The 72,089-nt window shown below is 43.7% G+C and overlaps 1 protein-coding gene across 1 annotated transcript; it reads right to left on the reverse strand.

Annotated features, from left to right (window-relative positions):
- Positions 1-451: 451 nt before the first annotated feature.
- Positions 452-55,018, reverse strand: LOC142803458 (uncharacterized). Its single transcript, XM_075888570.1, has 5 exons — positions 54,897-55,018; positions 51,310-51,377; positions 36,286-36,390; positions 16,484-16,513; positions 452-705 (listed from the first exon to the last, which is right to left on the reverse strand). The coding sequence occupies exons 1-5, from the start codon at positions 54,943-54,945 to the stop codon at positions 490-492; spliced, it is 468 nt and encodes a 155-aa protein (XP_075744685.1). The 5' UTR covers positions 54,946-55,018; the 3' UTR covers positions 452-489.
- Positions 55,019-72,089: the final 17,071 nt, after the last annotated feature.

A 72,089-nucleotide genomic window follows, 5' to 3' on the forward strand; every position in this document is an offset into this window, starting at 1 on the left:
TTTGCAGTATGATTTTTTTTACCAAATAACACTATTCAGTTATTATATTGTTTATCGGCTTACCAGAAAAGGTCAGCGAATTGCGTTATATTGTTTATAGCAAGGATATATATTACAGCAAGGCAGTGTGGGAGCTCTTTACCCACTACTTGGGGCTAGCTACATATTTGCAGAGTCGAACCAGATGTGTTTTAGTAAGGGTATTTTAGTTTCAATTATATCAGAAAACATCAAGTGCTGTCGTATACCTACGTGAACGTTTGGGACATTCGCACTAGATAAATTGAGAATGCCTTGGTCTAACGTTGAATGTGATTAACGCATTACTTAGCCAACTACCGGCAATGCAATTCCGGTGCACGTCCCACGCGTGCACTAAAAACAAACTGGAAATTTATCACTTCCACCTCTCCCAGTGTCGTTCAAAAAAGAAAAAAATAACCTCAAGAAATCGAACCAGTGTCTGTGTTTATTGCATATTTCTGCTCTTTAAGCATACTGTTTCTTCCTTCTGCGCTTCCTCTTTCTCTTCCGGCGTCTCTTTTTGCTGCTGTTTTGTTTATTTCCTTCTGTTCCACTTGTTTCGGTCTTTCTCAACGGACCCAAACTTCTCCGCTTGCGGCTGTGAATAGTCTCCCTCTTCATCCGCTTTAAGTGTAGTCGTAAATCCGGAAGCTGGCAGACGCCATTCCTACAATTGGATTCCTGTATATTGAAGCAAAATAAATTAGGAAACTCAAAAGCTTCGCCTTTAGGAATTGAATGCGAGAGCGACATCCTATTTCTAGTGCGTATTGCAAACACTTAGTGCATGAAACCTTTTCGAATTCGCTAAGCAACCACTACGTGGACTTAAGAGAATAGGCAGAGTAGCGTGTTTTCTTTTTGTAGTGTGGTACCGGCTTTCAACCACGGAGCTAATGTGATCATCACATATTCTAACGCCCGTTGGCAATAGACGCTTGTACCACGCATGTATTTTATGGTGCATTGGTAAGTTAATGTTGCATTGTGAAGCATGGATACAGGATGCGTGTGGGTGAAGCATGAAATCTACTTTCCCTGCACTTAAGCAGAAGGAGTTATTTTCAATGCCTTCATAAGCTAAGGCGTGCCCATTTGGTAGAACATCCACTCGCCACGCAACTAACCCGGGTTCGATTTTCACTCAGACCCAAGCAACACCTGTTTGGTTCCCACTCTGCTCTACAATATTTTTATGAATTACTTGCATCGTTCTAAACTTTCGGTCATGCATAAGATGATGATTTTTCACTCACAACCAACGACTCCAATGCCGACACTGGAATGCTTTAGTCATGACCGTTAATTTGTGATGAAAAGGAAAAATATGGTTGGACATTTTAACTCTTACCACACAAGTTTGGGCTTTAGGACTGACAAATGTCGACAACGTTTGTGGGACTGGTCTATTGAAAATAATTTATCATGCCTCAACGCCAGAACTACCATATTTATCCGAGACCGATCTCGCTGTGTCTTAGATTTGAATTCTATAAGCTCGGGTATTCCGAACGTGTCTTCGACTACTCTAGACTGCGCAACCAGCAGTGACCATTTATTTGTACTGTTTGAAAAAACTTGCCCAAGTACTCCATATTGTTCCCAAGCTGGAACCTTTATAAATTATTCCAATTTTGAAAATGACCTACAAGTTGTCTTGGCTCTCCCACTGAAGACAACAATGAAACTAAAGCCATGAATTTAAGTGTGGTCCATAAACGAATGTACAAAAAAACTGAGTTTTTCATTGGATCTGCTAAGAGAGTGCCTGATAGCTAGTGGTAAAATTTTGATTGCTCTCGTGATCATAGACGACAAGCGGCTTAAAAGTGGGTAGTTCATAATCAGTCCCATCAAAAATGGGCAGATTACAAATCTATTGTAGCTACACTTAAACACGCGGTGGTTAAGCTAAAGAAGACTACGACAATAGGCATTTTGACTGTGTTTTGAAGTCTTGAAGTAAATAATTCTTCTTCCAATATATGAGATCGTGCGAAATCCTGCCGTCTTCAGCCAACTCCAATTATGACAGTTAATCGTTGGAAGAAATGGCAAAAACTTTAGAGTCAATCGGTAGAAGCCTAGAAAATTCTCTTTCACCTTGTCAATTATTTAGCAAGTATCTTCCATAAAGACTGACTTCGAAAAGGATGCATAGTCTGGGGTGTCAAGCGTGATTAGAAATTAACCCTCTTTAGGACCTCTTCCTGACGGTATCGCAGTTCCTATGATTAGGCTTTTATTCAAATTATTACCAGGCGACGTCCTCGGTCTTACAAACTATTCTTTAGGCAATGCCTGGATACCCCACGACTGGAATATAGCTAGACTAGTTTCATAATAGAAAAACAAGGATCCTGTTTCCCCATCAACATAATCTTACCCATCTGTTTAACATCTCACGTGATTAAAACTATAGAGCGGGCTCTAAGTAACGGAATGAACGTTCGGATGGCAGAAAAGGTAATATTCAAACCAAGTCAAATAAGTTATCGAAGCGAGTAGTCGATTTCGTGTGCTCATGTCATTCTGATGAGCCGAATACAGCTTGCCCTAAAAACACGGCACTACACAGTGCTAGTAATATTCATAGCTAAGTGGCACGACAGCGTCGAGAACTCAATTTTATTGAATACGTTACAGGATTTAGTCTTTCCGCGATGTGTTTATCAGTGGGTAGCAAAATTTCCAAAATCAAGGCGGTTTCAACGTTTAAAGGATGGATGTCGCTCACCTAATTCACACAGCACTGCAGAGTTTTTCAAGGGGCTGTCTTATCTCCGGTATCGTTCACTGTTCTGATGAGCTTCACTCCCATTGAACGAGATATCACTGTTTACGTTTATAGAGACGATATTGTAATTTTTTGCAGCAGATAGCGACATTTATTTTTGCATGAAATACTGCAAAAATATATGTATTCCCTCAAAATTTGACTTCAGTCCATTTCGTTGTCTCTGCACATCAGTAAAATGCTCTTCTGGTGTTTCCACTAGCATATTCTATTTCAATTTGTGCACTATATAAGCATGAACCAATTCGCAAGTGAAGTCTATCAAATATTTGGGCATTATTCACAATTACAAACTTAACTGAAGCCCTCGCATAGAACATATCGTGGCAAAGGCTCAACGGACGTCAGGCTTATTGCGCAGGCTGAGCAACAGGAAATATGGGTTACGTAGACATACCCTAATAATACTATACAAAAGGTACATGTGCTCAATACTAGAATTAGATTGCGTATTATTTTTGGGTGGCCCTGCGTACAAACATGGCTTTAGCTCTTTTGGAGCGTGAAGCACTACGTCTGTGTTTGAGACTCTCCAGGGGATCATATATTGTATCAGGAAGCTCGCTTACCACCTATTCTTTGCCGATTCCGTATTCTAACCTGTACAAACATTCTCAAAATTTTACAGCTCATCGGCTAGACGATCTGAATATGCCTTTATTAGTGACCCCGGCGCCTTCTTCGTCACTCATTGGCTATGCTTTCGCACTCCTCAGATAACTTTTGTACGAATGAAACTGGAAAGCATAAATGTGTATATAAGATCAGTAATTGAAACTAAAGGACTGAGTCACAATATTGCCATAAAAAAGGGCAAAATTTTTCCCCCGCAATCTACGCTCCAACCTTTGAGTTTTCTAATAACAGGTTATAAGATTACATAGTTCATGCAGAAACAAGAACATAATAGCCACAGACATTTCTGGCAATAATGAAAAGGCAGAAGCAGGGATCGCCTCTGACTACCTCGGTTGGTCATTCTCAGTAAGACTGCCGGACTTCACTCCGGTTTTTGAAGCATAGCTCTTGGATATTATTTTGGTGCTTCGAAAACTGTTTTCAAACGAAGTCAGTGCAATACTCATTACAGATTATCGTTCGGTGTATTCTGCTCTCCCAGCTTTGGAACAATGAAGAGCCCTTCGGCATTGCGCAGAATAGTTTCGCCTAAACTCAAACACATGAAGTTAGTATAGGTCCCAGGCCCCTGCGGCATACAGTTAAATGAAATGGCCAATTCGTTAGCCCGATCTTCTCTTGATGGTCCTCTGATCTCGATTGGTTGACTGATATGTGGGGTTTAACGTCAAAAAACCACCATGTGATTATGACAGACGCCATAGTGGAGGACTGCGGAAATTTCGACCACCTGGGGCTGAATTCACAAAGCTTTCTCTTTGGCTACGCATTTTCTTAGCCAAACATTCTCTTATCTGGAGGGATTACTATAGCGCGGGTATGAATTTAACTTATTCGGCACTTAAGAGAGCAAGGAGGACACACGATAGCCGATGAAACGACAAGGAAAGAGTGAAGTGTGTGCCGATAATATCAAGGTAGCACGCAAAGCGTCTAGCATCGAGAGTATAGGATGATAGCCAATGATTTGCTGCATCTAAGTTTCAGTTCCGCGAGCGTCTGCTACAGCGCTTACGGGATGCCGCGTACGTTGTAATAGACGTTTTGGTGGGCTGTGCAAAGCCAAGCACTCGCCTTTAATCAACGACTGTAGCTAAAAAGATAATTGCTCGATGGCCTTAAGCCACCGAGCAATCCATGCACTATCTCGCCAAGTACAAGTAAACAACACTCCAAGTGCATCACATAAACAAATCCACACATAAATCGATGCATGCAATGTTTTAAAATGTGCCTCGAAGGCCTTCCCCTATTTAACGCTACCAGTTACCTTACATTTCATTGAAGCTGCGCTGCTACTTAACTAATTCGGTGCAATCTAGCACGGTATAGTGGTGAACGTAAGGGTGTTTTGTACCTATAGTCAAAGGTAGCCTTTGTTACAATATTCTTATTACAAGACACGTGAGCGACTTTGGTGCCTGCAGACGAATTGTGCGGAAATAAATAGCAGCAGTAATCAAATGAAATTGTGAGCGCGATTTCGCTGGTTTCATGCACCGCAGCATGTTTATAAAATTGGAATGCGAGAACGTGCATACGCTTACGCTTAGGTATATGTCTACGTAAAATGAGGGAGACTCGTCGGGAGGTGTCTCAGTGCTAATGCTTTTCACAAAACACGGTGCAAATATTTCGTCCAGCGTTGTTTGAGTGCGCAAACAAAGCGAGGGATGTGTATACAAGTCTTGAGGTCGAGATTATCACACGTGCGAAAAGAATGAAAAGAGAGAGAGAGAGACTCTCGTTTCGGCTTCGCGAAAGCTTGAAATTGATAGGTAATAAAGACAACTTTTTGGCCCAGCAGACGTCAGGGAAAGTCTCCACAAAGCAGCGTCAGATGCTCGGAGAGCATAAAAAAGTGAAGAACGCGTTATATGAGAGTGACAGCCACTCAGAAAGCGAGATGAAGTGTGACTGTCCTTAGATGTGAGAATCAATGCTAATTAGGAGAGTTGAGTTAATGAGCCAAAACTTTCCTAAATAACGATAATGGAAGCAAACTGAGCATTCATCTAGTGGAAGTGACACTAGTGACAGTGAACTTATAATAGTTGGTTAGCGTTGTCACAGGCCGATATATATTTTTATTTTCTTATTTATATTTGACAAACTATGAGAAGGTAGCCTACGTTAGAGCCGGCTTTCCCAACGTCATGATAGTAATGTACAAGAATAAATAGCGCACGGTTATACATTCAAACTTGGCGGTTTCTATCTTCTAGTAATCTTGGGCAAACGCATTCTAACTATTTTTTCTATTTTTGACAAAGTTTCACCACACATTTTAGCATTTGGCTTCATTCGAAGGAATGACGATATATCAGCAATAGGGTGAATGCAAGCACTGCTGCAGTGGACGAGCGGTTACAGCGCTCAACTACAATCTAGGAGGTACTTGGTTCGATTCGCAGAATCACTGAGTACTTTTTTTTTCAAGAGGTTGCCCGGCCTGACATTATGCGTGGTCGCGGGTACTAATTTTTTGAGAAGTAGGCTTTCGCACTTGCTTCTTTCACACCCCTTTTGTTCCAAAAGCGCTGTACTGTGCTCCTTCAAAAATTAAACAATTCAGGGTTATAATTTTCTCCTCCTTCCTCTCTAATCGCAAAAGTGTCCAGTACTGAAATACCAATAACATACCTGGTATATCACTTTTCAAGTGTTTGGATATTCGACCAGCAATCAGTCTTCACGGTGTTTTGAAGAAAATCTACACATGCAGTGAGCTAACTGCTTGCAGCCATGCTGACTGCCTTTGTAGGGACACGCTTTCGTGCTAATTTGGTGGGCATCATCACATGCAGCAAGACCAAAGAGCACGGTCAGTTAGAGCTGACGCAGAGTGATTAGTTTGTGTCTTCTCTCCCGCTATTTGTCATGCTGGACGCTTCAGTGTAATGTCGCTGTCAATGGTTAAAATGAACTATAGCAGTTAATCGAGTTCTGCTGAGAGGGTCCCCTATTGTCCAGAATGAAACAGAACAATGGCAATTTGATTTGTGTTATAAAGAGATACCCTGCTTTTGGTTACTAGAATAAATTTCTAAATGCTGAAGCTTATTTTTTATTAACAACAGTTCCAGTGCAGATGAAAGGTGCATGGACAAAACTCGTGTATTCAGCTTGACTAGGTTTGTGACCTTAATTGTCATTGCGAACCGGTATCACAGTATGCATAAATATCACACACATATACAATCAAACCACGGGTGATAGTTTGCTTATTCTGATTAAAATTAAAAGGTTGAAATCGACAAATTCAACCAACGCAGTGTGTACGAGATATGCCATGTAGAGTAGCTATGCTGTAAACTAATCTTCGCAGGTTCGGTCCATTTTACCCAATTTCGTGCCCATGAGTGTAGGTTGGTAAATGAAACAACTTTTTGAACACACATATTCTGTGTAAGGTTACATTTATTTTTATGCAGTACAAAACAAATTGAAATGTATAATGGCTCAAAAGAGAAATAACTAGAAACAAATTCAGCCAAATCATTACCAAACTTACTCACCAATGATAAACGGATTCTCATTTAAAAGATACATACATACATACATACATACGTACATACATACATACATACATACATACATACATACATACATACATACATACATACATACATACATACATACATACATACATACATACATACATACATACATACATACATACATACATACATACATACATACATACATACAAACATACATACATACATACATACATAACCCGCAGGTCACGTGTTCGATTCCCGGCTGCGGCGGCTGCATTTCCGATGGAGGCGGAAATGTTGTAGGCCGGTGTACTCAGATTTGGGTGCACGTTAAAGAACCCCAGGTGGTCAAAATTTCCGGAGTCCTCCACTACGGCGTCTCTCATAATCAAATGGTGGTTTTGGGACGTTAAACCCCACAAATCAATCAATCAATACATACATACATACATACATACACACATACATACATACATACATATTCGCACACACACATATACATATGTACACCCATACATACATACATACACTCAGGTGTAAATAATAAAATGAATGGCTATAAAACACCAAAAATAATACACTCATTTTGAATATACTACAGAAAGTAACTTACGAGAGAAATCCACCGGCACTGTTATGTCTGAACACGGTGTTTCTCAAACCAACTCGCAAAAGCTTGATGCATAGTTTTCCGCTGCTGCCCAGTGACAAGCAGTTTTTATAAAAAAACACAAGAATAAAGCCCTTGACAATGTCATGCTAAAGAAAAGGGCTCTGCATCAATATTTTGTACATGTCTGCAATATCACTCTGTTTATTTACATAGCTTGGCTCATTCACAACCCACTAACAAAGCATGTTAGGACACTTGGGCTGAAAGTTGGCACAGCGCGAGTAAATTATAGACAATACATGAATAATACAATTATAAGCTACTAAGCTCCTTGGTGCAAACATCTTTATATTGACAGCTATAGGTGCCATTTCGTTTCCCCAAAACACTTCTCAAAAGTAGAATCAACTTTATTTAGCTAAAAGTTTCTATTCTGGCGCGTCGTGGTGGCTCAATGGTGGAAGTGACTCTTTCGGGTCACTTCCACCGTTAGAACCAATTAAAGTCCAATTATTTTTCCAGTTCGTGAATTCACCCCATGCTAACATTGAGGCAGCTGGTAGGAGTGCTTTTGTAGAGAGGAAACCACCACATTCCCACCAGTTGTGGCCTTGGGTAGCTACTTTACTTGGACAAAAATGATGAAAAACACTCCTCAAGAAGACTTCAAAGTTTGCACACAAACAAAGTTTGCACGCATACAGCTTTCTATTAGTCTGCTTGAAAAATATTGAGTTTACTGGTGGGCAAAGACTGTACACTATGTGAGGTGATGCTCCAGTGCACTGCATGTATGTCTTGCTGCTGGCCTCAACTGCGATGTTGCTCAGCACATATGTGTAAAATAACAACGAATACTATGCCACTGCAAAGTAATTATGTGTGATTTGCATGAAACAAGGACCACAATAAAAGAACATAACAACATTTGCCTTCACAACGTTCAAAAACTGTAAATAAATTTCCAGAGAGTTTTTACAGTTCATCTGAGGATAGTAATATTGGTTGTAAACACATTCTTACTTCTACTAACAAACTATTTTAAGATGTCAGATTCAATATTAGAGTATACCAGCACTTTTGTAGGGCTAAACAATTGTACAGGCACCTAGAAAAACACAAGTGAATGCATGCTATAGCTACATATAAAAATAAACACCTTTATTTCTAGTCTGAGTAGAGCTGCATAGATGATGTCACTTGCATTACATTTTGAACAAACCTATCCGAGCAAAGTATACATTTAAAAAGTTACATTTACACAGTATATAAGTAGACTGTTGAAGGACAGACAGGCAGTGGGATAATACCCAAGCACTAAAATCTACTGTTAAAATATACTTGGAGTAGTGATGATCCTCTTCCTTCCAAATAAAATAATCCACATAGATTCACTTCCCAGAGCTTATACACTTATGGCATCATTGATGCTATACAAATGAGTGTACACTGAAGGATTACATCGACTAAGTACATAATTACTGCATCCATGGCTTTACTTCTTGTACTACAAAGAATGCAAACACAGTTACCATTGGCGACCATGGATGCTGTGATTTCTGGCATGCAAATGTAGATGCACGCAGGCACTTAACACACATGTTAAAAACTTCAGCTCAAAAATATTTGTCCACTAACACTACAGCATCCTTTAAATTAGTGTCATAGCTTGGTATCTTCCATGCAAAATTTAAATAATTTCAAATGCAAGCAAAGGAACTGCTGAATAATGCTCTGCTAAGAAGTTAAGCAACAGCTGCTCCTGACATCATATTGTGCTCTTTCTGCTGTTGTAAACTTTGAACAGGAGAACAGTCACTGGCAGTCCCTTTAAATTCTTGGTCTTCTGTGCTCTGTTCTTGATACACTGCACATGACCGTGGAGCACAGAACCCCTTGTTACTGCTGGAACTTAGAAAAATACAGATCATTGTTACAACCATGCTACATGCAAGAGTGTATAGTTGTCAATTATGTGCTCATATTTACAGATATTGTATTTTCAGAAGCCAATGACAAGGCTCAACACACACACACACTAACAGTAAAGGCTTAAAATATATTTAATATGATACAAGAGCAAAACCACAATGTTATAGATGAAGACATGAAACTTCTGACAGGCATAAAAAGCCAATAGAGTTTCTTTTATTTCGACTTTACACTAGGTGCGAGAAGTAGACCACAAATAAGTTGACTAAGAAACACAAGTTAGACTCCAATACAACACAACAGCCAATGTTGATAACTTTAAGGCTGTCTAACATAGCCAGCTCACCATACCGCATATAGGAGCAAATGGGCAGTCTAGAAGACACAAAGAACTTGTGGATTATGAATGTGCTTATTACTGACATCTATTATTCTAAATGAAGGAATTCTTTCAAAAATGCACTTCTTCAGGGGAAATAATCATACGCAACAAACACAACGGGCTCCTACAGGTGCCACTAACACTCACCATTATTGTTGATACCAGTGTCTTGACGGATTGATATGCTGTGTCCTGCACAGAACACCAAACGAGCGCTCCATGACTTGGATTGCATGCGTGCTAGCTGCATCGCTCTGCTGCTGAAAAAGGCTAGCCACAGACAGAGAAATGAGAAGCCATGGCTTTGAAGCACACTGAACGTCACCTTTAGAGATCAACAATGCATACTTAGGTCAGGTACAATTTGTAGAAAAATATATATCACTATGCAATCGTGGTGAACATGTTCGGCTGAAACACAAGCAACAGCACTGAGAGAGAAAAAGCTACAATAGGTAAAAGATGCAGTTACTGGCCCTATGTCATCTGAGGCTTCTTCAATAGGTCTTTCTCCTTGCAAGTTGTCAACAGCCAGGCAATTTTCCCCCACTTGCTATTTCCTTCTAGAGCACTTCATCCACAGAGGGAGTCACAAGCTCGAGAGCTCAATAAGGAATCAAAGTATTTGTGCTCGTTTCAAAGCACAAGCTTTTGAGTCTCAGATTATTGGAGTTCATCCATAAGCTGCAGGCTTTCAGCTTTCAACATTCTCAATTATCTTGCAATTTAGTTCTTAAATGTTGAATAAGAATTATGTGTAAGAATATTACAGGTATCCACTGAAAGCAACCATGCTTGGGTTTTCAATTTGTGCACAGGAAGTGGTGTTCACGTAATCGTATGTATTAAAGAAAAACTAACCTTGCAGCCAGCCGTTAGGCAGTTTTGTGCCCTCGAAGCTCCCAAGCAGATTGCAGTTCTTCCAGATGAGGCTGCCATGCATGCTTCCACGCCACATCCGCTGAATGATAACAGTCCCAGCAGTGACATAGGCTTGCACAGTTAGGGAGAACGTGCCCTTCCTATATTTGTACAGGCGCTCTAAGTAATGATGAGGATTGATGTTGCAGAATGTGCAACCGATGCATCACAAAACCTTAACAAACCAATCTCTGCGATCTGTGAAGAGCCAAAAACGAGATATTTAAAAACAATCATTCAAAGCACTCACTTCTAATACTTATTTGAGGAAGCTATCACTTCGTTAAAGTGAACAAAATCTGCTATAATGACTTTGAAATAAACTGAAGCCTCATGTAAAATTTGCGCACCGCAATATATAAGTCCTACTGAAGTATAGTACTACCACAGTGGTAATCATCTATAGAACTAATTTTCAAAAAATAACATAAATTTTTTTAGTGCAACCTGACTCCTGAAAAATAAATTCACATTAACTTTCCAACTATCAACGTGGTCAATCGACAGGCCCAACCTCATAATCAAACAAGAGCTCTCTTGTATCAAATCACAAAAAACTTTTTATGTATTTGCTCCATAATATATGTATGTATATAACAGTAGTAGTAAATTTTTCATGCTTCAACTTACCATAGAGAAACATCACATCTGATGGGCTTAAAAACTTGCACACGTTATAGAACTGCGTGAATTATAGTACCGGTGAAATTTAGTTCTGCAAGGTGAACTCACCGATGGCAGCATTTAGTAGCCGCCGGTGTCATAAGGAACCAAGTACGGCCAACAGGCAAAGGGCATCTGCAGACTGGAAGCTGCCAATGACAGCAATGAAGGGCTGGCCAGGCGTGCACGTCCATTGATAAAGTGTAAGAACTGGCCATGACCGGCTGTTGTCAAGGCTCTAGTGCCGTGCAAAACGATGGCCAGACGAACTCGCAAACCTGTAGTTAGGCGATATTGGCCTACAACTTCATCCAAAGCAAGGCACCGGTGGAATCTTTGCTTTTGGGGGGGGGGGGGGGGGCTGGAGGGAAGCTTGACGTTCACGGGCTCTCGCTGCCACATAGAACTCTCAATTTGTTACCGAAGAACAGTCTAGGCGTGCTTCCAAAGTAACACGATCCACAACAGAAAGTAGCATCTCGCAGTTTTGGTCGATCACATCACAGCGCTAGGACTATGGTTATCACAAAAAGGAGAAGTGACGACTGAACAAACAAAAGCGCCAAGCCGCCCCACCACGACTTCTCAGGGCAAAACAGTTATCAACGTTGTCTTTCAAATTTCGGTCACACGAGCACAGCTTGTTCACAAGTCTTGGAACGTCAACACAGCACCACTGTTCACAACGAACATCGTTTCACTCCCGAACAGAACATTGCTCTCAAGTAAATAGAAGCGTACGGGCTGTAGTGGCGAAGCAAGAACCAAGCGCGTAGTTCATACGTTTCCGTACGTACTTGGGGTCACTCAAGTAACGTGTCAAAACGCTGTCAATCCGAAATGTCGCACAGCACCAAACTGAGAGACTGGAAAGTCAAGCGAACGAACTGTTACCGGCACACAAACACACATTGCAGGCTTCTCGAGTGCTAGTTGCTGTCGATACATCGACGCCGATCCCCGCTTGATAACCACACCGACGCACAGGCTTCGCTGCGCTTCACCGTACACCATTGCACTGCCACAGCTTTCCGCACTGCTTACACGCACAGAAAGAGCTGCTGTAATCACAACACATCCGGTCAAACGCTGAAGTAACTCGTGCGAGAAGCATTTGCTGAAAGTCGCACCGACCGATATGCTGTTTACGACGCCATGTTGTTTTCGACAACTCCGCAGCACATAAGATGATAGGAGAGCTCTTAGAAAGTACTTGCACTATTTTCACGGCATGACAAAATTTTCTCTTATGTGCGAGGAGGGTGATATGACGAACAGGACAGGCGTGCCAGATGAAAGAAGTGTTTTGGCAACGTCACGGAGTGAGCTGATGTAGAGGGTATTGCTTCACAACCAATCACAAGCTGTGCCTGTCGGCCAAGTCGTCGACTGCTCGCGTTTGTCGTCTGCTTCGATCAGAGCATGCGACAGGGGATTCGCCTTCGCAACGCTATTATTCTCAGGTCAAGTGGTCGCTACGCCGCACAAAATATATGTCAGTGGCTCGCTCTACCTTTGAATGATGTTCGTGCGCCAAGGTAAATGGCTGGTAATTGATGCAGGGATGAATTCAGCCAAGGTTTGCTCCAGAATCGTGAGGGTTTGCATATTTTCGGTGTCATACAAAGTTACTAGGGTCATTTCATTCCGATTGCTTGCCATAATATCACGGTCCATATCGGTGTCTGAACAGTGAAGGTGAAGATGCATGATTTGTTTGTAGTTCCATGCGTAATCACGCGCACCCCTAATAAGCTTTGGTTTACAAAGTACTCTTTGTTCCAGATCATCGCAAAGTGTATCGACAGCTGTATTTCAGAGATCGCACCCATTGGACAGTTAGAGCCAATGAAAGTACACTAGAGCGCAAACTTTAGAAACCACTCACTGAAAACGTCCTCTCATTTTTATTTCCAACAGCGTGCAAAGAATGTGCTCCCATTAACCTCTTTGGTAGTAATTTCCACCAATGAAACAAGGATCTCGAGTCGTACTTTTAATTGGATGAGATGGGGCGCAACACAGCAATATAACAAATAAGGTCGATCCTATGCCATGTCGCGTTCGAATGCACAGACCATTCACGTATCACATTGGTTTTCATCCAACCACAAATCTTTACATGCGTAGTTTTATGCCATTGACGCCCAATCGAATTCTTCAATTACTGCGACTTCGAACTCATTGGACGATGGTGGTTGTCAACACCATCCACTGCGTACAAGGGAAACAACACGCGAAGCTCAAAGCGCCGAAAGAAATAAAAACGCAACAGCAGTCATCAGGCAGCCCTTATTGGGCGTGAATTAACTCAAAACCAGCCAGGGCACCAAAGTATACCGCTGCTACAGCAGATTCTAAGTAGCCACATTTTTCCTAAGAGTGGTCCGGACCACTCTTAGGATTTTCTCTCAGCCATGCTGTTTTACGCACAATTTCGCTTCGTAAATCCACTTACGAGCACTTTTCGGTGACGTAAGCAAATATAGCAACTGCATCACCATCGCTGACATGTTCCCGGGCAGTCACAGCGCGCTTTATTTGCAGCGGCCGATGTGACAACTATGGCCTCTTACGACGTTTTTTCGTTTCGTGAACCGACTTACGCTACAAAATTCCTCTTGCGCGAAAATGTTTTCGTAAGTGAGTTTTGTGAATCCGGGCCCTGGAGTTTTCTAACGTGCACCCAATCTGAGCACACGCGCCTGCTACATTTCTGCCTCCATCGTAAATGCAGCCGCCGCAGCCGGAATTGGATCCCGCGACTTGCGGGTTAGCCGTCGAGTACCTTATCCACTAGACCACCGCGGCGGTACCTTCTGATCTCGGTACTCGCAAAACTAAAATACATGGTATTAATCAGATATAAAAAGCTACCAATTTATACAGATATCATAAAAATATTACTAAACGAACAGATTATCAGCACCTGAGATATCCCTGGAAACCTCAGTGGAGTCAATCTAGAAAGTTAGAAGTGAATTTAACCTCATTTCGACGTCGTGGCCCCGCATTAAACTTTTATTTGCCCAGCGCTAGTCTTGTGTTATCTCCTCTGTGCCCATTCTGCGAAGAAACAGGAACATTGATTGATGACTTCGTATAATGTCGGAACTATTCATTAGTTAGAAAAAAGACTTCTGGTTATTTCGGTTTGCACCATAGGTATATATTTACCTTCAGCTAATGTTCTCAGTTTCCGTGCCCGCAGCTTGGGACATCGCCACACAAACGTATTTGATGCGGCATGCGATTTTATTCACGAATCAAAACGCATGTCATTATAATGGCTGCCTAAAGATATTCTTCACAAATTTTTTGATATGGTTGATATTGTGAATGAAAGTCGCACATTCAATCGATTTTGAGCGGTTGAGGCAAACACAGCTGCCCGGTGTTTTGCAAAGTTCAGTCTTCTGATATAGTAAATGTTAGCTCTTTTTCTTTTAATAATTATTAGTTATTCTATCTTAATTTAAAAAAATAATTTGCTTTTTTTTCTTTGGTCTTTTATATTGACATCGCACTCAGTATGTCACATATACCCAACTTCAATCTTTCATGGCCAACCTCCAGAGTAGGTATGCGCGAATGCTTACAGGCAACAAACAAACAAAACACATAAAACAAACGAACAACAACACACTAATTTCTACTAAGTAAGCTCTTTCTACGAAGTAAGCTCTTGCGTAAACATTTCGCGAAATCATAACAATTCTTGCGAAGGCTGCCTTCAAAATGTTTGATCGAACGTACTTGGCCGCAGCTGTACTTACCTCCTAACGCCATATGATCGATGCATGTGTTAACAAATTCCGAAAAAACTCAAGCTGCAGTACTTTCTTCTAGGCATTGCTACTAGTTGCACGATGTATTTTATGAACATTTACCGGCCGCTTCTTCAGGTGTCCGAATAATTGTCACAATATCCAAAGCCATAAATTTTGGCAGCCGCTGCAAGCTTCGGCAAAGGTTCGGCGTAGCCTATTTTAAACTAATGTTACAAACTACAATCAGCTAAGTTTACGTTGTAGAAAGTTCCGCTTTTTATTTAATGGCATCCTAACTCTTACAGACATTTAAGATTTATTTTTGTACAGTAAAATGTGATTTTCAACCCTTCCAACCTCTCTAAGAGCCGCATTTCTTTTGTATTCGTCCCGTGCGTTAAGTGTAGAAGGCAGAATTGTAGGAATTGTTAAGTGATTGTTTTCATGAACTTTGATGGGAGAGTGCGTGGAAACTGTGTGGACGGGATGCTGACTCTGTTGCTTTCCGTTGAACTCTAAGATGTCAAGCACCGAAACCGTTTTTTATGATGCCTGCTTTAGGATGATACTTGTTATTAGCTCTTTCCACCTAGGGCACGTAAACGTGCAGCCATGGTGCAGCTCAAGAGCGTTCTCAAATTGCGCCTACAACGATATTACAGCGGCCGTGGCTACCATTGAAACACTCGTTCACGACTATTATCAGCACTGCTATGTAAATGGTGAGCCACTGTATCGCTTTGCAAGGTATATTTTACAAATAAAATTCAGTTTTTAAAATTTGATTTTATTATACAGAACACTCCTTGGTGTACATAAGCTCACGTCCCGAAACTATGACAGCAGTGAATTGGAATTTCATAAAAAAACGCGGGTGTCTTGTCCACCATCGTTAGTTGATGACACTTACATTGAGATCGCAGATTTCGGAGAATATTCTATACCTACATTTCGTAGTTTGCAAGAGCATTTTTACTACGTTATTATTTCCATGCCAGGTAAGGTAATTTGAAGCGTTTTACATATCGCTCTAAGTCATACACTGTCAGAGTCAGTCATTGCTAAGCATTTCTCGCTGGCACGAACCCACATAGCTTTTATAAAACCAGACTTCTGAGCAAAGCTTAAAAACATTTAACATGTATGCAGAAAAAGAAATAAAAAAGCTTCGATTCCTGCAGAACACTATTTATATAAGTGGCTGCGGATATTCACAGAAAATGAAGGTAACTTGCACACCTGGTACTCTCCCAGTGGGCTTCTCTTCACCTGTAAAAAATTGCACAATGAAATTAACATGGTATCAAAACACAGTGCGGCAAAGTAGTTTAAAAAGCTGTAAGCGAAAATCAGCTTTCATGATGCTGTAAAACCCATTACTTAGTAAAACAACTGGAAGGTACTTATCATGATCGTCATCTTTATCATAAGCTTGACTACGTCCGCTGCAAGACAAAGGCGTTTCCCATACTACACCACTCAACCGGATCCAGTACTTTCTGCTGCTATGTTATACGCTTATAACTGCAAACTTGTTAATCTCATCTGCCTACCTAGCATTCGGTCTTCCTCTAATGCTTTTGCCTTTTTTTTAGAATCCAGTCATTTACCCCCAATTACGAGCGGTTATCCTACTGATGCGCTACGTGCCAACCCCAGCCCATGACAATTTCAACTTTTCATTTCAACTGCGATATACTTAACCCTCCCCCAATGAATCCCTAGTCCACTCTGCTTTGTTCTTGTCTCGTCAGTTTACATCGATCTTTTTGCTTTCCATCGCTCACTGCGTCATCCTCAATTTAAGTTGAACCCTTATTATGCACCACGAAGTTTCTTATCCGTGAGTTAGTGCCACCTGGATTTCTATAGGTCGGTATATAGCCATTTTAATCCACTTGTTATACTTTTTTGTTCATTATTTTTTGAATATACACTGGTGTCATATGTATCTGATCATAAGTCGGATAGCATGGGCAAACATAAATATCTCCCACAAAACGATTCATACAAATCCACAAATACATGGCGGCCGGGAAGATTATTACTGAACAAAGAGAGACATGTTTTTTGCAATCAAGTACGTCCATTTTTAACAAAAAACAATGGAACATTGAGAGCGAATAATCTAAAAAAAAACATAGTCACCAAAAAACCATTCCTGAAAACTAAAAATCCCGCTTCATTCTCAACTGAATGCACCATTGCACAAAATTTTTCAAAAAGAAAATAAAGGTAAATATTTCCGAACGATCTACCAAGTGCAAAGCTGTATATTGAATTCATTCAAAAAGAAATGAGTCGCTATATAGTCTATAATAGTGGTTTGCAGGCAATTACACTGACGCGCCTTGAAGCGAATGATAAAGCTACATTTTAGAATGACATGAGTGTACAGCATGTTCAGATTCTGGTTTACTGTACAATAACGTGGATGTTCGCATGTTATCACAAGAATTATGTTCAAAACGCCTTAATTTCCGTAGTTTTTTTTTCCAGTTGCTCAAGTTCTGCACATTGTATGAGTAATGAGGAACACGTTAGCCTGTTGTTACGATTATAAGCACTATTATAAACATTATAAACAAAAGGTCATACAAAAGATAATCCTTGTACTTCGTAAAACTTTATGTATTGTCCTCGATAAACTAGAACAAAAATCACACCATATTCACGGAGTGAATGATGATGAGTGGAGCGAAGCGTCCCGACGCCCATTCGTGCTTCTGTCTGTCCGGGCTTTCCTTCGTCCGTGCGTTTTCCATGCGTCTGTTCGTGCGTCTGTCCGTCAGTCAGTCAGTCAGTCTGTCTGCCTGTGCATCCGTCCGTATGTCTGTGCGTCCGTCCATTACTTCAAGCGTCCGCTTGTCTGCCTGTGCGTCCGCCCATCTGTCTGTCTGTCTGTCTGTCTGTCTGTCTGTCTGTCTGTCTGTTCAACCGTCCGTGCGTGCGTCAGTCCATCCATCCGTTCATCCATGCATGCGTTCATGCGTCCATGCGTCTGATCGCCTTCGAGAATGCAGGCGGTGCGCGGATAACAGAGACACGACACGAACCAAAGAAGCCAAACGCAAGTGTTTTTAAGGCGCCTGCCGCTTTGCTTCGTCCTTGTATCACAAATTATCCACCACTCACGGCGACACTCCTGGAAACTGAGAGATGCACTCCTTCTTCACGCACCGAGGCACAACCCACGTAGCAGCCAATTGGAGAGTACCGGTACAGTGCCATCTGAAGTATCGTCACTCAACTGCAGTTTTATTGTGCTTCTATAAGTCAACACCGTCTTATATACTATTCCAGAGATACTTCCTTCTTTTTTTTCTTTTCTCTTCTTCTCTTGGTTACGCCACACGCTGGACAAGGGCGCCCCTAAAATGTTAGGCGGTGTAAGACTGAGAGACAGCAACAATGGCGTGTACCGATACACTAAGGGGAAGAGTGCTCAGAGAAGTAAAATGCAGCGAGAAATGTCACATTCCTAAACTAAATAGTGTTAACGAATGACAAATGACCAAAGATATAATTTTCAGGACTCCTCAAAAGATGAGAATTGAAAATGAATGAATGAATGAATGAATAAATATAAACAAGTTTTATTAGGTTCAGCAGCACGGGGGGATGTCAGGCGCCCGGCTTAGTTCCATGTCGACGCAGATAGGCTAAGCCCAACTGCCCCCTCACGAACCCGATGGACGGTTGTGAGCTGAGAGTTGAAATGAGAACGCTCAATCTAACACGCCTTCGTTCTACAATGGGCACACACTGTCTCATAGCTATCTAAAAATTACTATTATTAGCATTAATTCATTGAAGAAAATCTGACCATGCATTGGTAATAAGTGCACATGAATTCAATATTGCTGAAATATGCGTAAATTTTACTGGGCATAGGTGGTTCTTTGTGCCTCCTCACAGGTGGTGACAAAACTTAAAGTCACAGGTCATTTTTTTTTGTTGAGGGTAAGTTGTACTTTCGTGAAGTTTAGTTGTCATTGATGTAATAAAAAGTACAAGTAATGGCGACAGAACTTTGCTTGGATTTATTTTCTGTTGGTTGTCCTTGATGTTCTCCAAGAACACCACCCCTTAAATTTCCATTCGTACACTATTGTTCTTTATCTTCTTGGTTCTTTAGAGCCCTACCTTAGTGCTTTTATGTGTAATAGTCCTTTCTTTTAATTCTTTGCGGTTCACCGTCATCATTGCTGAGTGTTGTGGGGTTACCTCCAAGCCGGAGTCACTGATATATTATTCGTTAAGGATTATTGATAACGCTTTCCACTCTACAGCCGTCAAAATAGGTCTTCTAAGGGCGCAGTGAAGAACTTCTTCAAGAGCCTATCTTCTTTTGTCACCACTGTTCCAATCAAAATTTTCTTGTTTTTCTGGGGAAGCAGGGCAATTGTCGGTATATATACGGTTTTTTTATTTGTTGTGGGCGTTCATTGGAGAGTACTTGTTGATTGCGCACACACAAATGTATGTAAATTTATTTATTTGTATATTTAATTATTTACCTATTTATTTATTTATTTATTTATTTATTAACACTATGCTCCCGTAGCGCAGACCTCTCTGGCTGGAATTTCCACTGCGATGACGCATTCACGGCGCTGCGCCGGCTACTCCCGTCTCCGCCGGTTCTCCGCCACTTCGGTCCCAATGCACCAACTGAAATTCACACGGATTCAAGCGGTGTCGGCCTCGGTGCCAATTCTTCGCCAGTACGTTCGCCAGTACGTTCGATCATGCACCACGTGTCAACGACGCAATACACCTTTCCACAGCGCTGCTGGCCCTTTGCAACCCTTAACCTGCCCAGCGAGACCATTAAACCGCGTCGGAATAGACATTCATAGCCCTCTACCCAACACTGTTCGAGGCAACTGGTGGATTATCGTCACCGTCGATCATTTGACACGCTACGCTGAAACATCTGCGCTGCCTGCTACCACTGCGAAAGACGTTGCGTCCTTTCTTCTTCGCCATCTCATTTTGCGACACGGTGCACCTCGTGAATTACTGAGTGACCGAGAACGCTTGTTTCTCTTAAACGCCGTTGACGAGTTGCTCCAGGCATGTCGCACTGTCTATCGGAAAACCTCGGCATACCATCCTAAAACCAATGGCATGACAGAACGCTTTAATCGTATCCTTGGAGATATGCTTGCCTTGTACGCCTCTGACGACCACACTAATTGAGTCCAAGTGCTCCCTTTTGTCACGTACGCGTACAACTCTGCGCCACAAACAACCACTGGCTTTTCTCCTTTCTTCCTCCTGTACGGACGTGAGCCATCATGCTCCATGGACACCATTCTCCCTTACAGGCCTGATGTTTCCGAAGCGACGCCTGTTTCCGAAGCAGCTGCTTATGCCGAAGAGTGTCGTCAACTCGCTCGCTCATTTACCGCACAAGACCAATGGCACCAGAAAACTGACCACGATTCATCTGCGTCTACTGTACACTATAACCCAGGAATGCTGGTTTGGCTCTGGGTCCCGTCTACCCCTCCCGGTCTTTCCCCGAAGCTTTCGTCGAAATACCATGGCCCCTACCGTGTGGTCCGGCAAACATCTCCTGTCAGCTATGAAGTTGAGCCCATTGATGCACCTTCGGACCAACGGTGCCGTGGGCGTGAAACTACACGTATCACGCCTCAAACCGTGCTATGACCCCCTTGTCGTGTCCTTTCTCTAGGTCACCAGGTTGGCTCCTTTCTGTGCGGGGAGTAATTGTACTGAAGCATAGTGGCGCCAGCTCTGTGCCAGCGTGAAAGAAGACGTTGACGTCCGTGTGTGGCTCGTGCTTGCCGGGTCCCTGCCTGTACCAGATTGTTGCGGCTAACGTTTCTCGAATAATAACCTGTGTTTTTACGCAACCTTGCTCGTTGCAATACAAATAAATCGTATCATTCTGATTACTATCAAACAATAGCGTTCCAGGGCAAAGGGCAGATTTATTTAACTCTGAAGGTGTGACTTGCTGATATGATTATTCCGTTAACTGAGCTCACACAACATCAGCTTGTCAGTTTTGTGCGAGACAGCATCACTTCGTCGTCTGCCCAAATTTCATGAAGCCCGAATTGTCTGACTACCAAAAAAATTATGCTTGCTCCAACAGCCTCCAAAAATAGTGAGTGAACTTGTACGCAAGTCTGAGTGACAAAGCTGTCTCAGCGCTTGTGGCGTAAGCGGCATCGGGTGCTTTACCACATGAGATTTTCAATGCGTGTGGGAAACCCTTGATCACCCTGCCTGTGCCGCTGACCGTCGTGCTTGTACCAAAGATTGGTACCAACCATTCTTTCTTACAGGCCTGATGTTTCCGAAGCGACGCTTGTTTCCGAAGCAGCTGCTTATGCCGAAGAGTGTCGTTAACTCGCTCGCTCATTTACCGCACAAGACCAATGGCGCCAAAAAACTAACCACGATGCCTCTGCGTCTAGTGTCCACTATAACCCAGGAATGCTGGTTTGGCTCTGGGTCCCGTCTACCCTTCCCCGTCTACCCCTCACCTTTAGGATGTCTGCGGTCTGTGTATCCTTCCTTTCATTAACGTATTGTCTGCCCAATAACGTAATAAACCCAATAAAGTGGCTGGGGGATAGCCGCCGTGATAGCTAAGTGGCAGAGTAACCTTCAAAACGTTATTTGAAGGTTGCAGGTTCGGTTTCTGCTCATGGCAAGTTATCTTTTCATCCACTTTTAGTTTTTCACATTTACCTTACAATTGGTCTAAAAACTTCCCCTACACATTCCTTGGTATCATCGTCTGTTATATCTCAATATTTTCTGTCTAAACGAGGAAAAAACGAGCCCTTAAGTATCCACTTGTTTTCATTATATATGTATTTATATATAAAATCGCCTCGCCGTGGTGGTCTATTGGCTAAGGTACTCGGCTGCTGACCCGCAGGTTGCGGAATCGTATCCTGGCTGCGACGGCTGTATTTGAGATGGAGGCGCAAATGTTGTAGGCCAGTGTACTCAGATTTGAAAGCACGTTGAAAAATCCCAGCAATTTCCGGAGCCCTCCACTACGGTGTCCGTTATAATCATATAGTGATTTAGGGACGTTAAACCTCACATATTAATCAATCAATTATATATAAAATCACTCCGATAACCACCTGTCATGTCTTTATATGATAATAGAGGACTTGTAAGGAGGATTTGCGAGTTCTCCCAATCAGTTCCGAGGAAGCTCCGCTATGATCATTTTCATCGTGGAGATGGGTTTTTTTTATTGTGAGGCTCTTAAAACCATCTGCAAGCAAGCCATGTTTGGAATTGAGATATCATGTGTCTCTGCTTTATACCCCATTTTATTCGAACTTTGACACTTGCCTTATGTAGGGCTATGATAGTTCCATAGCCTTCGTAGAATTCTTCCAGTATTTCAGGGGCGAAGCTCCTTATGGTCTCGGCAGTCCATCCCTCCGGCGTAGCCAGCACAACATATCCAGCGACAGACAGACAGCCGGATGAATAGATGGATGGCCACTTTGCCCCACTCATCATCACTCGTTCCGAAGAAAAGCTGTGATTTTTACATGCGAAGCAGCTCTTTGACTAGCCTGTGTAACGCTGTCCCTCTGTCCACACCACGATCCCCTGGTCGCAGGTGTTTGGGCGGTGCCAAGTAGGTCACGCCTTCCCTAATAGTATGAGCGTGTTCACGCTACCTTCTCTCTAGCTGGCCGCCACTCACCGCGTGTAATTTCGCTCACTTCGCCCTCTCCACCTTTCGCAACGTCAAAAGGGTCGCTGTTTACGTGCGGAGTCAGTGTTCGCTACGCGCGTTTAACTCTGACCTGTAAGAATGACCTGGAATCTCTCGACAACATTCCTGCTGCGAATGCGTTGCCGTGAGCGTCGGCGACGTACTCACGCTGTACCAAGTTCCCAACCTGCCGAAGCAACGGTTCAGCGCTGTCTGGAAGAGACACTGACTGATTGTGGCGAGGCGTGTCGACGTGCACCTTTTTTAGTCGAGGGAGACTTCAACGTTGATGTAAAAGGAGGAGGAGGAGAATGGCTTTACGATTACATGCGTGACGTGCACTCTCTAAAGTGCATGTTGGCGGAATAGACACTACACACCTTGCTAAGGGGTACATGCATAAATCTGGTCTTTGCCAACTTCGACGTCGAATGTCTGCGAAAATCTCTCAGCGTGCACTTCATGCATCACAAAGTCAAAGTAATCGAGGCGAAACGCGCCCGAGTGCTGGCACAGCACCCGTGTCTACTCTGAAGAAACCAAAAGACCTACGCTAGCCATTGCTTAAGGCGAATCTTCCAGCGCTCATCGCAGCAGCCGTGTCATCTCGTTCGACCCGTGACGCCACCCGTGCGAAACGCTGCTGCTTCACTTCTAAACAGGGTTCCCTTTGGAAGATGTCATCAATTTATTTATGTATGGTTCGTTCACGCTCAGATTTTGCAGTGCCTGCATAACTGCTGCTTTTTTTGGCCTTATGAAACGTTTTCTCATTACTAATAAATTATATGTATGAGAATTGTTTATTTTTTTGCGTTTTTACACGCCTGATTGGTAGTATCACCATGATTTTTATCGAGTAGAAATTACGAATGGTTGCTTGGTTCTTTGACTTATTTATTTATGAGGTGGTCTGAGTTGTATGGGCTATTATCATTGTAAATAGGTTGTTGATGACGTCCCTTGACATACTGAACAGAACTCTTTACGTTCTTTCTCATATAGAACAAGTTTATGTTAGCATTCTTCCATTATTCTGGTGCCCTCGCTGTCAAGGTACAGTTTGTATACAGGGTGGCTGTTTTTCTTACACAACCTTTCCACCTTTTTTCAACAAATCTTGTAGTTCCTCATCTTCACCAGCGCCTTTGCCTCTCCGCCTTGCGTCCAAGCATTTCTATATTAGCCTTTTTGTTGCTGATAGGACATATTTTTTGGGGGCACTGTTAGCACTTGAATTATTATCTTGATTGTTGTTTCTACTCTACAGATTAGTAGATTTCCTCACGCACTTCATCTATTCTAATATGAGTAGCAGTGACGTTGCTTTGTTTGTCTTTGAATGTATACATCTGGTTTTGTCCTGTGCCCTGTTTAGTCTTCAACTTTTTGAGGCTTCGCTCTTTCTGTAGAGCGTGTCAAATTCAGCTTTGACAATCATTCAAGTGGTGTTTTCTTTATTGAGCGTGTCGGTGTCTTCTGTCATCATTACTTTATTATATTTGTAGCTACAGTGCAACTTACCGTCTACTTGCTCAGCATTCCGTTACAAGTGCTGCTTTATAAATAAATACAGGTGAGCTTTTGTTTATTTTCTCTAGGTTGCACTTATCAATAATCACTCATGATATAAACTGCCGCATTTGTTCTCAATGTTAACTCTCCAATCCTCTCTTTAAGGCTTAAAGTAGCCCTGAAACACTTCTTTTCAAATAAGGTTAGAATAAATTCACTAAAAAAGCTGATTGCTTCGCTGGTTTACCGCCGAAAAATTTGAAGATCAATTCAATACGAGAAGAGGTACAAAGATTTGTTGCACGTTGTAATAACATTCTTCCTTCTCTTATTCCGACAAAAGTACTGGAAGCTAAGCAGAGAGAGATAGCGATCGCAAAAAAAATACGTCACGCGTGCCTCGTCACCTTGAGAAAATAATGTTTTTTTTTTGAAAACGTGGCTTTTTCAGCGTGATTGCACGCGCACACGTGCACAAGCCGCTGCCTTCCGCGACGATCATTGGGACAACCATGCGTGCCGTGTTCAAATCAGCCAATGGATGATAGTTGACGTTCTACGAATGATTTTGCAGCATAATCCCTCATTTTCTGAGATAATGAAAAGCCAATTTTAGCGGACTTTGATGCTTCACTGTGAATTTCAGAACACGTGCCACGCTATAATAGTTGGCTCGCATGTTCAAAAGTACTTATCGGCAGCGTTTTCTGACCATGCTGAAAATGAGTTGTAGGCAAACTTATATACAAATAGCCCAACTATTTGTGGCGAATAAATAATTTCGTTTTCTTTTCAAGATGAGGCTGATCTTTGCTTACAAAATACCTTCGACAAAAAGAAGTGATCTTTCAGTACCTTCGTTCAAGGTGAAACTTTTGCTTCACATTGCGGTGGCCTTCCTATTTATTGAATGGGCATGCCAGCAGCAACTGCGGCAAAATTTCTAATGCGCAACATTTTTTCGCTCCGCAGATTATAATGATGACCCTTTTTGAACCTTCTGTGCCGGTCGATATCTGCTCTACCTGTTTCGTCCACCTTGATGCTGTCCGAAATCGCAACGACGTCGTGAACCAAACATGCGGCCTGCGCAAGTTTCTGGCGTTCTTAGATGTACCACTAGATGGAGGCCTCTTCGCATCTTGGACGCCAGCACCACATACAATGTCACCTTTTCCCAGCCCCTTGAAAAGCAACCTGCTCACATTCTACTCCTTTAGCGAGCATTTGAGCAGCACCCGTGGCACAATCTCTCATACTCAGCTTTTGTTCGCTCCACAAATAACGCTTATGCTGACCTTTCTTTCACCTTCTATGCTCATGCGTATCTGCTCTACCGGTTGCGTCCACCATGATGCTGACCGAGATTGCCATGAACTCTTCAACGACTAATGCAGCCTGCACAAATTTCTGTCCTTCTTGGAAATACCACAAGATCAAGACCTCTTTGCATCTTGGACGCCAGCACCGCATATATCGCCGCCTTTTCCCAGCCTCTTGCAAAGAAACCGCTCACATACTCCTCCTTCAGTGGGAATGCGAGCAGCGCCCGTGGCACAGCGCCACATACTCAACTTTTGTTCGCTCCGAAGATTATGACGATGACCCTTTCTGAACCATCTGTGCAGGTTCATATCTGCTCTACCACTTGCGTCCGCCATGATGCTGTCCGAGATCGCCACGACCTCGTCAACCACACATTTGGCCTGCGCAAGTTTCTGTCGTTCTTAACCGTACCACTAGATGAAGGCCTCTTCGCAGCTTGAATGCCAGCACCACATACTTGCCGCCCTTTCCCAGCCCCTTGAGAAGCAACCTGCTCAGATACTGCTCCTTCAGCGGGCGTGCGAGCAGCACCCGTGTCACAATGCCTCATGCTCAAATATTGTTCGCTCCGTGAATAGAGCTCATGCTGGCCTTTCTTTCACCTTCGGGGCTCATCTGCATCTGCTCTACCGATTGCGTCTACCGTGGTGCTGTCTGAGATTGCTACGAAATTGTCAACCACGCGTGCGGTCAGCCCAACGTTTCGTCCTTCCTGAATGTCCCGCTAGACAGAAACCTTTTTGCATCTCGGACGTCAGCACCGCATAAATTTCCGCCTTTTCCAAGCCCCCCGAAAATCTACCTGTTCATGTAATGCTTCTTCAGTGGGCGTACGAGCAGCACCCGTGGCACAATATCTCATACGCAACTTTTCTTCGCTCCACAGGTGCGTAACTATTCGGTTATTCATGCTGAACGGAGTGAGAATCACACCACTTCCTTTGCTGCTCACAAGTTCAGTTGTATAAGCTGAGTGTGTTTGCCTTGAAATAAAGCTTTTGTTTTTGTTAAAATGCGGTGATGTCGAGAAAAGCCGAGGCCTAAGTGGCAGAAATCACATTTGGACGCAGGTGATTTCAGCCCTTTCCTAATAGTCTGAGAATTCCAATGAAATCGAATGAGCACTGTCCCACTAATGCTTAAAGACATACAGAACATGACTGCGTAACTAGGAAAAAGTCAGACAGAGCTGAAATCAGATAAGTGGGCTATGAAAATCAGTCGGAAAGCTATCAAAACAAAGCTGACATTTTTAATCGTTTTGGGTCACACGAAAATAAACTGAAATACTAGACGCTGCCAACATGCTGCTATGATTGACAAGAGGACTGGGTGGTCGCGACAGCAGCAGGACAAGATAGTTTCACGCTTGGACAACTTGGAGGATAGATCCCCGTGGAGTAACTTGTTTTTTATGGCATACCCTATTCGCATGAGTCGTGATTTAGAGCTGAGCATGCAGAAAACTCTGGAAGCGCTATCAGCTGCGATGGGAAATGCGCTGCCACCAAACATGGTGGAACGGGCAAATCGGATCAGTATTTGATTAGAAAATCTCGTTCTGCCGTGATGAAATACTCGCCCATTAAACTCAGAATAATTATATTTACGCCACATCTCATGCTGAAAAATCATATTTCTGTGTTTGAAAATTACTCGCTGACTACGGGGCTTGCTAGGAAAGGGCTGCTGGATTTCGGTGAAAGTTAGCCTTGCTTCTCGTCACCTAAACTTCGTTTCGAAAAAATCTCAATTGATAAACGATACTTTATATAAAACCCGATGAGCAACAGCTTTAGGAGGGTGAAAAAATTGGCATATCCCAAGTATTGTGGAAATCAATGATTGCTGACGCACGATTAGGAAGTTTGATATGCGACTTTAAGATGAGCACAACGTTAGGAGGTGGACGTAAATTAGGCCTTGCATGACTTCATGTCATGATTCATATGTTTGAACGTGCCATTCACGCCACGTAACACCAAACTTTGTATAGGCGGAGCTAGCAAAGCGGCTGCGAGCACGCTATGAGCGTAGCTTCTAGTGATGTTTTACGTGATACGCATATCAAGATTATCATGTTTAGACGTGTCATTTACCTTCGTCAGCTATTCACGTCAGCTGATACAGAATTTAGTAAATGTGGAGCTAACAAACCGACCGCGAGCACGCTATGAACGCAGCATGTAATCAAGTTTCACATGACGCGCATACCAAAATTATCATGCTTGGAAGTGTCGTTTACCTTCCTCATCCCTTCACGTCACGTAATACCGAATTCGGTCTAGGTGATGCTCGCGAAAATACCGCGAGCGCACCATGAGCGTGGTGTGTCTATAGCCAATACTTGTCATAATATGAAAATGACGACGTGCATATCAGGATTTTCACGTTAGGTTCTGTCACTTATGTTCGTCATGTAGTCATTTTTCATGATTATCATGTTTAGACATTTCGTTTACTGTCGTCGTTTATTCACGCCACGCGATATCTAATTTCATATATGTGAGCAAGCGAAACAGCTATGAGCACGCTATGAGCATAGCAGGTAGTAATGTTTTACATGACACGCATATCATGATTATCATGTTCGGACGCATCATTTTTCATCGTCGTTCACTCACGTCAAGTGATACCAAGTTTGTTATAAGTGGAGCTAGCAAATCGACCACGAGTGTATTATAAGCACAGCAAGTAGTGATGTTCTTACATGACACGCATCAAATTATTATCGTGTTTGCAACAGTCATGTACTTTCGTCATCTGTTCATGTCCCGTATTACCAAATATGATATATGTGAGGCTAGCAAAACAACCGTGGGTGCACCATGAGCGTGGTGTGTAGTCATGACTAGCCATAACAAGAAAATCATTACATGAATGTCACGATTTCCACGTTAGGGTGTCTCAGTTATGTGTGCTATGCGATCACGTCATACTATACTAGTTTTGAAAAATGTCACGTGAATGATACCACCACAAGAACTGCACGACCATGATTGCAAATCATGACATTTATGACATTCATGTGATGATTTCACGTTATGAATAGTAAAATATGCTCGTCATCTAGTCATTTTATTTCATACCAAGTTTGGTATTGATACCACTAATGAAACGGCCAGGAGGTCTATAAGTCGTAGGCGGCTAGATAGATAAATAGATAGATGGATAGACAGATAGATAGATAGATAGATAGATAGATAGATAGATAGATAGATAGATAGATAGATAGATAGATAGATTCAAAGTCACCGAAGTTCGCTAAGAAATGTAAAATTGTGATCTCGATTGCGCAAGCGCACCAGTCTTTTCACGTTTGACCTCTTCGTAAGAACGCGTGAGTGACAATGGTGCAATAATCACCGAACAAGCCTCAGTGCTTACTCATAATGATAGATTGATAAACAAGCGCAAACTTATTTCGATCGTCGATAGCTGTAATGCCCATATCACCGCATCAGTGCGTTAGCCGAAATGTGGCTACATCCCCATTTGCAAAATTGTGGAATGTTTGACTTGTCGTGGTAGCTGCATTCTCGATCGACGCGGTAATGGTGTAGGTCCTTGTGTTCAGATTTGGGTGCACGTTAAAGAACCTCAGGAAGTTGAAATTTTTGGAGCCCTCCACCCCGGCGTCTCTTATATTCATATGGTATATGTGAAACTTTAAACTCTACATGTCCATTAACGTTTGTATTGTCACGTTTTTGTAAGGCTCTTTGCGATCACCCTAGTTGTCAGTGTGGATATGTACAACTGGCAACTTCAAAATAATAAGTGTCATCATGTCAACATTGAAAGTGGCCTTGAAGTTGTCTGCTCTCGCGTCGATGTCTGCCACTGAAAATTCACGACTGTTGTTTGCTACCGTCCTGCCATTTTTTTACCCACATTCACTCATAAGCTTCATGATGTGCTTTTAACCCCGTACAACCCCCTTTGAACCCCGTTCCATCATTGGAAGAATACGGCTTTTCCATCATATGCTTGGTACTGATCCTCTACGTTGTAATCTTTTCTCATCCCAGTGTAAGGAAATTCTTGATCTCCAATACTCATTGTCAGTGACACAATTACTATCGAAACACACAAGAATGACAAACAATGCCTTTCACCTCGTCAACCTAATCTCATATTCTCACCCTGACGTAGATTTATGCCTGACATGCATGAACCAATGGTTCATGCATATCAGGCATAAGTGATCACCTTGGTCTTTCATTCACTCTATAATTCCACGTGATAAATCAAACTGTCGGAAAAACATTACATATTTCATGTGACAAGGCGAACTTTGAAGACATAAACAATACTGAGCTGTCAAGTTTTCTCGATTCCTTTCTAAACCATTTTGATGATCATACAGTGGACGAGAACAGGAATATGTTTACATTAAAAATACATCCGACAACCCTAAATTATATCCCGTCGAATATATATAGAACAATGTCAAGAAACACTCATTTATAGCCCAATTAAAACAACTTTCAAACTAGAAAAAACGAATGTATCATTCAACAAAAAACGGTTAGCTTTTGAAATAAAATGTTCACAAACTGCAAAAGAACGTTATATACAAGCTATAAAACTAGCGAAAAAGTAATTGACGTGCTAATATTGCCTACATTGCTTGCAAACGACCTTTAAAATTTCGGCATGGTAGAAACCACTCAATATATGTTTACAGGGCATTGATCGATTACTCTGGTTTACCGGTGTCTTATGATGAGTGCCTCCAGCTTCTCAATTCTGCTTTCTGTAACTATTTTCTTGTACTTTTAAAACCTACGTTTACAAATCTTCAGTGTTGATAATACCGTATTGTGGATTTTATTATCATTAGACCACTTGGGGTCTAAATTGAAACGCAAAATTTGAAGGTGCCATCGAGCTCAGGTGCTGATTAAAATAATGTGAAATTCTTGAAAAACACTCTTGTTGATTCTTGTGTTGTACTTTTAGGAAATATCCAGCAATCCTTAGGCACCCAACCTTAGACACCGAACCTTAGACACCCACCTGCTGGTTGCAAAGACGGTAAGGTGAGCCTCATTCAGAACTCTAGCAGCAGAAATTCACCCAACTACCGCCCCATTTGCCTCACTAGCATTCCCTCCAAAGTTCTTGAACATATTCTGTATTCACGTTTAGAAAATCACCCAGACAGTAATGCATTTTTTACGAAAGCAAAACATCGTTTTCATAAAACCTTGTTTTGCGAACTACAAGTTCTACCTTTCACTCACAGCCTTCATCCCATTCTTGACAAATGTTCTTTCACTGACTGGGTGTTCTTAAACTTAGCCTATGGTTTTGGCAAAGTATGTTACAAACTTCCGCTATTTAAACTTGGCTTAGTAATTGACCAAACCTGTCTACGTGGCTTGAAAACTTTCTCCTAAATCGGTCACAGCATGTTGCACCAGATGGTCATATATCATCATTTAATCCTGTGAATTTTCGTGTCCCACAGAAATCAGCTGTAGGCTAACTTCTTTTCCTCATCTACTATAACGACTTGTCAAACGCTGTTTCCACTAACATATACGATTTCGCAGATGACTGCATTGTTCTCCTTCAAATTTTTGATAACATTGAAAGCACGTTTGTACCAAACATTATTAACACTATCTTTACCTGGTGTGACGTATATCTAATGCAGCCTGACCTGATTAAATTTAAAACGATGCTTGTAACTTATAAGCATCCTCCTCCACCCCACACCTTATCAACACTCCCGTAGAAGCCGTAACATGTTAGTAAAATTCTGCAACTAAGTACGTTGGTGCATACCAACGTACTTAGTTGCATATTATCTCGAAATTTTCTTGGTCTATAAAAACTGACAAACTAATTAGCTATACTAACTGCATCTTAGGCTATACCAGGTGAAAGTTCTCATTTGTTTCATCCTCATCAAAATATTCCTATAAGAAACACTCACTAGGAGTAAAATGGGCTATGCATCATTGATCTTGGACCCGCACTCCACAAACCTCATAAAATCACTTCAACTCATCCGAAATACTTCCGCTCATTTGATATATGAAAATTACAGCTGAACATAGTGTAACTTACATTAAAAACACCTTACTACTGCCTACCTTATCACGAAGTGTTTTCGCCTTGCTTTATTTCGAAACTGATAACGATGCCATTACTACTTGCGTGTTTACCTTATATCACCCGCTTCATATATTTCATATCGCATTGATCACGCCCATGAGGTTATAACACAGCATTGCAATACCAGCAGCTGTCAAGAAACCATTATTTCCAAAACTTCTGAAAAATGGAACAACCTTTTCCGCATGATTGTTATTATCAAGAACCACTGAAGTTTCACTAGGCCATTTGAGACATCGTCACTCCCGAAATTGATTGGCGAATAATATTGCGGTTAGCTAACCACTTTTTCTGCTTTATTTTCTTTTAGTTTTGTATGTATTGTCAGCCAATCCCCTGTGTATTACTTTAGTCTTAAGGATAAACAAAATATTATAAAATGAAAAGATAGGCTTTTCAAGTTCGTTCACGTTAGCCACTACATACGTCTAGGTAGCTTAGGCCTGGGTGCCTGAACTATATTGATCGTTTGGTTTTTCGCATGTCCTTTAACATTTATCTGTGGCCGCTTCCCATTTCAGTGTCTTCCCAAGTATAAAACAGGAAGCTGGTTTTATTCTGTGAATTTGCTAAGAATTGCGCAACGCCAATTCAGAAAAATTTTGATGCTGCGGTTTTTACGAGTAAACTGTGTGAACAGTTCTATGGCATGGACTATGCACCTACCGACTTTTTATGATGTTGGGCATGCGACAAAGTCGCGTCTGGTCGGTATAAAACGTCAATGAAAATATTCGTGGACCGAGATGGGAAAGAATTATTGGTCTTGTAGTGTCAACACGAGAACCTTATTCTCCATGCTTCTTTTTTTGTATGACTACCGCAGGGGTCAATATTGTTTTGACTACTGTTTATTCACGAGCAGATGGCATTCTGCACAATGCACGATTTCAACACGGAACACTTATGAGCGCGAACTTCTCTTGCCTTCAATAAAGAAGGTTATATTCTTGTAAACACCTGCTAAATCATAAATAACCTCTACGAGTCTAGCTTCACTTGACAGATTCTGTCTGGAGAGCGTTGTGAGGTGCAGTGTTCAGTAAGACCCCATCGGGTTTCACATTTTCTTCTCAAGCAGATCTGTGTCATGTATATGACCACCGCTGGTTGCGAATGGCTTAGATAGTGGACACTGTAACCCGAAATTTTATTAAGATTGCCATATCTTAAATGGCAGCCAAATGCTGCTCCAAGAAGTCTAATTTATGTGCCGGTGAATTTATGAGTCGTCGGCAACTACTCTCTGCAAATGGAAGGATGAGTATTCGCGAGTGATGCGAAAATGAAGAAGAGAAACTGACAAAAAGAGAAAGTAAAGAAAAAATAAAATTTCAGCTTTCCGACATATACAGGACAGAACTGTGCCTCAAACAATATTGAATAAAATTATCACATGCTTGTAGGAGGCAGAGTAACGCAAGCACTCATCGTCCTTATTTTTAGCCGCGAATATATTATCTGCCGGACCCTGCCAGCAACGATGTGCGCAAAGTATTGCTGAAGCAGCTTATCTTCCAGTTCGCGCCGCATTGGGCGCCCCGCTGCTGTGGTCTAGTAGCTAAGCTACTCGGCTGTTGACCCGCCGGTCGCGGGATTGAATCCCGGCTGTGGCGGCTGCATTTTCGATGGAAGGGAAAATGATGTAGGCCTATGTGCTCAGATTTGAGTGCACGTTAAAGAACCCCAGGTTGTTGAAATTTCTGTGGTCTTTTACTTCGGCGTCTTTATTAGTGATAGGTGAATTTGGGACATTAAGCCCCACACAGTTTTCAATCTATCACCAGTGCCCTAATAGGTGAAGGGAACAGTGAAAAAGACGGTGCTCATATGAAACCTTACTCTTATTATAAGCCTGATTGCAATTATCTAAATGAAATGGGTTCACGAGGACAACACCGAAAACATAACTAACAAACAAAAGGCACCGGCCGTATTGCTGCCCGATAAAGAAGGTGACTGGGCCCAATCCATGGATGTACCCGACTTCTAGTCTACCCGTGTGCAGATTCTTTTTTACGCGTGAATATAAAATATGAAGAAGTTTTCATAGGCCCAAAGACAAAAAACACCACTAAAGAGCTAATATTTTTTTCTATTTAAATAGCTTTCTCTTATTTATATGTTGCACAATGTCGCTCAAGTGTCGTTCAGACACTTTCCATTTTGCAGACGACTTGCGCGAAAAGCTTTCTTCCAATCTGTCAGCATAGACGGCTGCATGGGTTTAGAACACTGCGTTGTTAGGCGTCCTTAATTCAAGGTTTCATTCCGCTCAATGCATCTGAGTGTACGGCTCGGCAACCTTTCTTGATGCTTTTTTTCTTCGCGGCTTTGTATCATGCAAGTAGCACAATGAAACGATAACCCAGCATTGAAATTTCCTGCTCGCTCTGTCCACTGCTTAAAGGATGACAATAAAAGAGTACACGCTCTAAAACAGGAAGCAATACTTTAGGAGTGGCGTCTCATTTGAAGCACAGGGTTCCTTGTCATCATAAGTGCCGTGCAAGAAGAGTGTTCGCTCTTGAAAATGCAGAGCATTCCTTAACGAAACTCAGTGACTCTGAGCGTATCTATCTATCTATCTATCTATCTATCTATCTATCTATCTATCTATCTATCTATCTATCTATCTATCTATCTATCTATCTATCTATCTATCTATTTATCTGTCTATCTATCTATCTATCTATCTATCTATCTATCTATCTATCTATCTATCTATTTGCCCCACCGCGGTGTTCTAGTGGCTAAGGTACTCGGCTGCTGACCCGCAGGTCGCGGGATTGACTCCCGGCTGCGGCGGCTGCATTTCCGATGGAGGTGGAAATGTTGTACGCCCGTGTGCTCAGATTTGGGTGCACGTTAAAGAACCCAAGGCGGTCAAAATTTTCGGATCCCTTCACTACAGTGTCTACTATAACCATATGGTGGTTTTGGGACGTTAAACACACGTATCCATCAATCTATTTATCTATCTAGCCACTTATTACTTGTAGCTCTCCTCGGCGTCTCAATGGTGGTACCAATGTCAAAATTAGTATGGCTTAACATGACTCTAAGACTGGCATATCTGACTTGTCATAACATGAAAATGATGACACGTATGTCTTCAATGTAATGATTTATATTTAATGTTTTTGTTGCTCTTGCGGTGGTTTTGTTCACATGACATTTTTCAAAACTGCTTTAGTAGGATATGACCGCATAGCGAACGTAGCTGACAGACCCTAACGTGGAAATCGTGACATGCATCTATTGATTTTCTTGTTATGACTAGTCTTGACTTCAAACCACGCTCATGGTGTGGCCGTGGTCGTTTTGCTAGCCTCACATATACCAAATTAGGTATTACCGGACGTGAACGAATGACGAAGGTACATGACTGGCGCAAACATCATATTATTGATAACCGTGTCATGTAAGCACATCACTACTTGCGGTGCTCATAATACACTCGCGGCCGATTTGCTAGCTCCACAAATAACAAATTTTGTATCACTTGACGTGAATGGACGACAACGACAAATAAGGCGTCTGCACACAATAGTCATTATATGCGTGTCATGTAAAACATTACTATCTGCTACGCTCATAGCGCGCTCACAGTTGTTTCACTTGCTTACATATATGAAATAAGGTATAACGTGGCGTGAATAAATGACGAAAGTAAATGACACGTCTAAACATGAAAATAATGATATGCGTGTGATGTGAAAAATGACTGCATGCTACGCTCATACCGTGCTCGTGGCCATTTTGCTAGTTCCACATTTACAAAAGTTGGTATTACGTGACGTAAACAGATGACAAAGGTTAATGACACATCTCCACAGGTCAATCATGGCATGCAAGTCATGTACAGCTTTTTAAGTCCACCTCGCAACGTTGTGCTCACCTCGTAACGTTGTGCCCCCAGCATACAATCCAGCAATTTTCACGCACAGAACATCAAGTAAACGTTTTGTTCAGTCTCCACAGACGTGAGCCTATCATCTTGCAATGAAATTTGCAGTGAAACATGCAGATACAGGCGATTTTGTTTCTCATAGAAACGCCTGGACATATTTTCAAACTGATATATTTCATCGACATACATGTCTAACGCCAGCTTTGATCGTATAGAAGATTGGGATGATGTGGAGTCACTTTCTTATGCCACAGAAAACACCTCGCGACATTCATGTGCATCACTTACGCAGCATTTAGCTCCATGCATTCATTAAAGTCATGCGTATTGGCAAGAACAGCTTGAAGCATGATGGTTTTCTGCTGCGTGGTTGAGCCCCTGTGCAATTGAAATTCAAGAATCTTCTAAAGAAAAAACTCTACTTACTCTGCAGGGTGTGCCGTCTGCCTCTGGTCGAACAATAATGCCGTGGTTCCCGTAGTGCGACGATATTAGTAGACATGGAAAAGTACATGGAGTTGCAACTGACGTCTGAAAAAAGGTATGAAACGTTTATCAACGTAGTTAGCACTGAAGTAATAAAACTTCACTAAGTGATAAGGCTTTGCTGCTTAGATTTTAAAAGCATCATGTGCATGATTTCCATAAGTATTGCATAATTTGTCTAGTGCCAATTTTTCTCTCCACTAGGTCGTACGTCATCGTGATGTCGAAGAAAGTTCACTCGTATTACTACAAAGGTGAATCCAAACTATGCAATATTCTAGCTTAAGTAGCTCGATCAGCCCATCAATGATCATATCAAATTATATGCAACGATAAATTAGGCAAAGATATCGCTTGCTGACAAGAATCGCAATACAGGAAAAGAGTAGGTTGTAATACAGCCACTTCATTATCCTTTTGAATGTCTTCTCCAAGGTCAAATATCTATGACCAGGTCTGTCTTCTCTAATGAACTTTTTGCAACATATTGACATGATTTACTGTATTCAATGCATATACCGTTCATTTATTAATATAAGCATGTTTAACGTGGTCTTTTGATTTCTTTCATATACGTGTTTGTCGGCGATATATATACACGTTGTGATTGGCGTGTCAGCGTCTGTGGCCTACTTTTCAAAAGAGTGTCAACGTGCATTCTTAGAGGCAATAGGTGAGCAAACGACGTTCTTCATGCCCGAAAGATTTCTCAACAATAAAAAAGCGACTTGTTTATGGCAACGATAGTGCCATGTTTATAGAACCTCGTTTATCAAACGTGCCACAAAACACGCGATGAAACATGTTTGTCCCATTTGTCAATTAGAAGTCGAAGTCGGCACTTTTCTTGTCAGAGAAAAGAGGTTTTCGGTGTGTAAAAATTCGGCATGCAAGTAAACAAATAATAAAAATTATTCGGTCATAATTTGAATCAAAAGCACGCTTTTTAAGCGACAACCTGGCGTTATACTATGTATTCCAGTCAGTGTTTAAAAACTATTTTGTAAAAAAAACCCACCGTCACGTACTTGGAGAGGTCAAAGGACGTAACTTATTCGCAGGAGCCTCCTTAGCGCGTGTAAAAGTACTTTAAATAACGGTAGTATCTCAAGAGGTGTCAAAACAAATCACATGCGCAATGAATGGGTGGTTTAAAGCGGCCCACTGACTACAAATTGATCTGCCTGCTGCGCAGGAGTGCGTGTCCCCTTAGGGTATTTTTGTGAGCCCCACCGCGGTGATCTAGTGGCTAAGGTACTCGGCTGCTGACCCGCAGGTCGCGAGACTGAATCCCAGCTGTGGCGGCTGCATTTCCGATGGAGGCGGAAACGTTGTACGCCCATGTGCTCAGATTTGGGTGCACGTTAAAGACCCAAGGTGGTCAAAATTTCCGGAGCCCTCCACTACGGCGTCTCTCATAATCATATGGTGGTTTTGGGACGTTAAACCCTACGTATCAATCAATCAATACGGTATCTTTGTGAGTATTTTGCCAATTCACAAAAAAGAGACTAGTTATGGTGCAGTGGGTTCCTTGCAACGGTACTTGCAGTACAGATTCTAGAAAAATTCAGGACATCTGCTGTAATGCGCTTGAATGCTGCCTTGCTTGCCGCACCGTTGAAGGCTATTAGCACGGGGCCCGGTAACGCTTTCGCGTTCTACTCATAAAGGCAAAGCTCAAGCGTCTTCTGAAGTTTGTTCTTCCTTTATTTTTTCGCATGTAATGCCTAAATCTCTGAGTTACCCTGGAGGAGACGTGTTTCGAGGCATTTATCTTTTTTAAAACAAAACGTTATTTACTCAGAGCTGTGAACATTGTACGAAACGTAGCTGGCGCTGACAAGCGTTCGTAAACGCCGCCCTCAAGGTCACACCGGTCGCATGAGTTTTCCTACGTGCCGTTTTGCAATAACTTGCTCTTGTGATCGTGGGCTCGTTGGCGATGAGCCGTACGTATTATGGCAATCTGGTTATTTATCGAGGTGACATATGCTTTCACTGTGCCACATTACAATTTTTCTTGGATATGAACGCCTGACAGCTTTTTTTTGCGTGTAGCAACTGAAGTGTTGCGTGGCTAAGGACGTAGAGGAAGGGTCAGTTTTCAGCAAGTAGTAAGAAAAAAGACGGGAGCACTATGCAAAGCTACACAACGGCTGAAAAAAAAATCAGAGCATATCTATGGAGTGGATGATTAAGGTGGGGCGAAGTGTCCGTGCGTCCGTCTGTGCTTCCATCCTTGCGTCCGTCCTTTCTAGCCTCTTTTTGTCTGCTTGTCTATCTGTCCATACGCCTGCCTGCCTGGCTGCCTGCCTGCCTGCCTGTCCGTCTATCTAGTGAACCCTCCAAGTATTGCCATCTCGCATCTTTTAATAATATATTGATCATATACAAGTACCGTCATCAAGCGGACATTCTAAGGACTAAACAAGAGCTGGCTAATACTACAAACACGGGACGTACGCTGCACGGCGGAAAAAACTTCGCCGGCTGAAAAAAGTAGAATGTCGTGCACGCATACCTAAATCTTCGATTGCCTCCTTTTTTCTAATGAGCTAAGGGCTCTTGTGGGCTTTTTTATGAAGATACCTTCGCCACTGAGATCCCAAATAGCTGACAGAATTAAGACCTGTGAAACAACATTCATCTGCAAAAAATAGGTCGTTGCAAATAAAAATTTGCATATGAAGGAGCCTTGCAGCACTCTATCAGAATTGATAGAATGGCGTCAATCAAGCGGTTTATCGAATTATTAACTAAGTGCCGCAAAATGTTTAATACTCGTACAGCAAATACATTCATCCATCATCATACCAGTGGGTTCTTCGCACGTTTTAAGCACTTTCAGTAGCCTTTTGTGCCAGCGAGCACGTGGAAAGTTACGCTGGAGGTGAGTCATATGAGCTGCAGTACTTAAAAACTGTTTTTCTTTGAAAGCATAGATGAATTTTGATGGGGTAGGAAGTTAGTGCACGAGCCTGTCGTGGCATCCCACGGCAGCCGCGGTAACTATTCAGCTTACGACACCTAGTTTTACTAATGTCTTGGGACTTTATATTTATGGCACGGTCATCAGGGTATATGAACTTATTTCTGGAACGAAGAAGGGGCAGTTTTTTGCCTTTATTAGGAAATAATTGTAAATTCTAACCTGTGAGCAGCGCTGTAATGTTTGGCTCGCATGGAAGCTTTCTGCACTTAACATGTCATGATTTTCCCCTCGTTCCGGGATCAACTGACTTGCAGGCTGTGCGCTCCCTTACTAGTTTTGCATTGGCTCTGCGACCCGCCAACCACTGATGGGTTCAGGATGTCGTCTGATGGCTTCATCGAGTGGCCTCACGATGACGTTATTCAGTGATTCGTGGCATCGTGAAAAGGTCATAGGGCGATATCATCACATGATGATCATTATTGCATCACTCATGTTGATATCGATGTTGCGGGACGCCGACACCAAGGAGGTCATTTTTCGATTTATGAAATGTCGAAGGCTTTAGTTGAGCAAATTTGCATTACGAGGCTTCTTTTTCTTAAAATACATTTAGCACGTCACTTTCGTTAAGAATTTGTTTTAATTTGCATGCAGACATTTATGTCACGCAAGCTCTTGCTTGTGAGCTCAATTGAAAAAAAAGTACAGTGGAAATTCGCTTTAATAGTGATGAGCCCACTTAAATTTTTTTTGTCCACTGAGAGAGTCCTCAAACAATGAAATAGATTTAGTGGTCTTCCAAAATCCGTTATTATTGCGTATCGTCACCCAGAAGCCACTTCGCCTTTTCATCAACCACTAATACACGTTTACGCATTAATAAAGTGTGCGAGGGCAGCCCGAGAACGAAACAATTGATGCCCGTGCAACAAAGGGAAGAAGACGGTCACGTGAAGCTCTAATACGATGCTGATAATACGTATAGACAAATGCAGCTAATGCACGAAAAGGGAGAATAAGAAAGTTCTCATCAGATGATCAGTGCTGACTATCACGTAAGTCGCTAAGAACGACAGCAATCGTCGAGTGGTTGTGGAAGTAGTCGCAAGGACGACACATCACTACCTTTCCTGGCGCCGACTAATATGAAAAGTTACTGTTAGTTCAGTTATTTCCAGTACAAGCGAGGCGTGCAGCTTCGCAAAATAAAAGTATAGTGTAGTGGCTAAAGCTGCAATTGATGTTTCAATGCGATACCGTTACAATGAATGTTCGAAAAAAAAGCCATCTGTGTAAAAACTGGTGAGAAGTTGCTGCACATTTGCTCATTTCTTTCAAGAATAAATTTTAAAAACAGTTCAGTGGAGTGTAGGTTCATTTCTAATTTGTAAAAAAAAGTTTAGTCTTTAGAATACCCACTTGGAAATGTGAATCTCCTAGTCACATAAGAAATGACCAATCATCGCGTTTTGTGAAAATGAGTAAGCACTGCAGTTTAGTCGTCTGTAGGAGACAATGTTATTGCGAAGAACCTAAAGAAACACGTTTTTAACACCTATGCTTTCGAATTCACCTCATTTTACGAGATTCTACTTTACTTTGCTCAAATAACGCCTCAAGTTACACAGAGCGAGGCAGCTTTCTTTTTCTGTTCAAATTGCAGACTAGAATTTCTCATTTTTAGCAAATGCCGCAATGTCTAAGCTTGTATATTTGGAAACTATCCCCACTTTGCCTTTCCAAAGCGAGTCATGCAAGTAAATGGCGCCGCCCTGTCTGCACCAAGTTCTAAACTTTGCGTCATCCGAGTGCCAACACTTTATGAAAAATTCACTATAAAAATACTCAGCATTATTTGCTATACGTATTTAGGAGGTCGCATAGCAATAAAGGTTTGTATAAAAAATTGCTTATCATAATATTCACACCTTTACTCAAAAACATCAAGACTATCCTGTACATGTGCATGCCAATATAAGAAGCAATCAGTTTGCAGTATCTCCTACGGTGCCGCAAAGCTTGAAAAATTATTATTTTTAACCACTCGTCCGTAGCACAACGACACAAGTACAACCACATGTTTTTTTTTCTTTTTAGGTAAGAAAGCTTTTGAGTCGCCGAAAAGTTAGTTCTGATCCGGGATCGAGCCCAGGCGAATTTTTCGGCCACTGAGAACCTGTCTGACATCAGCATTTGTATTTCCTCAAGGATTCGTGGTGAAGATGGGTGGTTCAAACTTTTACTTTTCCTTCCATGATTAGACTGCCTTCTAAAAGGGATCGGAGTTACATTGTTGAGTTCTAACATTATATGCCGCAGACCCGAGGGATGTATGGTTTATTAAATAGCTTAAAGACAGAATTTTCAGCCCTACTCCATCGCCATAATGGCGGAAAGCGAAACTTAGCATAAAAGCCTGACCTACAATCTTTCCTTTTTTTATTCACTTTCTTCCTATATTTCTTTGCTTTCTTCCTTACTCTAATTTTTTCTAGTTATCTCTTTCTTTTTTTTCTTTCAAAGCTTTCTTTCTTTTTTTCTTTGATTCTTTTTTTCTATTTTTGGTGATTTGTTCCTTTCTTTTTTCTTTCCTTTTTTCCTTCTTTCTTTTGTTTTTTTGGCTTTCTTCCGTGCGTTTTACGATTTGTTTCTTTATGCATTTTTATTGGTTTTTTGTTTCTTTCTCATTGGTCGATACGTCTTCTTAACGTTTCTCACCATACATCCGGGAATGAGATCTTGACCTCAACTTTAACAGCACAGCACATCGGTTGCTACAGGCAGCTGTGATGTCCTTGCGTGAAAAAAATGAAATGCAGCAAGAATGTGTGGCACCTTGAAATTACAAGTGACCTCGACAAAGGATGTGAATACCATGACCTAAAATGGGCGATCTCCGGCAAGCTTTTGACCGATATAACAAGTTATTTGAAAGTGGTGTTTTTAAATAAGATTGTGAGTGGCGTGCCTTCTAAACGTTCTTTTGTATACACCTACATATCTGAACCTAACAAGCACCGGGATTTTTGTGAAATATGCTATCACCACTTCTCGCAAAACCAGTAGCTTACGCATACTCAGTGGTTTAAAATATTTTGCTTATGCTTGACTTGTTAATGGAAGAGTATCGCCTTTATTAAATTATGTTTTCGCATCCCGCATCATGCATGTCTGTAGCACTGCTATACTAATAAGAGGCCATCGCGGCCTCAGTACATGTCGGAGCACATGTATTCCCACCCTGACGCTTAGTTAATAGAAAGTTTTCGAATATGGCCCCCAAAAGCATTGGGCCCTGAAAATAGCGTCAAGGCCACTGTGCATGCCCAAACCCAAACCGCTTTAGAGGTTTAGGTTGAAGACGCTATTTCTCGAATTTAGCGGGAGCCCTAAAGCCTACACTAGAAGGTTTGCTTCAGACAAACGTGATGGCACCCACTAAAGTGACTTGACCAAGCGTTGTGTGAGCATTCAGAGTGCCAGAGACCCTATACGATAGCTCCTTCATATTGCTTGACCCAGAGCGCACGTACGCAATTGGCTTCAGGGCCCCAAACTCCTGGAGCCCCTATTCGCAAACTCCCAAAGAAGAAGGGCAGATGATGGTGGTTTTGTGTGGATGATCGCCCCCATAACAATATCACAAGCAAGAAAGCCTACCCTCTACCGCAAATTTACGACGCCCTTGATTGTCTGCATGATGTCGTGCACTTCTCCTCTTTTGGCTTTTGCTCCAGATATTGGTAAATTGCTGTGGACCCTATGAACTGAAAGAAGATGGCCTTTGTAACACCTGAAGGCCATTACCAAATCAAGGTCATGCATAATTGACTGCCAGCTTCATGGATTCAAGTGGCTCAGGTGTCTATCTTATTTAGACGACGTAACTGTCATTTCACAAGGTTCGAAACTTGCCTTGAGCGACTCACATCTATTGATAACGTGTTACGTCTTCCCGGACTTCAGTTGAACTCGTCAAAATGCTGATTCGGGCACCATCGCAACACAATCCTTGGGCATACTGTTATTGGTCTTGGCATTCAGCCTGATATAAAAAAAACATTTGAGCCGTGAAGGACTTTTCAGCACCGACAACCACCGAAGCCATTCGCAGATTTGTGGAGCCTTTTCTCCTACTTTCGGTGATTTGTCAAAGGCGTCGACAAACTTGCAAGACCTTTCACGAACCTGCTCTAACAAGATACCCACTTTAACTGGGGTCCTTCGCAAGTAGAAGTTCTTCCAAGCTCGTAACTCTGCTAACATATTTTCTCTTTATAGCCCTCCTAGACCTTTCAGCACTGACGTAAGTCCGCACTGACGCCAGTGGTCATGGAATTAGCGCTATGCTGACACAGCGATAATGTAGACAGAATCATGTGATCGCTTGTGCCAGCTAGCTGCTGTAATCCTCGGAGCGCAATTACTTAACCACACAACGCGGATGTCTCGCTCTCATGTGGGCAGTTGCGAAATTTTCCTTGCTTATACAGCCGACTTTTCACAGTGCTCAACGACCACCTTTTTGGAAGATCCTACAGGTCGTATCGTTCGCTGGGCCCTTCGCCAGCAAGAGCATACCTACACGGTAGCGTAGAAAGCTAAATACTGCACCAAGGCACGGGTTGCTTCTCACGCTGCCCTGTGGCTGATGGAATCTCTACGAACACTGACTTCATCAAGGGCATATTTTTCGTTTTCCAGCTACATCGCCTCGGCCACGAGCAGCGTCGGCATCCGCACCCATGCCAAATAATTCAACAAATGCAATCTTTCTCGCACTACCCTTTAGTGTGCTTGTATAGCTTCAAGAATAACACGTTATATTGGCACAATTTCTCACGAACCAGTCCCTATCTACCGCTTGTCTTGCCAAGATACCTGCGCTCCATGGTCCTCCGCAAGCTTCATGACGCACCAACCGCTGGTAATCTTTGCGTTTCTCAGACGTAAGACTATGTGCGCCGCCGCTTCCACTGGTCTGGCCTTCCATGCTCTGTGCGGCGTTTTGTCAACGCCTGCGAAGTTTGTCGATGCGGCAAAAAGCCAACGCTACTTCTTGCAGGCTACCTTCAGCCCATGGACATCCCATCGGAGCCTTTCTTTCGAGTCGCTGCGGATCTTCCCGGTACCTTCCGAACTTTCACTGCAGTCAACAAGTGGGTCGTCATTACTACTGATTACGCAACTCACTACGCAATCACCAGAGCCCTGACAACCAGCTGTGCTATGGACGCCACTGATTTTTCGCTTCGTGACCTTATTCTAGTGCATGGTACCTCACACCAACTGCTCACAGAGCGAGGCAGTAATTGTCTTGGTCACGTTATTGACGGTATCCTGCGCTCCTGTTCCACCCAACAGAAGGTTTTTTTTTGTTACGCTAATATTTGCTCAAGATTTAACGTACAAGACCACTGTTTAGATATGTATTTTCCGTAATATTGTGGGTTTTCATTCCTTTCACGTGTGTGGAACATATTATACGAAGGCTCTTGCCTAAGAAAAGTTTAAAAATTGTAATAAAACAGCTCGAATATATATTTAATGTTAGTGCCTTGAGGAGAAACTATCTCTTCACTTCTCTGAAACGTTGCAAAATAGTGCGAGAGCATTTACTGTCACAGTCTTTTATATGCGAAGCATTTCTCTGAATACTTCAAGCACTTTTGACGTCTATCTATCTATCTATCTATCTGTCTATCTATCTATCCATCTATCTATCTATCTGTCTATCTCTCTATTTATCTACCTATTGTAATGAAATAATGAATCTGAATAACGGACGCTCTGCTGGCAATGAAGAAGACGATGATAATCGGTGGTTGTAGTAGTAGCTCGCGCACGCCGCTCGCCATTAGCCAGACCTGCCTGAAAAAGCACATTTTGCCAAGCTGTGTCTGAAGCTTTTTCGACGTACAACACCTCTATTTTAAGTGGTGAAGGAGCCGGGGTTCCCATCAACCTGGAACTTCGCAATCGGACACTACCCTCACCGTTCACCATGACTGCTCCTGGCCCATCTCAAGCTGCCTTACCAACGACAGTCTACTGTGCTGGCGTGCCTCGGCAACGCGACCCACCAATTTTTAGCGGCAACGACGAACAAGACGTCGAGGACTGGCTCGTCGAGTACGAAACCGTAAGCACTTTCAACAAGTGGGACGCCTGCGACCAGCTCACAAACGTGCGCTTTTACCTCGCTGATGTGGCCAGCCTCTGGTTCAAGAACCACGAAGGCGAAATCACCAACTGGTCCGCCTTCAAGACCACCATCGCCGCGGTCTTTGGTCGTTCCGCCGTGCGCCGGCTTCGCGCGGAACAGCGTCTTCGTAGTCGAGTCCAGCGCAGGGACGAGACCTTTACGAGTTACATTGAAGATGTCTTGTCTCTTTGCAAGCGCGTCGATGAATCTCTAACCGAACGCGACAAAATCAAGCACATCATCAAAGGAGTTGACGACGATACCTTCCAGACGCTCGTCGCTAGAAATCCACAGACCGTCACCGATGTTGTCCAGCTCTGTCAGGAGTACGACGAGTTGCGTAAGCAGCGCGTCTCGACGCGCCGGGCCGCTGAAGATACGGCTGAAGTTTCCGCCCTTGTGCACGACGTCGCTGCTGATCACACTGTCTTACTGCCCCACATCAAACAATTCATTCGTGAAGAAGTTGCGCGTCAGCTTTCTCTTGTGGCCGAAGCATCCGTGCCAGTGACCTCGTTAGACCAACGTCTACGCCAGGTCATTGAGACACAGGTCACGCAGGCACTGCCTCCATCGCCATCTGTCCCTACGCCGCTGAACTACGCTGCCGTTGTTGCTAGACCCCCAGCCCCACCTGTCTCTGGCGCATACCGGGGCACCGGGTCCTCCTACCCTACGACGCTGCCTACATAAACGGCACCCCATCCCGTTTTGCCCCCAGCACCTTCTGTCGTTAACCCTTGGCGCACCTTGGATAATCGACCCATCTGTTTCGCATGCAGTTTTGTGGGACATATAGCACGCTGCTGTCACCGTCGCAACTTCCAGCCTCCAAACCATAAGAATTCTGCAAATTACCAGGCTGCCGAGAATACCCAGCGACCATCTTCTCCTATCACCGACTCATTGTCCCCACGACGCCCTGTCGATTCTCGCCGGTCATTACCACCCCGTCGCCGATCTGTCTCCCCGATGCTTCGGTGCACGAGCCCCGCTCGAGAGGAAAACTGACAGCCGCAGTTCAGGAGGCAAGAACTGCGTCGTCGTCGAAATTTCTAAGACCTCCTCTTTGTCCGACCAACGAAATGGATGTGCTAGTAGAAGGCGTTGCTGTACGTGCACTCGTCGACACAAGCGCCGTCGTTTCTGTAATTAGTGAAAAACTATGTCGCGATTTGAGAAAAGTTACAACGCCGCTTACGAATCTTGCTCTGCGTACAGCCGCCTCCCATTTCATCGTGCCGACAGCTCAGTGCACAGCACGCGTTCTTATTCAAGATGTTTGGTATGCCGTCAACTTTGTTGTTCTCCCACGTTCATCTTACGACGTCATACTAGGACGGGATTTCCTTTATACCCATCAGGCCCTCGTCGACTGCGCTCGTGCTGAACTCACGCTGACGAATCCGTGCCTTGATATCGGACACCACAGCCCCTCGAAAGTGTTTGCCGCAGCTAACGTCCACATCGCGCCGTTGTCCGCCGTCCTACTGCCTGTGTTTTCCCCTGCTGCCACTAACTCGACGCTCCTGTTCCAACCAACTATAGCTAGTGTGCAACACCGAACCATCGTCCTCCCGTTTGCCGTCATCAACTTTTCCAATGGTTCGGTGGTACTTTATGTGTGAAACGTTTCTGCTTGCCCGTACATCCTGCTACGCAGCGAGTGTCTGGGAAGCCTCGAGACCTTAAATTGTATTTTAGAAGACCCGATCTATCCAGACAAGCCGTTTTTACCGACTTGGGCCATTACACCCGCAACTGACGCTAATGAACCTATGGATGTATTTTGCAAGTCCATTGATTGAAACCTCACGCCTGGGCAGCAGGAACAGCTGGTTAAGCTCATACAGCGTTTTTGAGCCTCGTTTGACCACAATCAGCCTTCCTTAGGTCGAGTGTCATCTGTTGTTCACCGTATAGATACTGGTCAAGAGACGCCAATATGGCAGCGTCCATATCGTGTGTCAACTACCGAACACCATGCCATCAATGAACAGGTTGACGACATGCTGACACATGGCATAATCGAACCGTCAAGTAGTCCCTGGGCCTCTCTAGTTGTGTTGGTGAAGAAGAAGGACGGATCCATCAGGTTTTGCGAGGACTACCGGTGTCTCAACCGAATCACGCGCAAGGATGTCTATCCGCTGCCACGCATTGACGATGCCTTGGACTGCCTACGGGGAGCCGAATTTTTCTCTTCTTTAGATCTGCGCTCTGGATACTGGCAGGTACCCATGGCAGAGGCCGATCGCGAGAAAACAGCTTTCATCACGCCCGACGGACTTTACGAATCCACAGTCATGCCCTTCGGCCCCTGCAACGCGCCAGCTACTTTCGAGCGAATGATGGACTCTATCCTTCGAGGCCTCAAATGGAACGTTTGTCTTTGTTATTTAGATGACATTGTCGTCTTTTCAACTGATTTCGCAACCCATTTAACCCGCCTCGGGAAAGTCCTCGCGTGTATTTCTGCCGCGGGGCTGAAACTGAATCTGAAGAAGTGCCATTTCGCCGCACGAAAGCTTACGATCCTTGGCCACGTGGTTTCAAAAGACGGCATTTTTCCTGACCCCGCCAAACTCACAGCCGTTTTAGCGTTTCCCAAACCGACCACCATGAAAGAGCTCCGAAGCTTCATAGGCCTGTGCTCTTGCTTCCGGCGCTTCGTCCGCCATTTCACGACGATCATCGCTCTTTTGACAAAGCTCCTTGCCGGCTCTAGAGACCTTTCAGCCTGGTCTGCCACTTGTGATGATTCTTTCGATGAACTGCGCCGCCTCCTCATGTTGCCGCCTATTCTGCGACACTACGACCCATCGGCACCCACAGAGATCCACACCGACGCTAGTGGTGTCGGGCTAGGCGCTATTCTTGCACAGAAGAAAGACGGCTTCCAAGAGTACGTGGTTGCCTACGCAAGCTGAACTCTTAGCAAAGCTGAAATCAACTATTCCGTCACTGAGAAGGAATGCCTAGCCATTATTTGGGCGATAGAGAAATTTCGACCTTACTTGTACGGGCGCCCTTTTGACGTCGTGACTGACCACCACGCTCTCTGCTGGTTGTCATCACTGAAGGATCCAAGCGGTCGCCTCGCCCGATGGGCATTACACCTCCAAGAATATAACATTCGCATGGTCTATCGCTCCGGCCGGAAACATTCGGAAGCGGACGCCCTATCCCGTTCGCCCCTACCCCCTTACCCGGACTGCTGCGAAAGTCTAACCTGTGATGCCACTGCCATCACCATCGCCGACATGCCATCTGAGCAACGCAAGGACCCTTAGGTTGCTTCGATTCTAGACATCCTGGCTGGGCGGACGGCTTCCCCCCTTCTCGCACGTTGCGTCGGCAAGTCGAGCACTTCGCCACTCGCGACGACGTGCTGTACCGACGCAACTACGCACCCGGTGGACGCCAGTAGCTACTGGTGATTCCACGTCATCTGCGATCCAAAATTTGTTCCAAGTTTCATGAGGACCCCCAATGTTGCCACGCAGGTTTCTTGAAGGCTTATTCTCGCATACGTCTCCGATATTACTGGCGTGGCATGTACCGTTTTATACGACAATACGTTCGGGCCTGCTCGACGTGCCAGAGACGAAAAACTCCCCCTTATCACGCCAGCGGTACCTTGTTACCTTTACCATACCCATCCCGACCATTCGACCGCGTCGGCATCGATATCTATGATCCCCTTCCCAACACTGCTGACGGTAACCGCTGGGTCATAGTTGCCGTCGACCATCTCACGCGGTATGCCGAAACTTCATCCCTTCCCTCGTCTACAGCAAAAGACGTTGCGACTTTCGTACTTCACAACATCGTATTACGTCATCGAGCACCTTGGGAGTTACTGAGCGATCGGGATCGCGTATTCTTATCAGACGTCATCACAGCATTGCTGCGTGAGTGCCATGTCGTTCACCGCACTACAAGCGCCTATCATCCCCAGACCAATGGAATGACAGAGCACTTCAACAGCACCCTTGGTGACATGCTGTCTATGTATATCTCGTCAGACCACTCCAATTGAGACCGAGTGCTCCCGTTTCTCACCTTCGCCTATAATACCGCCATTCAAAGCACTACTGGGTTCTCTCCTTTTTTCCTCCTTTACGGACGCGAACCTTCTTGCACTATGGACACCATTCTTTTGTACAAACCTGGCTCCTCACAGTCCACGACTTTGTCTCAAGCCGCTACATACGCTGAAGAATGCCGCCAGCTGGCAAGATCATTTACAACCCAGGACGAAGGACGCATCTAATAACACTACATCCTACGAACCAGGTTCACTCGTCTGGCTGCATGTCCCTTCTGCTACACCTGGCCTTTCTACCAAGTTGGTCCCCAAGTATCACGGCCCATATCGTGTGCTACAAAAAACGTCACCAGTGAATTACCTCATTGAGCCACAGGAATCATCTTCTGAACAACGTCGTCGTGGCCAGGAAATTGTCCACGTCTCGAGACTTAAGCCTTGCTACGACCCTCCCGTGTTTACTTGTCCATAGGTCGCCAGGATGGCTCCTTATTTCGCGGGAAGTAATTGTAATAAATTAATGAATCTGATTAATGGACGCTCTGCTGGCAATGAAGAAGACGATGATGATCGGTGGCTGTAGTAGTAGCTCGCGCACGCCGCTCGCCATTAGCCAGACCTGCCTGATAAAGCACATTTTGCCAAGCTGCGTCTCAACCTTTTTCGACGTACAACACCTCTATTTTACTATATATATATATATATATATATATATATATATATATACATCTATCTATCTATCTATCTATCTATATATCTATCCATCTCTTTATGTTTGGGTAATCTCGTTGAGCATTCCCTTAACTTGGCGTGAACCAAAACTTGTACGGGAAGGTAAAATGGTTTGATGAACATGACGTACTGGTCAAGACAAAAAAAACGTCACAATTCTGTTCCCTACATGATCAAACGCTTCCCTCCAGTCAATGACACATACGATGGGCAGGTATGTGTCACTGGTATGCAAGTACGTGCCACAGCTGATTGCCACTTAGTATCCACCCATGAATGTGGAGAACACACATGAATAAATGTGACGCATGTGTGCCAAAAAAACCTCACACCAGCAGCTTTCACCTCACGAAGGCAAAGAACAAATGTCAGGACTTCAATAGGAATCAAACCCTTAAGTATTCTGCGTGGCAATCAAGCATTCTACCAGGGAGCAAGACCAAGTCTCACAACTGCTTCTCAAACACCCAGAGAGAAATAGACCCGTATGTTCATAAAATGTCGATTGCTGTTGTAGTGCTGGCTATCAAAATTATGAACATTACATATGTACTCATATGATGCAGCAGTCCCGTCCGGTTAAGGTCATTTGTTATTACGTGCCATACGATGAAGTTGGTTTATGCAGCAGTGTATCGAGCTCCCATCCTCGCAAGCACCAGTGCTTCATATCAGCTTGTGACTTCTGTTGTTGCTAATACTCATGTTCTTCTTGCCGTCCTTGCGGAAGTACAAACAACTGCTTATATGAGCATCTGCGACTGTGCAACATACGGGTAACATTTTTGCGTATATTAGGCGTCATCTGATGACATGTCGCTCAACAACATTTTCAACACGTCACGTTCCCTCCACATGCTTCGCGTAATATCGATTTTCAAGGCACGCAGGTGGAATGTGCCATTTTTTTGTTATCAAGTTTATCATGTTTGCTAGCAAGTGTAGGTGAAGTAGCTATAAAGCGAGTGATAGTATCTTCGTTCTGTTGTACTGTGTTGTACTGCAGGATTCAAAACAGAAAAAAGAAAGTGTACTTACTACAGATAGCGGGATCAAGCGATGGCAGTGCCACTGACCCGTCACCCAAGCTTTTAAATGGGGCAATGCTGAAACACACAATCATGTTATACCCTGTAGTTGGAACTTTAAAGCAACGTTTACGTTTAGAGATAAGGCATGCTTATTTTGTGTTTTCAGACAGTATTATCACTTAATGTATGAGCCAAATAGGGCGCAATAATGAGTGATTGATTCTGAATACACAATGCATATACCAGAGGTTCCCACTACGAATCTGAGAATTGTTGAGCGACTCACTTTCGCACACAATTGACTTAGTAAACGTCGCAAGTGTAAAGACAAAAACGTGTGCCAGGGAAATTACTTCCAGGTATCAAAGCATATATTAATCGCCATTACAGGCCTGGTGAGTTCACATTCTCGTGCTTATAGAGGGTGCGCCAAGTTTATCGATTCAGATGTTAAAAATGAGTCGACAACCTCGAGATGACACAACCCGATGTATGTCACTTATCAAATTCATGAGTAAGTTACACAATATCGGTGCTCTGTTAATGGCATAATGAGGCATGTTTAAATAAATTTCGAAGCGATGAAGCAGGGTTCGAACTCCCAATGAACAAGTTATAGGTAAGTTTGCAAAACGTCTGATAAGACAGGTCCTAAGTTTCTATGTAATAAACAATAGTGTTTTTATGCTAACTACAGGTGCCTGTGAAATAAAATAAAGACCACGTGACACGTCTGCATGCACGCCATTGTGCGCCGTGATTGCGTTTCTAAATGATGATAGGATTTGGCTGATTGTGTTGTCTTAAAGGAGCACAGAGGGTGTGTAGCAGTGCGAGCGAAAAAGAATGTTCTGCTGACGGCAGCACAAACAATAACCGCTGATTCTTATAGTCGTGGTCATAATCCAGTTGTTCTTATGAAGAAAGTTGTGGAGCAGTTCATTCTCTAGACGCAAAGATGCACAAATGGGCATCTTTTGTTTAAAAAAAAAACATCGGGCCTGCATGAAAGGCGCCGCACAGTCAGAGCGAAAGCAAGAAGAGCGGCCTTTCAGAGCCTTTCCTAAACACGCATTGGGTAACTACTGCAAGCACATTTGCTTGTTACCCACTACGGTATTATTAATAGGAATATTGGTGTAGTCGGCCGGCATCCGCTATGCTATTTCTCGTCATTTTTCTTAGAAGCACTTTCATTCCCAGGTACGTGGTATCTACCGAATTTTTTAATCTACTTTCGTGTGATGTGGTTACGGACACCGGCGGCAGCGGGCAACCGTGAGTTACGGAGTCATGATCTGATAACACCTTTCGCTGTAATAAATTTTTGTACTTCGTGGGCATCACTAATAAACCGTAAAACATTAATAAACAACTGATAGAAAACTGGACAATGTCTATTTCAGCCTTTCGCTAAATGATCTACTGCTCGCTCGTCGAAAATTTGTTGTGCTTCATTTCTTAAGAAGTGAGTTATTAAAACACACATACTGATACACATGCGCAAAAAACACTGAGTTAGTCCAGGCAATAGTCAGTAGCATGCAATTAGTCGCGGCATCACAGAACACAGGGGCATATTTTAAATGTCCAGCTACAAATAGCTGGTGCACTCTGTTGTGTGGCTAAATTAGTAGGAAATTCAATTTTCTACCGAAATTATCTTGTGGTAGGCTGAATTGTGTTCACAATGAATTAGGTGCTGTAGAGGTGTTATTTAATCATCGAGAAAACAACGTAAGGAAATTGGGGCTCAGAAAGCACTTCATTTAGAGCGTACGCGTTGTGCAGCGCATCATAGTTGACATAGGGCAAATTATGAACTTTGTTTTACTGGCAACATATCTGAGAGCTCCTTTAGATGTGGCCCCGCCGCAGTGGCATAGTGGCTAAGGTACTCGGCTGCTGACCCGCAAGTCGCGGGATGGAATCCATGGTGCGGTGGCTGCATTTTTGATGCAGGTGAAAATGATGTAGGCCCGTGTGTTGCAATTTGGGTGCACGGAAAAGAACCCTATGTGGTCGAATTTTCTGGAGTCCTCCACTACAGCGTCTCTGATAATTATATGGTGGTTTTGGGACGTTAAAGCTCACATATCATTTATTCTTTAGATGTGAAGGAGCTCTATAACTAGCGTGTACAAGGCTGTCCCTCCATGCGTCCGTACACACTTGCCGCAACGCGCTCCCCTCACCGCCGGTGTTGGAATGGTGTCAAGTACGTCACGCCGGAGCTGCGCGTTGATGTCACGCTCCCCTCGCTGTTCGCGCTGACGTTCCTCTTTCTCTCGCCTGCAGCGCGCTCGCCACAGCGTCCGCAGTTGCCACCTCGTACGTTAACGCAACACCATGCAGACACTGCGCCAAGTCACCTAAGAGGCAGACAGAAACTAGGCGCCTTCTTCACTCCTTCCCTCCTTTGCAGAATCACTCCATAAAAAAATCAACACCTTCTACTAATGACGCTCGCACCGCTGCTGAGACCGCCGCTCGCTACACCGCCAACTCGTCGGTTCACGCGCATTAAAGCTGACGCGCCACACATTGCAAGACCTATCCAGCCATCGCTTCAAGCAAATCTTCCAGCGCTCACCGCAACACCCGGGTTAGCGCTGTTCATCCTGTGACGCCACCTGTGCGCAGCGCTGCTGCTTCACATTCCATCAGCGTTCTTTTTGAAAATATGATGTGAACTTTAGTTGTGTTCGAACAATCGCAATAATCATTGATCACCTAGGTCTCTAAGTGACCGTATCTTTTATCACCATCAATAGAGTACAGTCATTTGTTACAGCCGTCTCATATTACGATTACTACGCTAAAAGTGGCAGGAAGAAGAAGATGGCAGCTTGCGTTAAAAAGAACAGCTCGTTTCACTGATACTTTATGAACAACTTTTCGTTTGCGGTATTTGGCCAGATGTCAGCCCTTGTCGTAGAAAAATTTGCACATCATCATTCTCAATGCTTTATTTTTTCTTTTCTGATATACAAAGTTTCAAAGACGACTGTCTTTTTTGCGATACTTCAACGTAGATATTTCGGTCTGTTTGTTCTTTGATGTCTGTGCATTAATTACAATCAGTTACCCGGGTGAAAGTCTGAACCCGTGCGCAACTCCCACCTAATTTATCTGCTGGCTGCTTTCATACTTCAAGCATTGTCATCAAAAACCAATGATTACGCATATTTGAGGCGCGAGATCAATACATAACTGCAGCGTACCGTTTTGTTTACATAGTACAGAAATACGCACTTTATCAAGCTGTGCGGTTGATACGGCGTTATGAACGAAAAAGTGGGTTGTTCCTAGCTTCCTAAAAGATATAACTAAAACGACTTGCTTCTTCTACCCACCAGTGGCCCACCATTCTAAAACAACTTTCCTTTCTTCACATTACTGCCAGATGGCGCCATATCTCATGCAGTGCATCCTGTCAGAATATTATGTGTTTCGACATCCTTTGCAGCCTAACATGAATATAGACTGGCAGTTATTTCTTAGTAATACGAGGTTCCATTCTCTAGTGCGACACTTCTTGGTCCATCTTAATATTCTCGGACAGCGTGAGAGCAATAGAAGTATCATACATACCAATAACTAATACAATAGCTGCAAAAACGGATTTTAGGGGTGGTCCCATGGTTAGCGCCAGTACTCAGCGGGCTAGAGAGCCCGCAGCGGCCACCATACCGCTGTCATTCTGATCGCTCTCGTCAGTAACATGCTGCTTATAAGCTAAAATTCGCGGATGCGACTCCGTGCCTATTCCGCGCTTCTTACAATCGCTATTGTTTCTTCAGGATGCTTCAAGCATTCGCGATGACCAGGTGGCAAGTCTGTTGAATTTCTGCCGACCTTATATCAATAGAAGGACAACTACTACGCATAGACTTAGCAAAGGCTCACGTTGGGTTTGTTGCTTCTTGACAGGCTTCAGCATAAACATATCATGATTTAGAGGAGCACTTTCATTATAAAATAGTCAGCCCTTTGTCATATTTTATCAAGTGCAATAGGGTGACCTGGACAGCGAAGCGAAATAGGAGTATTTCAAAACAATGTGTTATATGTACAGTACGACAAAAATTGAGTGCGCAGAAATGTCATGTGCTTGTTTCAGTTAAACTGATGGACGAAAATATTTTCAACTCAAGCATACTAACCTTCAGCTTGTTCAATGTCTGTGCAGAACTGATTTGCCATATATCTAGTGTTCTGTGCTTGTATTTAATAATCAGATAACATTTTCTCTTGCCTGCAAGCCTCGTACTCTACTTATATTGTAGACAAAGTACACTGGAAAAGCTCAATTTTGTGATTTATATAAGCGTGCTTGCGACAACAGTCACAACAAAATAAATTTTGTAAGAAAAAACACTTGCCCCGTGTCTGCATGTTTTACCGCAAATGTCGTAAAAATTGTCAAACGACGATAATCTTGCGCATGCAGAGAGTGAACAAAACGTTTATTTATGTTCTGTGCGAGGAAATCGTTGAATTGCATTCTGGAGGCCGTGCATTACAGTGGCTAGATCACTGCAGCGAAGGCGAACGAGCGCATCGAGGCACGTAAGACACGAGCGCTATCTGGCAGTTATCTTCGAAAACGAACGAAGGCGTGCGCGTCTATCTCGGAGGTGGTAACGTGTAGAACGCAAAGCGACAGGAAGGTGCCACCACCATGTCTTCTTAGCGAAGCATTGTAAACGCTTTGTTTTTTGTGCATAGCGTTGCGTTGTCAGCGCAGCGTGATAAACGCTATGGTCATTAGAATCACTTATGTATGCCCTCTCTAGCATACGGACACACCTACAGAATATTGAAGTTTTGTTGTCCCTCGGATATGCCCAATAATTGCTTTTTAATCAACAATCACGCAAGGGCGAACGCTGATACTTGAGCATTATTGCTGGGCGCTGTGGATGGGGTTGGCTTTCGGTCGTTTGGGGTATCGTTTCGGTGGACAAACAGACAATTGTACAGACAGACAGACAGACAGTCAGGCAGACCAAATTTTTTCGTAGTACCCCAGGCTATTGTCTTTGAAAGTATTAGCGGTAAATTTAAATAATGGCACTATAGCACCTTGCTCGAAGGCAATGAAAAAGTCGGAGGCCGCGCGATATAAAGACAAGAAAAGAAATACTGCGCCAAGTTGTCACACGTGAGGCCACGCCTCCCGTACAGTTATTAAGCTTGACGCAAAAATTTCGTCTGTCTGTCTGTCTGTCCGTCTGTCTGTACAGTTGTCTGTCTGCCCAATGTTAACGGCATCGGGTATTTGAAACAGCTGACCCCATCCGCAGCTCCCACCAATGTTGCTCAGAATGAAGCGTTCATGCTTGCGCAATTATCAATTAAAAAACCATTATCGTGAATGTCTGGGGCACCATAACAACAGGTATATATTCTGCATGTGCGTCTTTTACTAGAAAAGACATACGTAGGTAGTTTTAAGGACCGTAGCGCTTACCATGCTGCGCTTACTATGCAATGCTTGCACGGATCGGGGAGTGTTTCCAACGCTTTGCTAAGACGAGACAGTGGTGGCACCTACCCCTCACCTCGCGCTCTACACCTTATCACCTCTGAGACAGGTGCGCACACCCGCCTCAGAGCCGCACGTTTCGTCTTCCAAGAGAACTGCTAGATTGCGCTCATGTCTCACGTGGGACGTGACTTGATGCGCTCGTTAGCCTCAGCTGCACGCTCGAGGCACTCTAACGCAGTGCCTCCAAAATACCACTGACCGGTTTTCTTGCGCAGAACCTCAAATAAATATCTTGTCTACTCTCTCCACACGTAAGACTATCGTCCTTTGACGACATTTGCAGAAACATGCAGATATGGGGCAAATTTTTGTTTCTTTTTCAACTTTTCGTTTCTAATCACAGATGTATATATATATCATCATCATCATCATCATCATCATCATCAGCCTGTCTACGTCCACTGCAGGACAAAGGCCTCTCCCATGTTCCGCCAGTTAACCCGGTCCTGTGCTTGCTGTTGCCAATTTATACCCGCAAACTTCTTAATCTCATCTGCCCACCTAACCTTCTGTCTCCCCCTACCCCGCTTCCCTTCTCTGGGAATCCAGTTGGTGACCCTTAATGACCAGCGATTATCCTGTCTACGTGCTACATGCCCGGCCCATGTCCATTTCCTCTTCTTTATTGCAGCTATGATATCCTTAACTCCCGTTTGTCCCCTAATCCACTCTGCTCTCTTCTTGTCTCTTAAGGTAACACCTACCATTTTTCTTTCCATTGCTCGCTGCGTCGTCCTCAATTTAAGTTGAACCCTCTTTGTGAGTCTCCAGGTTTCTGCTCCGTAGCTAAGTACCGGCAAAATACAGCTGTTATATACCTTCCTCTTGAGGGACAGTGGCAATCTACTTGTCATAATTTGAGAGTGCCTGCCGAATGTGCTCCACCCCATTCTTATTCTTCTGGTTACTTCAATCTCGTGGTTAGGCTCTGCGGTTATTACCTGCCCTAAGTAGACATAGTCTTTTACAACTTCAAGTGCACTATTACCTATCGCAAAGCGCTGCTCCTTTCCGAGATTGTTGTACATTACTTTCGTTTTCTGCAGATTAATTTTAAGACCAACCTTTCTGCTCTCCTTGTCTAACTCCGTAATCATGAGTTGCAATTCGTCCCCTGAGTTACTCATCAATGCAATGTCATCGGCGAAGCGCAGGTTACTGAGGTACTCTCCATTAACTCTTATCCCTAACTGTTCCCATTCTAGGCTTCTGAAAACGTCCTGTAAGCACGCAGTGAATAGCATTGGGGAGATTGTGTCCCCCTGCCTTACACCCTTCTTTATTGGCATTCTGTTGCTTTTTTTGTGAAGCACTATGGTAGCAGTTGATCCCCTGTAGATTTCTTCCAGAATGTTTATATATAGTTCATCTACGCCCTGATTCCGCAGTGTCTGCATGACGGCTGATATTTCTACTGAATCAAACGCCTTCTCGTAATCTATGAAGGCTATGTATAGTGGTTGGTTATACTCTGAGCATTTCTCTATTACCTGATTGATAGTATGAATGTGGTCAATTGTTGAGTAGCCTGTTATAAATCCTGCTTGTTCCTTTGGTTGATTGAATTCTAATGTTTTCTTTACTCTGTTAGCAATTACCTTTGTAAATAGCTTGTATACTACAGAGAGCAAGCTGATCGGCCTGTAATTCTTCAAGTCCTTGTCATCTCCTTTCTTATGTATTAAGATGATGTTAGCGTTCTTCCAAGACTCTGGTACTTTTCCCGTCAGGAGACACCTCGTAAATAGAGTGGCTAGTTTTTCTAACACAATCTGTCCTCCATCTTTCAGCAGATCTGATGTTACTTGATCCTCACCAGCAGCTTTGCCTCTGTGCATGCTCTCCAAAGCTTTTCTGACTTCTTCTATCATTACCGGTGGGGTGTCGTCTGGGTTACTGCTAGTTCTTATAGTATTAAGGTCGTGGTTGTCTCGGCTACTGTACAGATCTCTGTAAAACTCCTCCGCTATTTTAACTATCCTATCCATATTGGTAGTTAATTTGCCTTCTTTGTCCCTTAAGGCATACATCCGCCTTTTGCCTATCCCAAGTTTTCTCTTCACTGCTTTGACGCTTCCTCCGTTTTTCAGAGCGTGCTCAATTCTCTCCATGTTATACCTTCTTACATCGCATACTTTACGTCTATTAATCAACTTCGAAAGCTCTGCCAGTTCTATTTTGTCTGTTGTACTTGACACTTTCATGATTTGACGCTTCTTAATTAGGTTCTTCGTTTCCTGGGAAAGCTTGCCGGTATCCTGTCTAGCTACCCTGCCTCCAACTTCCACTGCACACTCCATGATGATACTCGTCAGATTATCATTCATTGTATCTACGCTAAGGTTGGTTTCCTCGCTAAGAGCAGAGTACCTGTTCTGCAGTGACACTCTGAATTCCTGTACTTTCCCTCTCAGTGCTAGCTCATTGATTGGCTTCTTGCGTACCAGTTTCTGTCGTTCCTTCTTCAAGTCTAGGCGGATTCGAGCCCGTACCATTCTATGGTCACTGCATCTTACCTTGCCAACCACTTCCACATCCTGCACGACTCCTGGGTGTGCAGTCATTATAAAGTCTATTTCGTTCTTATTTACGCCATTAGGGCTCCTCCATGTCCACTTGCGGTTTTCTCGTTTTCGGTAGAAGGTATTCAAAATACGCAGATTATTGCGTTCTGCGAATTCTACTAGTAGCTCTCCTCTGGCGTTTCTAGTGCCGATGCCATAATCTCCTACTGCCTGGTCTCCAGCCTGCTTCTTCCCTACCTTTGCATTAATGTCGCCCATTACTATAGTATACTGTGTTTTCACCTTACTCATTGCCGATTCCACGTCTTCATAGAAGCTTTCAACTGAAGCGTCATCATGGCTGGATGTAGGCGCGTAAGCCTGTACTACCTTCATTTTGTATCTTTTATTCAGTTTAATTACAATGCCTACCACCCTTTCATTAATGCTATAGTAATCCTCTATGTTGCCAGCTATGTTTCTGTGAATTAGGAACCCTACTCCCAGTTCTCTTCTGTCTGCCAAGCCCCGATAGCAAATGACGTGCCCATTCTGTAGCACAGTATAGGCCTCATCTGTCCTCCTAACCTCACTCAGCCCTATTATATCCCATTTAATGCCTTCTAGCTCCTCGAACAATACAGCTAGACTTCCCTCACTAGATAACGTTCTAACGTTAAACGTTGCTAAGTTCAAGTTCCAATGGTGGCCTGTCCGTATCCAGAGATTCCTAGCACCCTCTGCTGCTTTGCAGATCTGACCGCCGCCGTGGTCAGTTGCTCCGCAGCTGGTGGGGACTGAGGGCCGTAAGTTAATTGACGAATGCCTACGGGAGGGGGTGGCCGAATACTGCACCAGGGTGGCCAACCCTTCTCTGGTGAGATCATCGGTGCGTACCGGCTTTAAGCCGGTACGATCATACAGTAGTGGGAATGCTCCATGCATGTCTTCCTTATTGTTGTTCAGCAGCGTTGGCGGCCACCCACCACGGAGCCCAACGAGGGGACGCTACAAGGTTACAAATGCTGAAACCTGCAGACGCCAGCCGTACAACGCCACTATAACCCAATGCGCCTAGACCAAGGTAGGCTATTCGCACAGGGTTAACCCTAGCCGCCAGGAAGTTTGGAAGTAAACGGAAGAGAGTAGAAGACAGGACAGATAAATAGTAAGAGATAAAGACGAAGATGTAGGGAGAGAGAGATAGGAAAAGGCGACTGCCGATTCCCCTGGGTGGGTCAGCTCAGGGGTGCCGTCTACGTGAAGCCGGGGCCAAAGGGGTGTGTTGCCTCTGCCGGGGGGCCTTAACGGTCCAATCACCCAGCGTCGGCTCAACCCCCAGGATCCCCTTTTCCTCGGACACGGCAAAGCCACGCACGGCTAGGCGTGGGAGGGAGTCGAAACTCCCCCGTTAGCTCGGGTTCGTGGTGTCGCTACACACCAAACGCCTACTTGCGCAGGCGCCGCTGCGGTTTGCGCAGGCGCCCCTGCGGTTATATATATATATATATATATATATATATATATATATATATATATATATATATATATATATATATATTTATATATATATGCACTTAGTCGCTTTATCTATTGTTTTTTTTCGTTTTCCCATGTCAAATTGTTAATGCGTAATGGATAAACTACTCATTAGGAGCTTACTCGCCAAGCTCCTTATAATCAAAGCATGTCCCTTGGTGTGTATGCTAGAGACGCACCTGTATACCCACTACACGCCCACTGTAACTTTCATGAAGGTGGAAAGCAGCCGCCATTCGTCATTCTGGTATTAGGTGGGGTACCCACTACACATGTGTAAGGTAATATGGGCACTTTGTGCTGTAAAAGATACTCATCGATAGGTATACCCTTGAGTGCGAGCCAGCGAATGAGAGGTGACATGCAAGCGGTGGCAAAAGGACCTCAACACGGGACCTGTAGCAACATAGCATTCAACTTTCAATTGTGAAATCCAATTCCAGATCCCATCGTCACATATTTCACCCACCACAAAATTGTAACCTTCAAAGGAAAACGCACCACAATGTTTTGTAATCATTAATGCAATCCTTGTATATACTTGCACCGATATGTAAGAGATTTCATCATGTGTAAATGAAAATGCAGATTCAATCAAAGCTTTAGCAACGTGACACGTCCTTATATGATGGTAGATGATTTGTATTGAGCATCTATGACATCTTGTGATCAGTTCCAATCTAGCTCTGCCATAATCTTTGAATTCGTGCAGATGGCGAGATTTTTCCTTTCCACCCTTTCTTTCGCAAGTGATTTAAGTTTCTAAGCTTGGGCATACCAGCCAAACAGTGCCACAAGATAAGATGAAAGCACACGAAAAAAAGGTAAGCACGAAATACAAGCGCGAACTCTAGACTGAAGATTTTTTTGTTCAAAAGCGCAGGAGAAAAATATATACCCATGCGTTGCTTCATTCAGATAAATAAACTGTCCGATAAGGCACCATCTGATTTATAGCCTATTCTCCGAAGTGGCTTAATGAATTGTCTTACAATCAACAGTAACCTTGTGGGACGTTAAGTTAGGTTTATCCATCTTTTTGCTTTCCTTATGAGGCATAGGATTACACAAAACAACGAAAGAGGTTTTTTTTGGACCACGACATAACGGCGGTTGCTCTCGTTTGCGAGTGTCCCCCTCACCCTCGGCGTGCCGTGGCGCAGTTAGGTGTTAATTAAACAAGAATATGTGAAAAGATATACAATTTAGTCATGGGACCTGGAGCTGCCTCAAAAGAACCTACAACGGGATAGCTTTCAATTAGCTACCTGCTTCAACAAATTAAAATTAGCCGAATTAAAACAACATGTCTGACAACTGTCATGTATCTTCCTGTAGATGCGGAAATTTCAAGTCTTGAACTTGTTCCTGTATTACAAACAAAAAAAGTGTGTGCTCATCGAGGAATCCGCAATGTTCGTCATTCAATAGAGTCCATGCATGGTTTAAATTGAAGTACTGAAACACTTGCCGTTTTACTAATTCCACTACACGATGTTCAAAGTGTTCTCCTGTATATTGACGACTCTCAGCGTTGAAAGCACCCTCTCAACATTTGCGCTGGAAACAGGGAGGGCTAGAATAAAGATGGTGCGAGAGAGGGCACTAGCCACTTGACATTCAGAAGTCTCCAAAACATCAGGGGTTCAGCTATGTTACGCACTTCATAGCACAGATAGTTCGCAAAATCACTCAGAAGCTGGAATTTGTCCTCCATTTCAAGAAGCATTAATTTAAAAAAATTGGTTCCAAATCTACATTTCACATCGCAAATGTCGTCGAAAGACGATAGTCTTGCGACTGGAGAGAGTGAACAAAACGTTTATTTGATGTTCTGCGCAAGAAAATTGATTAATTGTATTCTGGAGGCACTACGTTAGAGTGCCTTGAGCTTGTAGCGGAGGCGAACGAGCACATCGAGGCACGGTAAACACAAGCGCCATCTGGCAGTATCTTAAAAAACGAAGGCGTGCAGCCGGCAGAGAACGATGTGCGCCATTCTCGGAGGCAATGAGGTGTAAAACGCAAAGCGACGGACTGGTGCCGCAACCATGACGTCGTAGCAAAGCGCTGGAAACACCTTTCTGAGCATCGCGTTGCACTGTCAACGCAGTGCGATGAACGCTACATTCCTTAGAGTTACTCTCGGGTGCCTCGTTTTGTATAAAAACAGACATACAAAACATCGAAGCGTTGTTGTGGCGCCTCAGATATGCGCAATGATTGCTTTTTATTTGACAATCACTCAGCTACGAACGCTAAACCTTGACCAATATTGGTGGGCGCTGCGGATGGGGTTGGCCGTTTAGTGCCGTTTGAGGTATTGTTAGAGTGGACTAACAGACAAAGATACAGACAGACAGACAGACAGGCAGACAGACAGACAGACAGACAGACAGACAGACAGACAGACAGACAGACAGACAGACAGACAGACAAAATTTTTCCGTCGAAGGTTTCAAGAAAGACTATCGTATTTGAAATATACGCATAGGCATTGAACGCCCCAGGAAGCTCAGGCCTCACGTTTTGCTTCCCAATTTGAACTCCTTACCAAAACAATTGTTTGATGTACTGGATGCAATTGCGCAGCTTCTTCTCTGATGTCTGTTACACTTTTTTGTGACTACACCGTAGTATCTGCTGAAGTCAACGACAGTTGTTAAGTTTTGATTCGCACGAAGAAGATTTAAAAGCCTTGTGGCATTAGATGCGAGAACCTCGGTGGGATCCGCCCATGTAATTACATATGCTTTTAAACAAACGCCCACTATGGGATGAACTTGGTATACCAGGGCACTTTATGCCTTAAGTTTCTTAGTGATGGAGATCGCGGCACACACATTGGTCTCGAGAAAGCTCATCTTGAGAAGCAAGTTGTGAACAGATTGAGGTGAACAAACAAGATTCCTAAGCTTTTCCACTTTGTCCCCTTTGCTTTGCTGCTTCTCAAGAAACACTAAAAGGCGCGCCAATAGTCCAAAATATCCACCACACCTTGATAAATGATCACAAAAAGGTGCGATGTACGTTGGAAATTTTTGTTATGCAAGCTATGCGCATACAAGCTGACTATGTTGTAATTTTTTATTCAGCAAAACGTTACAAAAAAGTGCTAAAGATAACTGCAAGTGCACACACAAACATACGTTGAGCAGTCCCCTATGTTGTATATATCCAGTTCTTTACAGCTGCGTAACGATGCCAACAACAATATGAATATTAGAAACACAAGAAGCGGTACGCTGATATAGTCCTGCCGCTCGCGAGGATTCAATTCATGGGTACAGCTACATTAATAACCTTAGGTGGGCGATACCTGACTACAATTTATGTTAACCCGACGTGACGGCTGTATTGTAGGAGTACATATATAGCGTTTATAAAATCGGAAAGCCACCACTTCAACCAAAATTGATGTTTCGCGAGCATTAGAATCACTTGAAATTTGGTTCTGAGACCAGGCGTGGCTCTGTGGTCAAATATTTGATTGCAATGCAGAATGCCAGGGTTCAATTCCAACAATGACATTTATTCTTCGAATTCACCTGGTCAACGCTGCCTATGTCTGCTTTTTCGTAGCGATCGAGTGTTACATGTACCAATGTGTGTTTTCGTCATTCCTGGACAGATACAAACTGTCAAACAACTCTGGCACATACCCGCATAGCAGTGGCACATACCCGCCCCCACGAATGTGCCACTGCTTTTTGGAAAATGTGTGACGGTGTACGCAACAGGATTGTGACATTATTCATGTTGTGATTAGCGAGTCGTGTTCGTCAAAGCATGTTACCCCCCCCCATACTGACTTTGGTTTAGCCCAAGTTAAAGGGGTGATTATGAGGGCCCCGAGATGTAGGCGGCTAGATAGATAGATAGATAGATAGATAGATAGATAGATAGATAGATAGATAGATAGATAGATAGATAGATAGATAGATAGATAGATAGATAGATAGATAGATATGTGCAAGTGACTGCAATCCCGAATGAGAGCTTCACAGCCACATGCTCTACGTTCTAGTTCTGGTTGGTGATTGGCAACGAGGTATCTTTAGCCGCATCAGGGAGCTTGACGTAGATCCCGACACAGCCTCACGCTCAGCTTCTTTATGCAGGTGACTGAAACAAACACGTTGAAGTGCATGTTTCCAGCAATCCATGTATCTGGGAAGCAGAGCACGTCAGCTGCGCTTCGGACAAGATCATGTTTGATCTCATAAAAGTGTGCGTTGAGGAACCACATATCCAGAAGAAAAAGTCTGAACTCGGTAGAGCGGAAAGGCGACACCTTGAGTGGCGGCGCGCCGTCTAGTGAGCATTGTTGGAATCACCAGAGAGGACGCCGTGATCTGCGATCGGAGAAGTGCACACTGGCAATACTGGTGTACAGGTGGGCCGTGGCCGTGCCGCCACCGCTGGACAAGGCGCGATCATAAGAAGCTTGAAGAGCAAGCTCCTAAAAAAGGACCACTTCGACCGACATACGATTTTCAGTGACTTGATGGTCATGCCCATGGACAATCACGCAAGACCGAGCTTACGGGGCTACTCCAGCGACGAATTCAACATGGTACAAAAGTGCACAATGAAATCGTAAACCTACCTTTAACGTGCTCGTCCTGATTCCACCGTCCAGAGCACAGTTTCGTAGGTCGCACGGTCTTTTAATTGAAGCGCCTGGACTTCCGCGTAGGGGAGTTGGGGTCTTCTTGTGAGAATTTTGCATGTAGGAAGCCTAGTCAGATCACACGACTCTTCGAAGATCTTTCAAGGTCCAACACGAAAGATTTTGAACCTTCTGAAGGGCGTTTTGTACCACTATGCAAATTGATAGTGCGTTTCGCGGCTGCACTATTTGCAAGTTGACCGTGAGAGTTCTGCGGCCACGAAGCTCGTAACTTCACTGTGTTGCGAGTGCCGCCATGGCCGGACGTTCACTCCACCAAGTTGCGGTGACTCATCGTTGGTGACGGAATCGGGCTCTTCTTTCATTAAATAGCTTATCTTCTTAGAGTATTTGTAACTGACGTCTTGTAGTTGTTTCCGATATAGTTTGTCACTACCTGACAACGTGCGTGCGCCCGGACACTTGCATTGAAAAAGGATGCCAAGAGGTCTATTAACCTAGGGCAGTGGAATCCTTCCATGGCAGAGAGGGCATGGCGGAAATTGAGTGGCGATGTCATTCGCGTAATAAACCTGAGTTACGCATTCTTTCACCGAGCATCGCTCTGGCATGTTGCCTGTGAGGTATGATTACAAAGACGATGTTACCAAAGTGGACTGGAGGCATGCAAGTTCGTTGATACCCTGGTAACTCGTGAGTACTCGTGAAACTGCACTATACATGCTACGTTCACTCTTATGCAACCGTCAATTCAAAGCACCAAATAGAGGGAAGATCCTACCTGTGTCTGCGTAGTGCTTCTTTGTATACATGGCACTGTGATTGTAAGTGATCTGCAATTCTCAGGGTGCCCTGGCCGTTGGCAATGCTAGTCGTTCCACAGTAAAGCTTATAAACAGTCATTTCTTCAGATGATGCCGACACTTTAAAATCTCCGTAAGGTTTGACGTAGTAACGCAAATTTTTTGCTTGCTTGCCATTTTGCTCGTGCAAAATTTGTCTTGACGCGCCATTGAATGCGTTATATAAACATGCATTAAAGTTTTGTGAACAGTCTTTCCATGCTTGACCCCAATTGTTTTGGCTGTCTGAAACTGTTCTCTCTCCTGCGTGTGCGAGAGAGAGCTGACCAATAACACACACCTAACATACCACGTGGCTGCAATTCACTCTAATGAAATCTCGTGAGGGGGGCAACGACGGCAACGGTTGGCAAAGCTCAAGACCCGCATCATCGATGTTGTCTAGGCGATCTAGTGCCGTTTTCTCCTGGCCCACCTTATCTTGCCACGGGAGCGTAGAGCGTGTATGAAGAGGCCAACACGCACTTTTCATACATACACTCGTTGACCTGTTGACCTCTGTCGCTTTGTGCGCAACAATGCCATTGTGAATTGTGCGTTGAGTGCGGTTCCCGAGTTACTCTCGACAAGCGCTAAACGTTAAATCTGTCAAAGTAGAAGTTCTGTAAATGAGCTCTTTGAACTTGCCATTTCAATAAAAAACGGAACCAGATCACAATGGCCTTCGATATCAGAATTTATCTGATAAATCCAAATTGTCAGAAGTTTTACCAGCAAACTTTTATTGAGTTTTGTGGGATAAAATCAAGAATGCGGAGCCGTACTTATAAGAGAGGTAAGGACGCTTGTGCTTTGGGAGTTTCTTAAGTGATCTATGAAAGTTTTTATTATATGTTGTAGGATCTGTAACATCTTCATGACTGCAAAACAGCCACAAATAATGATGGCGTAAGCAGGCCAAGCGGAGCAGTGATTGTATTTTTATATTTTTAAAATTCCTACTTCGATTTGAGGACTGTTTGTTGAAAATGCCAATTAATGTCTCTACCATTAGGCGATAACGTAGTTTTTTTGGCGCTCTTCACGCAACAAGCTCTGATATGACGGCAGCTGTCTCAGCACAGAAGCACTGTCTTTTGATTTCTACCCACCGGCTCATGTAGAATATGACGTCTCCATTGAATTGGGCTCCTCGTTGCTCAATCACGTGCATGCTTAGTGTACAACACGAATATCAATGATCATCAACACCCTATGCTGCTCACAAAATCAAACTATGCTTGTGTCATTGTCGCCTCTTATAAAAGAAAATGCACGTGGAATCTGCCTGTTTGGCCAAGCGGGGTTTCGAGGAAGAGTAGGCGCAGATCAAATATACAGGTCAGCCCACATTTACAAGTGTGATTACAGAATTTGCTGCCAATTTCTAAAATGCGTTTTCTAAGAAAAGACTAAATGACATATGGTTATACAGTTTGATACATAACGATAATACGATCGGTAAATTCAAAGAGATCCCCTTTGGCTTTTGTTTAGATAATTTCCTAAATATGGTGGTTCCAAGATGATGCGTGGTAGAGAAATAATTTCGCGTTCGTACTATGTTTTAAAAGTATTATTTTGTATGACCTTTCTGGCGTTGCTATTCACAGCCGTATATATATTGCGACAAACATTCATGGGCTTTGCACGTCCACCTACGACACGGTGCTTAACCGTAAATTCTAATTGCGCTTCTCCGTGTTGGAGAACACGGAATGCAGTAAATACATGTGCTTGTTTACGCAAACTGCAGTCAGGCTTTCTATTAAGCATTGCATGATTTAATAATCCCAATTGCTGAGGTTTAGCGTCCCTAAACCAGGATATGGTTCTGAGACCCGCCGTAGTGGAGATATCCCGAAATTTCGACCATCTGGGATTCTTCGCCGGGCAGTCGAATTTAAGTATGTGGGCCTGAATGAGAGTTAGATGATTTCTTACTAGCCAAGTTTCGCAATGCTGATGTTGTCTCCCGAAGTATGATTGAGAAATGGACTTTTCGAGACAATCACTCGCATTCTGTAACCTAAAATAAGACAGTAAGAAATAAAAAAAATACTACATCACCCAATAAAGGGAACCATGTGTAGATGAGAAGCCCCGTACACTAGCGCTTACACTGACGGCGGCGTTGGCGCTGGCGCTCGTCGCAGGCGTTGCGCAGGAGGAAAACCCAGTGAGGCACAAGGCACGCACTGATCGACCGGTGGTTCCTACTGGAACATGCCAATCGCTGCCATGGGCAATGATTGACAGCATACACCGATTGCACTGCAGTCCGCTTTTGGTTAACGCAAACGCTGCGATGTTTCTTTGTTCAATAACGCACAGGAGAAATGATGATTTATAAACACAGTTATCAGCGGTAATCAACGCAAGTAAATTATTGTGCAAGAAATAAATGAGAGGAATAAAGAAATCATGTGTCGATGCGGCGTAAAACACACCAAACGAACACCAATTATAGCCAACCTTGTCAATCTTAAGGCACTTGTGAGGGGGACAACGTTTCACTGCGCAAGCGTGTGGCTTCCCTACTTCCGTAGTTTTGGTAGTGCTGAACTCAAGTAGTGAAACAGAGCATAGATAACTCATTCCTTATGTAAGGCAGGCACTTTGGCCACTGGTGCAATTCTACACTTCTGAAATGCAACACTACACTATGCAACAGACGCGTTAAGAACACTTCTCGTTACACAGCGTTTGCATAGGTTTCTAGATACGAAGCATCTTAGAGTGGGTTCTATTCGGTGTTCGGCGTGACCACCCATACTCTGCATGAGCGTCTACTCCCCCTCGCTTACCTCCAAATGCAGAGATGTTATTCGGCTCGCGCCTTCGACTTGACTTGAGTAAGTCCGTGTGAAGCAAGCAGCAGACTTCAAAACGCCCAAGTTATCCTTCGCGTTTCATAGATGCTAAGGCAATCTTGCTTGGTCAAGTCAAGAACAAGCTTCAAAGTAGAAACACGCTGCTCACCTGCTAATGAGGTTAATAATGAAGTTGTTCGCGTAAGGTACGTGTTACAGCAAAAAAAACTACAAGTTTTAAAATAACTATAAAAACGAAGTGCCACAAGCATGTTTTTGCCATTTTACAGCTAACGAGCGGCACGTGGTGCCTGCCGCCACAGCGATGCGCAGTGTTGCTTCTGTAAAGCGTCCGTTTCACGCTGGTTTTAGTGGCCACCCAAATGCGGCGCGTTTCTTCACGCTTGCTTCTTTTGAGGCGAAACAAGCATCGCGTTGGTTTCTTTCATCGTTTTTTTTTCAATTGAACGCCATGGCATGTTTTTGTGCTGATCTGGCTCACGAGGTAACGTGACTTTCATGGTATTCGCCTTTCTGTTCGCCTGTGGGCATGCGTGAAGTGGGCTAGGTCACAGTTATATGTAAAAAAAAAACAAATTCCGGGAACAAAAGCTATTTGTATCCTTTAGTTACACTTGGTTAACAAGAGAAAAGGCGGGGGTCTGGACAATGCCCTCTGCATAATTTTGTCTCGTGGGGTGCAGCAATGTCTCGCTGCATGATGGTGAAGGGGGAGGCACAAGATTAGGAAACTCGTGACAGGGTTACCTCTTTTTGTGTGAGTGTGTGTGAAATTTTTTGTAGCATTGTGCTACCAGCCATGCCTTTCTGAGTGAGAAAGAGCGCCCTAGACAGGACGAAAGGAGAGAATAGGTACACAGACACAGCGCCGAGTCAAATTCGTATCGAACGAGACGGAAAATCTCGTCGTGTTTTAGAAAAACAAAAATTGCATTTGCGGTTACGGAACACTTCGGCGTCATCACCACCGGGGCGATTAATACGCACGTGTGTGTAGTCGACACCACCTGTAACGCCAGGGAACTCAGCCACTTCATAAAATTCCCGCATAACTATAGAAAGGCACGCCGGCTGCGGAATGCGCACCAGCATCGCGTACAGGTTCTTTACGATGAGTAGCGTAACTTTTGTGACTGCACGTCACACTGTCGACAACGGAATAGGGATGAGATTCCCGGTGACTGAAATGTGCCTGCGCCGTAAAACCAGAGAGTCATCAGTAGCTGTAACACTGGAGGCACAGGCTGTCTTCGGTTTCCCCACTTTCATGGAGCAAAAACATAGCCACCAGCTGCCGCACGGTGTTTTCCATGAATATGTACCGAGAGTGCAATTGTTGCTCGTCGTACAACTCCATCGGATTTCCTCGCTCACGTAAAGCGGTTCCAAGAATCTTCGGGAAGCAGTGCGCCTCAGGAATCGCTACGCTTGTGGCGAGGCAAGAAAACTAAAAAGCGGCCACCCTCCGTGCGATGTCAGTTCGAGAGGTGGCCATGTTGGAAATAGGCATGAAGTCGCTTTCAAGCTATAGCCCCACCGCTGACTTGAAAATTTTCCTGACTTCGACCGAGTCAAGTCGCCTTCATGTCATCCGCAAGTTCGAGAACAATTTATGGCGACAGGCAAGACTGTCTTGAGTCAAGAATTAGTCAAGTACGAGTCAAGTAACATTTCTGCATTCGGGGGTTAGCCTCCCCCTGTCACCTCGCAATGCCAACCCAGGCAGCGTGTGGTAGCGAGTTTCTTGATAGAAAAAAATTCACAGCGCATCTACAAAGTGAAAGATGATGAGTGGAGAGAAGCTTCGCGGGATCTCATCTTGGGACCCGCCTGTCTTTGTGAGCGTTTTGCCACCACTTCTCGGGCTCTCGGGCTCCCAGCTCGGGATCCCATTGCCTCTGTGCACGTTTCGCAGCCGTTACAAGAGCCCTCGCCATCTGCAAATCTCCATGCCGGCAAATCGGTGCAGCTTCGCCTTAACGTGCTCTCGCTGCAGGGTCTTGACGGCGAGGGTGCGTTGCGGCCGCTTTCCGGGCCCTCCGCTCCTTCATCTTATATTCGTCACTCATTGCGAGGCACACAAGTGCAGTGACTGCCGGTGGAAGAGGAAGCACGTCAAGCACGTGTATCCAACGCATGGGAGTAGAGCGATTGCCTGCAGCGCCACCTAATGAGAATTCGAGTACTAGTAAAGTGAGGGCCACAGCTCCGTTTAGCGAGCACTATATACGCGTACTATGGGTGGCTACAACGACCAGTGACTAGCCCGTGCTTTAAAAAGCTTCGCCCCAAAAATATGACTGCTAATCGTGCACAACCGTTCACTGGCCACCCCATATATATAGGCACTGGATCGACCTCCAATGCAGAACCACTCGAAGATTTCTCCTGCGCTTTGTTGAACAAAAATCATTCGCAGTGTGCGAGTTCACTAAAGGTGGACTGCAGGTCTCTGCCCAATTTAAGTCTTCTCTTTCTCATTGCCTATTAGTTGCGATAGGCATGTTTCAGTAGGAAACGCCAGTTCATCACTGCGCGCTGTGCGTCTCCCGAGGTATCTCTCCTGCGCAAAATTGTGATGAGTGCCAACGTGAGCGCCGCCACCAGTGTAAGCGTTAGCGCCTTCTGCTTCGCATTTACGCATGGTTCCCGTTAGCAGGAGATTGCATAGTTTTTTTCAGAAGCAGTTTTAAGCGGTGGCATAGCTCTGCAGTTTACCGACATTTGCCCTGCTTGAAGCGTGGCTTCAATATCTACTGAACCCAAATTTTTAATTATAGATTATTTTCACCCGATCTCTCATTCTCGTTAGCACATTACGTTGATTTCTCGCTCACCATCAACGACGCGGTCACCAATGCTGATAAGGGAGTTGTTTCAG

Source organism: Rhipicephalus microplus, chromosome 3 (assembly GCF_043290135.1).
Source record: "Rhipicephalus microplus isolate Deutch F79 chromosome 3, USDA_Rmic, whole genome shotgun sequence".
In the NCBI taxonomy this organism is placed as follows: Eukaryota; Metazoa; Arthropoda; class Arachnida; order Ixodida; family Ixodidae; genus Rhipicephalus; species Rhipicephalus microplus.

Bases quoted from the DNA above. Each gene is read 5' to 3' on its own strand.
- LOC142803458 (XM_075888570.1), bottom strand. From the start codon at position 54,945: ATGGGACCACCCCTAAAATCCGTTTTTGCAGCTATTGTATTAGTTATT. The intron at 16,514-36,285 runs GTAAGTAGAGTT...AATTTTTTACAG, and splicing joins CAGACGGCACACCCTGCAGA to GTGAAGAGAAGCCCACTGGG. The intron at 706-16,483 runs GTGTGCAAGTTA...TTCAATATACAG, and splicing joins GCCCACTGGGAGAGTACCAG to GAATCCAATTGTAGGAATGG.